Source organism: Lactuca sativa, chromosome 9, assembly GCF_002870075.4.
Source record: "Lactuca sativa cultivar Salinas chromosome 9, Lsat_Salinas_v11, whole genome shotgun sequence".
Lineage (NCBI taxonomy): Eukaryota > Viridiplantae > Streptophyta > Magnoliopsida > Asterales > Asteraceae > Lactuca > Lactuca sativa.
In genome coordinates, this window is record NC_056631.2 from 219300755 (window position 1) to 219372843 (window position 72089).

A 72089-nucleotide genomic window follows, 5' to 3' on the forward strand; every position below is an offset into this window, starting at 1 on the left:
GATTTGGTGACTTTTTGGTTCTTAATGCTAGTTGACTTTCACTAATTACATGCTATTTGGAATTAGTGACTTTGACTAAGGAAATTGTTATGAGCTTCTCTAGCCATTTCAACAATTAAGAAAAGTCTAGGTAATCTCAAGCTCCTTGGATTACTATAGCCAAATTAAGGATTTAAATCAAAGTATTGCACCATTGGATTCTAATGATATGTTCATCAAAAGTCAAAGTGAGGAAACTTTAAGTCAACCATCTCTCCCTCATTGGTTTTACATCAAACTCTTATTTTTGTTGCATTTGTCCATTTAAATCATAGTTAATTCTAGTTGTTTCAAGTATTTCAAAACACCAAAACCCCCCATTTTATTTCTTATTGTCATTTTACAAGTATTTTTACAAAGAGATTTTTCATAGAGTTATAAATTGAACCAATCTCCGTGGATTCGATCCCTTTACCACTATACACTATTTTAGTGTGTAATATTTAGGGTTATTATTTGTGTTGGCCTCGACAACCACCATACGCTTAGCGTAATGGCCAAAGACGACTTACGCCCAACGTAGTATATGGTTACGCCCAGCGTAACGGCTTGCATCCAGATTTCCTCATCACGACATAATTCTCAGTACGCCCAGCGTAATCCGACTTACGCCCAGCGTACGTAAGTCGGTTCCAAGGGTTATAAAAAGCGATTATCAGCTACCCAGAGAGGGGGACTCGACTTCTAACCCAATTTAGTCGATAAGTAACTTTTGTTAAGCCGTTTAGAGGGTCTAGAAGGCGGCCGGAAGGCCGTTAAGCTAATGGGAGCGGAGATCGGAAGGATTGGAGGGCGGATACATGTTGGTAATCATATGGGTTGTTAACGTGACCATGTTTAGCATTCCATTGTGATACTATTATGTGTTTAGTTTCTGATTTAGGTGTAAAAACCTTTTACTTTGTGTTTATGACTGAATGAAACCTTGATTATTGGACTAATTGTTATATTGAATTGTTTGTTTATGTTTAATTTATCTTGTCAAGCTTGTTAAAAGATCCTTATGTGTTAGTGACAATTATTTGCTGTTAATTGTCAAGTAAATTAAGTTGTATGAACATCTGCTTGATTTCTTGTATCTTATAACTTTGATGACCATCAAGATTATAAGTCTAGGAATAGTGAATGCGAAACTAGGATTAACTTGGAAATAAGTAAGTTAATGTGTGAGCCTTGTTTGATGACCATCAACAAGAGGTTAATTGAACGACCAATTGATTAATTATTATTACAAGTCTTGCTTGATACGAACTGAACACTAGGAAGCATGTTAGTTTAATCAACTGATCACTGTTTGAATTGACTTGTTTGCTAAAGGATTAGTTATAGCGAACGCGGATCTAATCATTTTAGGAATCGATGAACATGAATAAATGAATTTGTGTATGCAATTGTCTATGCTTTTAAGGTGTAATTTATCTAAACCAAAGTACCTGAAGATATTTGTTTCCCTGTTAGGTTATCGAGATTTGTTAATTAGTAGTTCGTTTGAAATTTAATAAACCATTTCTTTACTGCTTTTATGTGTCTTGTGTAACCTATAATCAAATATTTTAAATTAATTTACTACCATTCCCCTTGTGTTCGACACCCTTGCTTATCAAAGCTATACTATACTCGATCAGGTTCACTGCCTGTAAGGTGTGGTTTAGATGCGATAAATTAGGATTTATAAATAAAAAACTAGTGTATTAAAAATACACATAATTTGTCTAATGAATATGCAATAATCATCCAAAGCTCATAAACCCTAGATCTAGCAGACAATAATCGAATTAACATATGAATTAGGGTTTAGATCTTACCTTGATTGTTATGTAGCAATAACAATCTCAATTCCTTTTGATATTGACCTTTGAAAGCTTAGTGCCTCAAATGTTGCACCTCTAATGGAGTCACAAACACCATGAGCAACAAGACGAACTTAGAAGAAGGAGGAAGAGCCAAAAAAAAAAACGTTCTAGGGTTCTCTCAAAGAGTTGGTCACGTTTTTTTGGGGATTAGGGGTTCCTTATATAGGTAGGCTATTAGGGTTTTCAACTAGTAAACCCTAATTTGACTGCTTAGGCCCTAAACAACCCATGGACTCCCTCCTTAGAAGCCTTGGACGAATTCTAATCGGTTTCCCCATAGATTTCGTCCACTCTAACTTCTATGGAGTCCATTAGCCCAATATTCAACTATCACACAATTGACAATTCTAGTCCCTTTTATTTAATTAATGTATTTTAGCCACAAAATTAATTATTATTAATTTTTGACTAATATTAATTAAACAATATGATTTCTCTTTTATTATATTATTCATATAATATATTAGTAAATCATAATTAATCATTTTTCTCCTTAGTTCATCCTATAAGTTGCAATGGTGAAGGCAACCTAGTAGGACCATTCTCACAATCGGGTCAAGTACATGCCAAAATAGTTAGGGGCTTAGACACCTAATCCAACACGTATGTCCATCAATGGACCTCAAGGATCCATAAAGTTGCTAACTTTATGGAATCCATGCACTCAACTCAACCCAAACATGGATAAAAGTGGGTAGAAACCTAGATCTATCATGATACAAAAAGAAAGGTAGGATCTTTAGGTCTTACAAAAGTCTAGAAATGACAGAAAATGATGATGGGGGTGATTTGCTTGCAAGAACAAAGCACTAAGGACATCTTCTTCTTCTTCTTCTAAGCACCAAAACGCCTCCAAAATCTTCACAAGTCAAAAAATGGAGGCTAGGGTTTTCTCGAGGGTGAAAGGGAGGTGATGGAGGCTGAGGGTGTGTAAATCCTAACCCTCACCTCCCCTTAAATAGGGGCACAAACCCCCAAATTAGGGTTAAGCCTTCAAGCGGCCGCCACGTCGTGACCATCAACCTGTCATGTCGTGGTATACTAAGTTGATGTGCATTTTATTCATCCATGGCTATGTCATGGTGTATCCTTCACCACATGTTGGCCATCACAAGGTCTATATTTGTAGCTCTTAAATGCCCAAAACATAAATGAAATATTTACCTAAAATAGGTGTTATACAATACCTCTAGACGAAAGTCTCTCTCTAGCGGGAATACTATGTAACCGCAATCACCAAAGATGAATGTTCAAATTGATAGGAACCCAATTGTTCCACCGGATCTCCATCCCCCCTAAAACGCATCCCACTATCCAAAAAAGCTCTAACATAAGAGGCAAAAAAGTAGTCATACACATCAAAAAGTGCCCTTGCGTCCGAATGATATCAATTAGCCGCCTCCTTCATCCTTCAGTGTCTTGCACATCTTTGATTTTTGAAACTAAGCAACATTTAACAACAATTGAACACATATTTTTGGATAGCGAAGGAATAACATGAAAACAATATGGAGAACCTGCGATTGAAGGATATGGTTGTATAGAAATCGATTTCAAAAAGGATTTCATGAATTGATTAAAGAAAAAATTTTCATGAATCGATTAAAAGCATCAAACATCTAATCCTCACCAAAAGAATCATCCGATCTTCACCAATTTAAGAAAAACGATTTTAGAACTTATTGGCACTAGCTAGGTGGAGGTCGACGAACATACCAACACCATTCTAATTTCATCTATAAAACATACATAGATAAGTACCAACATTAGTTTTCAATTGATTTCAGAAAAAGGGAGAAAAAAGTACCTGATAGGCGGAGGCTGGTGGACATTAGTGTTGGCGATAGGCAGAGGCCGACACCCTGCTTCAGGCGTTAGCGGTATGACAAGAGGGAGGAGTAGCTTTAAAGTATGTGTGGAAGAAGGAAAGGAAGAACAAAGCCAAACGATGAGGCACTTTTTTTAGGGCATAAAAGTCTTTTTTTTGGGCAACCACATTTCAAGCATGAACCGAGTCATGAGGAGGGTCAATGATTGCTGACCGAGTCAGTTATCAAACAAGCTGACCAGACCGAGTTAGTGAAAAATGCTGACCGGACCCAGTCAACTATGTATCAAACACACTCTTAGTCATGTATAACAAATGTAGCATGAAGTAACATAAAATAAATAGATAAAAGGCTAAATATATAAATATTCATAAAGATGAAGGACTAAAAATAACTTCTCTTCTCAAACTTGTTTATTTTATCATCGTTGACTATGTGATTTGGAAGTAAATTAAAATACACGAAGTAGAGAAAAAGAGTGGAACCCTTGTGCAGATCGAACGCGGAAACAACATCCGAGCAATTGCCGTTACATCCAATCACTCAGCCGGCGATCCCGATGCGGCCCTCCGTCCGATCACCGTCGTCCTGGTCCGTCATTGCAGCACTCTTCGCATCCTTTCTTTTCATCTTATCGCCGGTGTTCGCCTCCGAGTATGATCACAAGGTTAACTAACGCCTCAACCCCAAAATCTATATTTCGACCATGAGTTTTCGATCTTCTTGATCTTTGATTTAAAATGTCATGGTTTTGCGATTAATTGTTAGATATGCTAACCACATTTGGTTTATTTTGTGGGGAAATCTAGCTCCGGAAATGAGATTTGAATTGGGTTAGGGTTTAGATCTCTCACAAAATTTGCTTTTCTTTGTCTCTGTTTCTGCCAATTACGGCAATATGTTATCTCTGATCATGAATGGTCTTGGAGTAGGAGATAGTAGCTGTAAGTTAATGTGAAACCTGATCTGTGATCATGGTAATACCAAAGATAATGCCATCATTTTACAGGGCTACTAAGTACTAACTATGTGGACTGAAGGGTAAACTAATGCAAAATTTAACTTGACATATAGTTTGATTAGAGCTGTGACAAACTAGCCAATAGCGACCCAAAATTCCCCTTATAGAACAAAATTTGTGAAAACTTGCAAGGGAGTCAATAACACTCATGGTGAGAAGTTGGGACAACCTAAAGTAAAAAGTGTTGCATTTCAGTGCTTCTACCATATCATGACTGATATCTTGAATAAATAGGACCAATATTAATGCTTGTGTTTTTTCAGATCCAATTACTTTGTTCATGGCTTTGCTTTGATATCTTTATTGCTTACTTATGCAGTATCAACCAGATGACAAAGTCACCCTTTGGGTGAATAAAGTTGGACCTTACAATAATCCACAAGAAACATACAATTTCTACAGTCTTCCATTTTGTCACCTACCTGGACATGCTGCACACAAGTGGGGTGGTTTGGGTGAAGTATTGGGTGGAAATGAGCTTATTGATAGCCAAATGGATGTCAAGTTCCAAAGTATGTTTTTCCTTTATATATTCTTGTATGATTATAGTTCAAAACACTTATCTAACATATGTTATCTCTAACAGAGAATGTGGAAAAGACTACTGTTTGCAAGCTGGAACTCGATGAACCAAAAGCCATGCAATTTAAACAGGCTATTGAGAATAGCTACTGGTTTGAACTATTCATGGGTATGCATTGTTATTGTCATAAAGTACAAAAAACAGATACTTTTCACATCTGTTTCTTCTAATCCTATTTTCTCTTTTTCATTGCTGCATGGAATCAAACTCAGATGATCTGCCACTGTGGGGTATGCATTTACAATCTCTCGTGAATCTATATTTTCGTGTCTTTTTCGCCTTTTTTTATTTATTTAACATCTTAATGGTATAATAGGTTTTGTGGGTGAGGTGCATTCTGATAGGAACACTGATAACAAGCATATGTTATTTACACATATGAATATCACTTTACAATACAACAAAGATCAGGTTTGCAAGATCTCATTTTTATGTTAACTGATGTAATGGGTTTTCCGATTATTTGCCTTATACCATGAATGATTTCCAATTATTGCAGATTATCCATGTTAATCTGACTCAAGAAAGCCCAAAACCATTGGAAGTTGGTAGAACCCTAGACATGACATATTCAGTCAAATGGACTGAAACTAATATCACATTTGCTCGTCGGTTTGATGTTTACCTTGATTACCATTTCTTCGAGCATCAGGTAACTTCTAGAAATAGCAAGAAATAGCAACATACTTTCGTTGACTTATATATTATAGCCTCCTACTTTTATATAAGTTTCTTGTTTCTCTTTAGGGTTAAATGCAAGAAATATCAATGTCTTCATAGTTTCATAACTTTAATTATCTATGTATTATAGCATTATTCTTTATTCTTATTACATCATTGGGGCTATAATGTAATGTTTGTTGGATCTGATGATGCAGATTCATTGGTTCTCCATATTCAATTCATTTATGATGGTTATCTTTCTCACTGGGCTTGTTTCAATGATCCTAATGCGAACTCTTAGAAACGACTATGCCAAATATGCAAGAGAAGATGATGATCTAGAAACTCTGGTAATGAAACTATATACAGCAACTAGTTTCATTTTTAATAATCCACTCCTGAATTTATTAATTTTACTTTTTTCAGGAAAGAGACGTGAGTGAAGAATCTGGTTGGAAACTTGTTCATGGAGATGTTTTCCGACCACCTCGTAATTTGGTTTTGCTGTCGGCGGTTGTCGGGACAGGCGCCCAGCTGGCACTTTTGATTCTTCTTGTCATCATATTTGCGATTATTGGAATGTTGTATATCGGGTATGTTATATGTAACATAAATTATGAAAGTCTAAATGACCATTTTATCCTTACATTTAAAAAAGCAAGTTTCATAATATTCATCAATTGTAAGTTTTTAACATGAATGAAGTTGGGAGGAAAAAAGAAGAAAGGAAATTCTTTTTGAAGGGTTAGTGTCTTAATACATTAATGTAGGTTTCTTTTTTGGCTTAACCCTTTAAGTCATTCTGTCCAGATTTATTCAAAAAGAAACAAACATGTATAGCTGCGTGGATTAAGTGTGTAAACCCTTAAGCTCATTAAGTAAAAAAAAAAAAGAAACAACCCCTCAATCTGATAAACTATATATGGGTGTTTCTTATTTGCCTTCAATTGTTTCCTTCCATATTTTCTCAAATATCCTCTAAAACATTATTTATCAGGGAGAAAAAAATAATGGAAGTTTGGTTATTTGTTTTGTAGGAGAGGAGCAATTGTAACAACATTTATAGTTTGCTATGCTTTCACATCTTTTATATCTGGCTATGTGAGTGGGGGGATGTACTCACGCAATGGTGGTATGTACTCTATTTAATTTTGATATATTCTTCTTATTATTATTTTTAAATTCCCGATTATGACTTTTTTTTTTCAGGGAAAACATGGATAAAGTCGATGATCTTGACAGCATCACTTTTCCCATTTTTGTGCTTTGGGATCGGTTTCATTCTGAACACAGTTGCCATATTGTATGGGTCTCTAGCAGCTATACCATTTGGGACAATGGTGGTGGTTTTGGTGATTTGGGGTTTTATTTCTTTCCCACTTGCCCTTCTTGGAACAGTTGTTGGAAGGAATTGGAGTGGGGCCCCCAACAACCCTTGTCGTGTGAAGACAATCCCACGCCCAATTCCCGAGAAGAAATGGTATCTCACACCTTCTGTGGTTTCATTAATGGGTGGATTGCTGCCTTTTGGTAGTATTTTCATTGAGATGTACTTTGTCTTCACATCCTTTTGGAATTACAAGGTATTCTTGTCATTTCTCACTACTAAATCCTTAAATGAATAATTAATAGTAATGATTTGTTTGAAACTTTGAATTGACATGACAGGTGTACTATGTGTATGGATTTATGCTACTTGTTTTCCTGATATTGATTATAGTGACTGTTTGTGTGACGATTGTTGGAACATATTTTTTGCTGAATGCGGAGAATTATTACTGGCAATGGACTTCCTTCTTCTCAGCAGCATCCACGGCTATTTACGTGTACTTGTATTCCATATATTACTATTATGTCAAGACCAAAATGTCTGGATTCTTCCAGACCAGCTTCTATTTTGGATACACCGCCATGTTCTGCCTCGGTTTAGGAATTCTATGTGGTACATCTCTCTCTCTCTCTCTCTGTTTTTTTTGGGTATTTTAGACAGAACAGAACAGGTTGTACTGTGTTTGACATGTATTGGACTTGGATTGTACTCATAGACAAAAGCTGCAGCTTTTTGTCCCATCCAAAAAGGTGGGATAGGGACTAGGGGTTCTTGTGCAAAAAGACAAAAATGCCCTCTTTATCCTCATTGGATTCTGACTGATGTTAGTGGGATGGGGACTAGAAAGCTGTCTATTACTCTATTTCTTGTCCTGTACAAAAAGACAAAAATGCCCTCCCCTCCCCACCTCTTTCTCATCCTCATAAATAAATAAATAGCCCTAGAAAACTTGTCTAGTCCTGCCTCGTACGACTTAATATATCTTTGAGTAAACTGCAAAAATGGTCTCTCCCTGTGATATATGCATTTTTCTTTGGCTAGAGTCCAAAAAGGAATCTTTTTGCTAAAATGATCCTTATGGCATGGTTTGTTGTGCTTTTGGTCCCTCATTTGAGATTCCATTCCAAATGAGTTTTTTTAACAAGTCAACGGAAGAGGACACAAAAACTCATAGTTTAATAACAATAATCATAATAGAATAAATATATTAAATAGAGGTCAAAGTAGTCATTTTTCTGTAGATTTAATGGACTAATACAAGTCAAAGGACCAAAAGCAGAACAAAACCCTGCCATAAGGACCATTTTTGCAGTTTACTCCATCTTAATGTTAAAAAAACTTGATGTTTTTTTTTTTTTTTTTTTTTTTTTTAAATTAATTTTCAGGAGCTGTGGGACATTTGGGATCAAACATGTTTGTTAGAAGGATCTACCGAAACATCAAGTGCGATTAAGTCTAAGTCATTGTTAGGAAGAAGTAAGAACACAAACACGACCCAAAGTGGGACCCATGACCTGGTTCTTGACAAGGGTTGGGGAGTGATTAGTAGTATACTTAACTCTTTAAGGATAGGGGGAGGCTTGATCATTTTTTCTTTTCTTTCCATGGAGTGTAGAAGAAGAAAGGTAGATTATCCAAAAAAAAAAAAAAAACTATTTTTTGTTCCACATTCGTAAATTTTTCGTATTCTCTTTTACATTACTTTGTGTTTGATTAATACCATGAAGAAGGAAGTGATGGGGGAGGTGGGGGTACATTTTTTGTGGTGGTGTAGTGTGCAAAATGAAAGACAATGTTGTTAATTTGTTATATACATGTTCTATTGTATTTTTAATTCATTGTGTTTAATTTGGTCTTTTCATTTTCTTTACTTATATCATCCTGGTCCTATGGGCCCCAGTTGTCACGTATGACCTGGCAGATGACTGTTTGTGGGAGAGCTTTTTGATGTCATATAATGGATACATCATCAATCTAAAAAGTTTAATGAACACCAGCTTTTTCATATACTTTCTTGTATAAGTAGGTAACATATAATTTGTTGAATATATATCAGATCCACCACTTTGATTGAAAAAACTTCTATTGAAGAACGTGCTCATTATTAAGCAATCTTAAAAAAGCTTTTAGTAAAAAAGCTCCCACAGCAGGGAGAGTTTTTCATAGCTTTTTCGAAGTATAAAAAGCTTTGAAAAACTATTATTGTAGATTTTAGTAGGACAAAAATTGCAAAAGTTTTTGTCCTATCCAAAAAAAGTGGAAGAAGATGGGGCATGTTGCAACCTCTTGAGTGTGAAAAAGACTTGAATGTCTTTGTTTTCTGGTTCAAGGCAAAACAAAACAGCAAGCACGGTGTTTAGCAAGAAAAAAATAGTGAATGTGATGAGTATAACAAGCAATATATATTCGTAGACATAATATGCATGTAACAAAAGTAAACATGACTTATTTCATCATTTTTTTTAAGCATTGACTTTTTGACCATGGAAGTCTCAAAATTGTCCTTATTAGCCACTAAAGTTGTAATTATGTTAATTAGGTCATTGAAGTCATGATTTTGTCACCAGTTAACCACTTGAGAGCATGTTTCAATCGTTTTTCCGGTTGACACTCGCCACATGCTTATGATGTGGCTCCTACATGCTCTAAATAAAAAGATTTGATGAAAATGACCATTAAACAATTTTGTTATCATTTGGAAACCAATTTGTTGAATATGTGATCGTCTTCCAATACCTTGTGGAGATACAGACCACGTGTTTGATGAAATCCATCCACGTGTGTTCTTATCCGCTGGTTGGTACACATACGTTATTAGAGATGAAGGGATGATACATGTGATTACACATGTTTTTGTGGTTGCTGTGACAAGTAACAAAGACCATCAGTTGGTACATATTGCACACATGTTTTAGAGATGATAACATAAAAAGAAATATATTAAGATAACATAAGGGGTACACAAACCACATGTTCAAAAGTTGGTAACATAAGGGAAGGGGTACACAACACATTACAATTTTGTAACAAAAAGATTTATGTTTTTCAACAAAAAAAACTCTTGATCCTTCTTTTCATTAAAGAAGCTTCTAATAACATCTTCCATGGACCTCCTAAGAGCATGGTCACTAGCATTTTCTTTTATAAGATAAAAAAACGCCAAATCCCTTACTCGAGTAGCATGAGCCCCTTACAAACCCTCAAACACTTTGTCCCTGCTTTCTTCGTTTGTAGAAATGGAAGTTACTTGATTTTTCTACATTGATTTGCTTTTATTGGATTTCTTTATTTCCTCTGTAGAAAACATCCCAATTTTAGTAATGTACTCTTCATGGGTTAGCTTTGGCTTGTTATTCTTGGAGGTGCACACAGAGGATGAAAAAAACATTGCGAGATACAACAAATGTGTTTGTGTTAATAACACTATGAATGTGATCATATTATATATACAAGAGCTAAAACAATCATTAAAAGGTCGCAGATAGAAAGTCGAACTTGACTAGGTATTTGACCATATTGTATATATAGAAGATTTAAAACAATCATTAAATTGAAAAACTATATAGACTATATAGACTATGTATGTATGTTATAATGACAATATTCCAGTAAATTGCAAAACATTAATAAACCCTAGGTGTCACTAAATGTCTTTTTAGGGTAAGTATGCCATAATGACCATCTTTTCTTTATCTATAAACAACCAAGATTATAAGTCATTAACCCCATTCTAAGATAAAAACACTTAAACCCCACATTCCTACAAACAACCATGCCAACTACAATGCGTGACAAATACGATCTCATTCAACTAATAAGGCAAGACATATTCAAGGATATTGAGAGAAACAAAATGGTTAATGTTGGTGATTTTATTGTCACCAGACATTTTGTGTAATTGAAACTAACACGTGAGCTAAGTGGCTTATTATTTGTATTCTATGTTATATGTTTGGTGAATGCGAAGTGCATGCATATATAAGGTCAAATTATAAGTCGGTACGACGGAATGACACGAGTCAAGGGGTCCATACCAGATCCAAAGGGTAGAGTCTGTGGTGGTGTCTAGTGGGTAGTTATGGTAAGATTGACAAATCTCGTCAGTTTTGAAAACCATTGATTATGTTATTAATTCGTGATTTATTAAAATAATTTAAAAGATAGAAACCCTAATCTCTCAAAGTGTAAATACAGCTTCTCTATTGAGCCTCCATCAGAAGCTTCTCATCTCTCCTTGAACAAACTCAGAGTTCTTTGGCAATTTGACTTACATTTATATGCAGTGGCGAGTCTAAAAGATAAAATCACATGGCTCACTATTTAAGTGATACCGATAGAAATAAAAGAGTAAAAAGCGGGCCGATTTGTATAAGCAAAAAGTGATTTAAAATTATTACAATTGTACCTGACGATGTCTTATAAATTGATATATTTTCACAAGTATATCACTACTAACCGCAAAGAAATAAAAAAACTAGTACAAATGCAAAAAACGTTAAAAAAAAGAATAAATAAATAAAACTAATTATCACTTATAAAGTGTCACTTATTTCAAACATTTAAAACCAAGTAATTAGCTATCAATTGCAAAGACAATATAATGCCTCTACAAGGATTTAAAGCTATGCAGTTTTCTAGTTTCTTCATCATTCATTTTATTATCCTTGATTCAACAAACATTCTATAATGTTCAGTTATTATACTGTAATAACTGAACATTTTTTTTTTCTATTTGATATGCCTGACCCTGCAATTTGTTCATTACATCACAAAGCTTTTTGTAACGACATTCGATATCGATATAATAGTGGTTTATCAATTATCATTATCATACTACAGTTTTTTGATTTCACAAACACTAAAACGAAATCCATAATAGATTTTTGATTTCACAAACAAAATCTAAATTAAGCTAAATATTTAAAGTTGTAGTGGGCTATTTTTAAGTTATCAAATCATTTAGCTAGGTCACTCAAAATATAAAAGGTAGGTCCTAACTATTTTTTTTTTCTATATAAGTTATTGTAATCTTTTTGAATTTAGGTTACCTACCTTTGCAATGAATATACTCGTCACTATTTATATGTTCAGATTCGTGAGTGTCATTTTGGATTATTCTAGACTGGATTTCCTTAAGCCGGACATAAGATGAAAATATCAGTTAGGAAAGTGACCTTAGATGATCCATAAGGATAAAGGATAAGGAATCTAGTTCTCCACCCTCACCCTACTAATATTCCCCCACCAATTATGTCAATGTTTAAGCAAACCCATGACATTGTTTGAAGAGAAGGGAGAAATAGACGAATAGTTGTCTGGATTGCCTCATAGCACTCAAAATATGATTTATCAATTGTATATCACTTGGAGCAAAGATAAATATGTGGAGAAGCTTCAAGCTTGAGTGAATGTCATCATCGAGCTTCATCAAAAGGTGTGGATGAACTGATTGACAGCCTCATGGCTTTGTGAAAGAATTGATTAAGGGGCTGTTTGTTTTTTGTGTGAAGATCTGCGCAACCACTTTTGTCTGCGCCGCGCAGACAACGCGCAGACATATGCCCTCGCAGATTGTTTGTTTTTTGGAAGTGTGCAGATCAAAAAACGTCTGCGCGAGGTCTTCCTGGCGCAGACATGGGCCACTGTCTTCAAAGGTCTTCAGACCTCATTTTAACCTAAACAAAAAAAAAACATGGGCCACCGTGCAGTTTTTTTTTTGTTAAAAATGTATTTTTAATGTTTATGACATGAAATTAAGTTTAAAAAATCAATTTATTTTAACATCTCGCAGACGTTAAAAACAAACAGTCTTTTTATTGCAGACTGCAGACATTTGATCCACCTCTTCTGCCACAGAGGTTTGCAGATGTGGTTCGCAGACTGCAGACATTTTGACTTAAAAAAAAAACAACCAGGGCCTAAGTGAAGTTTATGTTTTGTTTAGAACCTTTTTGGTAAGGACATGATGTGTCAAGCTTGATAGGGACGTGTAGTTTTTCTTTTGAATCGTATATAATATAATCATTACTTCTATCATTCTTTTATGCTTGAACTATCTATCGACTAAATACACATGAAAGATACCTAGACGAGTGGAAGAGGAGACGTGAGGAAAATCAAATTTGTCTTCTAGGAGCCACATCACAGCCATGTGGCTAGTGGCAACCTAGCAACCGGTTGAAACCTACTCAAGTGGCTAAAAGGTGACAAAATCATGACTACAATGGCCTATTTAACACTTTTATAATCTCCATTTCTTCTTTTTTTATGTATCTGAGATGAAATTAGGGTTGCTGAAGAGGATTTTTGATACATGTTTGTGGTTATGAAGTAAATATTGTTTATTAGTAATGATAACAACATTTAAAGGAAATATTTCACCTCTAAAGTATGAAATATTGGATATAATGTCAACTCGAGTTAGGGTTTATGCCAACACCAATGTCTTAAATATCCAATTGAAGAACTTAAACTTTCATGTCCTACGAAGCAAATCTTGAAGAGTTTCAACTTCAACTTCAACTTCATGCTCTTCAATGCCCTGATTTGGCGGTGCATGTCTAATCGTATCAGACAAATATTCAGACATCCTGAACGAAAGCTCTTGCTCCGGTGGGTGGTTGGCATCGCCGGAGCTCCGGTTATCCTCCATCTGAGTAAGTGTTCCGGTGGATGATGACTGAGATAAAGTCCCTGAAGCCACTGTAATTACTTCATCACCTTCATCAATGGTTGACCCAAGTGAACATGTTGACCTTGTAGCAACTGAGTGAAGTGTTTTTGATCTTTCTTTTACTCTTTTACACCAACTGTGAAGTGATTCGCGAACACTTTCTGCTATTAATGCTTTCTTACACTTTGAACCCATCTGAAAGAAAAATCAAAATGAGGGAACAATGTAACAAAAAACTTAAAATTTCTTGATGATTTTATCATTTTATAATATGAACCTGTGTAACAATGACATTCAAAGGCACTGTGCTATAGCTACACCAAAACTGGACAAGAACCCTGTAATCATGACAATGTAACCAGAAAAATAAAGATGTGATTAGAAATAATTATAACATTTTACATTTTGAACCTTTATTATGTTTTTCTTATTAAAACATTATGCTATGAGAAATCTACTCAATTATAGCAGTGAAAATTGCTTTGTATCTGGATGACATTGCTATAATTGGGAAGATTTCTCAAAGTACAATGTTGTAATAAGAAGAAACAAAAGTCTGATGCTATAATAAACAAAAGTGGTGAAAGATGAAAAATTTTGTCATTTTTAGGACATGATCTTCAAATTTGTAAAGAGAAACATACCCACAAGTCAGCCTAATAACTATCATCGTGTGATTCTTCATGAAACATGATCTTTGTTTGAATCCCCACTGCAAAAGGTGATTGTTTTATAGAACAACTCACGAGCAATCTTATTTATTTTTTAGGAAAAAACGATAAAATTTCATTAAATGTTGATGCATGAAGAGGGTTTACTTACCACAGACCAGATGAATGTTGCCATCTCAAATGCATTCTGCATTTGGGCAATGTAAAAATTCAGAATCATGGAAACATGATGAGGGGGAGGAGGGTATTAATGTCTTTTGGAAACATGTGAAGAAGTAATAAAAAATTCACCTGAAAGGAGATAAATTGTATCAAACGTAACAATATTTCTGGTTTACCAAACCAAAAAAGCTCATCACTTGGCTTCACTTGAGCTACTCTTGCAGATGGGCCCCTTGTCTCCACTATTTCAAGAGCTAATAAGGAGACAACATGTTGAAGTTTTGTCCCCACCAACAACACAAGCTTTCAACCAAAAAAACATTAAAAAAAAAACATTAAGTATTACAAGATTTGTTAGTCAATTGAAAAGAAAACACATAGACTTACAATGGCAGGGACAAAAGAAAGCCAGAAGTAAATATTAAGACCTACAATACCCCAAAATCAATCAAAAACAGGTTGGAAATTATGTAAAATTTACTTTCAAATGTGAATAAAAAGTTTACCATGAATGTTGATGAAGATGCATAGTATGGCATAAGCCCAAAGTGGCCAACTGAAAAATGATAATGGATAACGAACATTATTTATAACTCAAGAATGTGAGATAACTATGGTTTATATAAGTTTTAAGAACGAAAAGGAAATTTATACCTAATTCCCACAATTTCATAAAATTCATCTTCCATGCTTCGTACCATGTAGTTGTGGAAATTATAAGAAAGTGGCAATTTGTGAGTCTGAATACACAACACAGAAAGATAGTAAGATGTATCTTTTTGACTTATGGGCTCAATGCAAGAAATAGAAACATAAGGTTCATTTGTTTGTTTATCATAGCATTCTTCTTTCATTTCTTATTATTACCTCATTGTACATTGAATTTCTTTCTACTTATTAAGGCATTATACTTCGAAAAATCTACACAATTATAGAATTTTACTTTGTATTTGGATGATGTTGCTATAACTTGGTAGATTTTTCAAAGTATAATGTTGTTACGAGGATGAAATGAAATTAAAATGATATAATAAACAAATCAATGAAATTACATTCCTGTTTCTTGCATTTAACTTGTGACTTAATGCAGAAAGAATGACTTAATGGAAATAAGAAAGAAACAGAGCCAAAGTCAAATACCCACGGTGATGAAACCCAACCGCAAAGCCGCATAATCCGACTTTTGCATTGGACTTTTGAATTGTCTTAGAAAGCATAACTGTAATAACAAACAACAACACATAAAAACACTTAGTGATTCAATTTGAAAAGAAAAATTCATCTAATTGCATGATCTTGAAATTGAAACGTGTCACAAATGTGTTGGATAATCCATACCATCCAAATAAGAATCCGGCTCTTGCTCCATGGATGTGTTGCATGATGTTTAATGAAAGTGACTTGGCGCCTCATCACCTTTATCTTCCTCACTATAAACATACACCAAAACAAATAAGCAAACAAAGTGTTGTACCCATTAAGTCTTTTTTTTCTTAGAGTAGAAATAAACCGTCTCAACGAGACTAAATGACCATTTTATCCTTATTACATTCCAAAAATCAAATTTCACAATATTCATGTATAGTTGTCCAATTTAAGTATTATAATCCTTAAGCCTATTAAGTCAGAAAGAAACAACCTCTCAATACATATGGATTTTTTTAGAAAGAACAACTAAAAATAGAATGTTAGAGAAATGAAATTTTCCCCATTAAGTCCTAACTTTTCTAAATATTATTTATCAAGCATGAACTGTAGAAGAAAACCTTGCAAGTTTTCGGCTGCCAATAGGCTTGCTTGATATTCCCATTTCCTCCAGCTGTATATCTGCATATAAAACATGCCCATGAACAACTTCTATGGGGCTATTTTCGATGATGAGGATGAGGAGGGCATTTATGTCTTTTACACAGACAAAACACCAATCTCAGTCCAATGCATGCCAAATGCAGTAGATAGATAATATACCCTAATCATGGCCAAACCAACAGACACACAACTATATAAAACATGAGTGATCCCAAGAACAAACAAGAATCTGTGAAGTTGCTCAAGACCTTCATAAGAAACAAACGGTTCTCTCCCCTACAAAATAAAAATCAAAATATGTTCACTAACTTTACCTTCATAAATCATAACAATGAGGAAATGAGGCACAGTTTTTTTACCTCACCACACTGATGAAAATGAGTATTAAGCCCTTCTGGAGGTGTATCAGACTCGTTTGAAAAGGAAGTGAATCTTGAGAAAATTACAATTTTATCCATCTCAAAATCTTCTTTGGAGCAAAGGAAGAATTTACTACTAAAGAGTGAGGAATCCACACAAATCTGTGAAATCACCCTTGCCCATTGCCCCAATAACAAAGATATGAGTCCAAGAAGCATAAGTTCTGTATCAAAATTAAAGATTTTTATACAAGATTATTCAAGCATCATCAGACATATCTTAAATGCAATATTTTTTGCTTTTTCAATCCAAAGATGATCCCTCAAAACATGATTTGCTCAACCCAAGATGAAATCACATTAATATACATAACAAATAAACACAAATTGAACTTGAAATTATAAAACATAACTATTTATGACTAACCTTCTTTGATCTTTTCTAAAGAAGCTAACAGCGCCTTTCTCCTTGTCTTCTGCAACCACTGCATACCACGAATCTCACAAATCATTCAAATTTTCAACAGAAAATCTAAACTAAAAATGGAAAAACTCAAAAATTACCCTCCCAAATCTGTAAATCGATCTTTGAACCAACAAGCAAGCAAAAACCATGAACGTAATAGTTGTAGCAACAGCCCATGTTGGTGTTTCAGCTAAAGATCTCCCATGCCTGATAAGTTCTTCCTCCATTTTCACTTTCTTGCATCAAAAAGAAACTTTTCCCCTCACTCTCTCAAGAAAGACGATAACTTTCAGAGTATTTTCAAGTGGGGTTTCTCTCGAAATGCTGCGCATTTCGCGGTTTAACGTGGGTGTTATTTAAATAATAAGAAACCGATCTTGGAATCTTTTGAAACAGAGGGAGAGTGATCTCTCTCTTTCTTTAGAACTTGCATTTGATGTACACAAATTATCGTAAAGTTTAGGCTGTATGTGTATGTGCGCATTGTGGGGTGTAATTTGTTGGGTTTATTAATGGAGAAAAATACGTTTCGAACTCCAACTGCATTGGAAGTGATGAGCTCACATTTGCTCTTGTTCCTTCAAAACCTACCTGCCCACATGCCATTAAACTTGTATATCAAAAGAAAACAAACACAATTTAATGCGTAAGACTTAGAAATATAATTTTATTTTATTTATTATTTATTTTTGTATATATGATTACGTTCGAATTATATACAAATTTTATAATTTTGTTTTGTGGGTCTTCTCTGTCTTTCTCATGGAAGGTTACGTGCGAGAATCTTACGGTGGTTTGTGTTTTGAAGTGGATATGCATGTGCAGATCCACCCCCCTGGATTCTCTGCCCTGCCTTTTACAAGTAGTAGCACCCATTTGTGTTGTTTAATTTTATGAAAAGTAGGGAAAGCAAAAGTTTGCGTAAAAAAAAAGTTTTGACTCAGAGTATCACTGTTAAAACTCCTGAAAAGAAAGTTATTATTTAACTACTGATCATTTTAAATTTTAAAAAAGAAAAAACTTGTTTAACAAATAAATATCTGATCTTGACAAATTCGATTTTAAAGTCTGAACTTTTGGTCATTTTGATCGTTTCGCCCCCTCTCTACCCGGATGCTCTGGTTCCTATCAAGTATCAACGTACCATCCTCCATAGCCTAAGTGTAGATAAAATAATTCGATTTAGCCATTAAATTTTTTATCATGTTAAATTAGATCCCGAACTCTAAAAATGTAATTTCTTTTAATAAAAGTAAACTTAGTTTTGTGGTTATATATAGGGGTGCAAACGAGTCAAGCTACTCGTGAGCTACTCGGGATCGGATCGCTAAAAGCTCGACTCGAAACCGATTTTAAACGAGCCCGAGCCGAGTTCGAGCTTAATATTAAGCTCGTTTATTAAACGAGCTCGAGCTCGAGCCTATGTCACTAAGCTCGATTAGGCTCGCGAGCCTAAACAAGTCTTTATATAATATAATTTCATATTTTTTATATATTAAAATATTTGTGGATTAGGAATTTAGGGTATTAGTAAACGAGTTTCTTAACGAGCTCGAGCCGAGCATAAATTTATTTAGGCAAGTCAGACAAAAAACAAGCCAAGCTCGAGCTCGAGCCTCTTAGAACTTAAACGAGCCCGAGCCGAGCTTGGCCAGGCTCGGGCTTGGCTCGGCTCGTTTGCACCCCTAGTTATATATATATATATATATATATATATATATATATATATATATATATATATATATATATATATATATATATATATATAATTTTTAAGTAAAAACTAAACTTGTTTTTAAATTTTTTTCATCATTATTATTATTTTCGTTTTATTTTTCATCAATTTGATAACCTTTTAAAAAAACTGTAAAAATATATAAATATATTAGAGTATATTAAAGTTTTGGCTTTTGAGTTTGGTCGTATATGATTTTTTTTTTTTAATTCAATTAAAGTAATATCACTATTTCTCCCAATTTTATATTTTTCTTTTCTAAAAGTATGATTTTTTTTTGGAAAAGAACAAACCGTTATAAAAACTTCAATAAAAGACCATATATATATATATATATATATATATATATATATATATATATATATATATATATATATATATATATATATATATATATATATATATAGAGAGAGAGAGAGAGAGAGAGAGAGAGAGAGAGAGAGAGAGAGAGAGAGAGAGAGAGAGAGAGAGAGAGAGAGAGAGAGAGAGAGAAGAAAATTATAAATATAAACATACGGATGATTTTATTCAATCTTAACTAATTTTTAGACTTGATATAAGGAAATGTTAAGTATGATCCAAATATAGGTTTTTAAATTCTTAAAAAGTGCATGTACTCACAAAATTCAGTTATATTTTTTCTTTAAAATTAAATTACATATTAAATTTTCTGTAACAACTAATTTTGACAACCATTATAAATTGTTTGTGATAGATTTATGATAAATAGATTTACGTATAAATGATTATTTAATTTATTATTTTCGGTATAAACTTAATGTCAACATGAATAAATATATAGAACGAAATTTAGAGTTCAATTTTTAATGAAAATTACATTTAAAAAAAAATAAATAAAAAAACATAAAATACTTAAAAGAGAGTTTAGTTTTCTTTTTACAAAAAATAAAGTTCACAGTTTAATTTAGCATGATCAGAAGTTTAGTGGCTAACGAGTCGTTTTACCCCCACTTAGGCCACATAGGCAGGGAAATCGGCTACTTGGATGCATGAGGTTGGAACGGCCAAAATGAACAAAAGTTCATACTTTAGGTTTTAATTTAACATGATTAGATGTTTAGTGGCTAAATCGAGTTAAAATCTAGAGTTTAATGGTCATTTGAATCAAAACAAAAATATTTTAATTTTATTTTTACATATTTACCAAATATGTAAAAGATTTAAATTGCTTCTTAAACGTCCCAAATCACTACTTAAGTTATTTTTAAAAGAAATATATATTATGTAAAGCACTTTTTTTTTTGTCCATTATACTTCTTTTTTTTACAGGTTGAAGGTGACGTGTTCATTTATTTATATGACGTTGGCGTGACAATAGTGTCATTGCCATATCTTAGAACGTTGTTTTGAGATAGATTTTTTTTCAATGCTTCATTACTTTTACCATATTCCACATCATTCATCTTACATCTACATGCCACACCATTCATTTAGACCTTAGGTTGGCGGGTTTGATCATCACGCCACCCCTCAGCCACCCTCTTCCACCTCAACACCATCTTCACACTACAACATGAGGGTGTGGTCATCACAATAAGAGAAAATGGAGGAGGAGAGAAGAAGAGATGAGAGAAAAAGAAGCAGTCGTGGTCAGTTGTAAAGGGGTCATGATGCTCGACTTCACCTCAGCGTCATGGTTGAGAGGGGCAGTGTTTACACCGTGATGATGTTCTATCTTAACATCACGCCATAGACGTGTCGCTTACACCCTGTAACCTTATGGCCATCTCAATGCTCCATTATCCATTAAAAGTTCAAAACCAACTAACTAGACCATCAACCACCAAGATATGATTCACAACCACCATTTAACACTCACATAATTTTATGAGTTATTTTTACTTAAAAGGTTTATTTATGTATAATTACATACAATTAGTAACAATCACAAGCTTATGGTGTAGCTTGACCAATTCCAAAGGCATGACGATGAATATAATCAAGAACCCCACAAAATTTACAAGGTATGACAATAGCCTTGTAATATGATGTTTCAAGAAATTGTGATGTTTTTTTAAACAAAATCCCATTAAAACTTTGATAAGTGTTGGAGGGATTAATATCTAAATTAAGTAACAACTAATTATATCACTGTAATTATTAACTTTATGAAAAAAAAATGAAAAGGTAAGTTCACTGTTAAAGACACAAAAAAACAAATTGGACGACAATGGCGAAATGAGATGGAATAAAATACGTCCCTTGAAATGTGAATATCTTCTTTTGGCGTCTTTGTTTAAATCGACTTCCTTTCATAATGAACTTTGTCGAGAAGGCATTGATATTCCTATGGTTCTTTGTCTTGAGTGTTCGTTGCAGTCAGAATATTTACTTCACTTATTTGGTTAATGTGATCGTTGTGAGGACTTGGAATGCCATATTTAGTATGTTGGAGCTTTCTTTCACTATGCATTTGGGTGTTTTAGATGTTGGACTCTACATATGCCCTTGGTTAAGAAGAATGCATTGATTACTATTATGATGGCGACATATTGGGTGCTTTGAGAGTTGGTTTTCTATTTTATTGTTGATTATTAGTTTATACCTTTGGTTTTGATGGGTATTATGCAAAACATTTAACCCTATGTGTGCATGCAACCCTATAAAAGTTGATCTATGTTTTCTCTAATTTAACATATAACTTGAACAACAAAATAGAAAAACCCTAGCTACTAGCATATATTCAAAATACACAAAATAAGGGTTAAAGTAATTATACCTTGATTGTTATGTAGTAATAACAATCCAAATACTTGTGTTGAAGCCTTGAGAGCAAACGTCACAAATGTCACGCCTCTAGTGGTTCACACCCAACACTAGCAATAGAGAATGATTGAGAAGGAGGAGAGAGGCTTCAAATTTTTTGCTAGCTCTTCAAGAGAATCAGTGGCCAAAAATTAGAGGGTTTAGGTTGTTTATATAGTGCAGTCAGGAAACCCTAGATAAACTCTAATTCAAGAAATTCTCAAATCGTGCAGTTATCTACCTTCATGTTTATCTACCAAAGACCATTCTAGAACTCCTTAATCTCCAAGAAACTGTCCATGCCTTCATGGAGGGTTTTAGATTGCCTCTTGCTCAACTATTGAACAATTGCACTTCAGTTCCTACACTTGTAATTAATTCTTTTAATCCTAAAACTAATTCCAATTAATTTCTAATTAAAAATTAATTAAATATTATTATTTCTAATTAATGTATTATTTTCATAATATATTAATAAATCATTTATTTCAATTTATTAATCAAATAATAAATCAACCTCTTTCTCCAAAATCATCATGTCTGGTTGCTAGTCTTGAGGGCAACCCAAAAAAACTGTGCTACTATCAATTTAAGTATATACCTAATTGGAACCAAAAGGTTAATGTTAGTTGAATTTTTTTGGCTTCAAATCCCCTTGAACACCTTGTAAATGTGTGCTAGCTCCTTGCTATTTTTTGATTTTTAATATATAACCATTTAGTCGTTCAAAAAAAGAGGAAAAAGTTAATTAGTTATGGGTTTTTTATGCCTAAGTTGACAAGAAAATAGCATAGGATGAAAAGAAAAAAAATCGTAAAGTATGGAAAGAAAGAAGATTTAGGTCGTGCTTGTTGAGAACGACACTTTTTTGTTTTCAGGTAGGCTTTGATAAACGATAAACCCTAATTAATGTATGGATAACTTATGTTATGTTCATGTGAATGGTTGGGCATTAATTATACAACATATTTCAACAAAACCACATGGAAATTAGGACTATGAATCCAATTGTTTTATTAAAGGGTTAATGTCATAATATAACATCATAGTTGTCGGGTTTTTAAACATTTTCTTCATTATCTATTTTTAGTTTGTGACAATTCATTGAACTTTAAATATTATCTAATAGATACACCGTGATATTTTCTTCAAAATATATCATGATTTGTTTTCCCGATTTAACAGGTAAAACAGATGGTGTGGCATATATGATCCATCATCGTCCATATGGTTTTCTTTTATTTTCTAAAATGAAATAATATTATCTAATCTTATCGTTTATTTATATTTATAATGTTATTAGTTAATAAATCAATCTCTTGAATGAATTTGTTCATCACTTCTTATGAGATGTGATTTTCACATAACACAAACACTCACATGTTCATTCATAAGAAGAACAACACTTTGTCTTCTCCTACACATATGATATGTCGGAACCAATAAATCGAAAACTTCCATGGATACATTGAAGATTCCATGTTGGGTAAGGACAACGAAGTTTAGAGGATGATCGTTGACGGTATGATATTAAGTTTTTTGTTTCTAGGTTTAGGTTTCTATTAGAGAGGTGTTTGAGATTGAGTTTGAAAAATGATTATTGACTTATTAGTTTTCCAAAAAAAAAAAAAAAAACCTTACAAAATATGTTTGAAAGATAGAAAATGTTTTTGAAAACAACTTTTTAACACCATCAAAAAGACTTTTTAAAAAAAATCCGAACACTTTTTTTTAAATGGTTTATCAACTTATAGCATATTCCCACCACATAATCTAATCCAAACATATTTTTAAAACTTGTTTTTATCACCAAATAAGCTAATAAACACTTTTATCAAAAAGTGCTTATTGAGTTAAATAGTCTCAAAAATCTCTATAAAATCTTTGTATAAATCTAGTGGAAACTCTATAAACGAACATTAAGCATCACCAACACCCAAGATATCATTCAAACTCAAAAGTCGATAACATAATCAACAAAAAAAAACGAAAACATGGTTATGGTGATGGATGATATGCATAATTTAGACCATTTCACATTTATGCAATGGATTTTTCCCATGAGAACAACCAACATCAACTTCATTGAGAAGATTATTAGTCTTATTACAAAGAGATTTCATGATTAAGTAAACAAGTCTATGATGACAACAACTATCCACCCAACACCAAATGGGAAACTGAAACTTTTTATATCATTTCCCCCAAATTTCCACCTCCGGTGAGTTCCTAATCAGAAAAATTTTACGATTTCCAAAGGGAACATCTACCAGGCGCATGTAAGATTATGCTATTTTTTTTTATCATAAACACAAACACAAACACAAACCCCAAAAGCCAAATCAAGCCACTGAAATTAGAAAATAATTATTTTTATTTTTTAGATACGTGGCGGCTGTTGGTGGCTAGAAACAGGGTTGTTATGAACAGAAGTAGAGTCGGTATTTTTCAAAGAAAGGTTTGCAAATTGGGAATCAAGTCTTTCCCGACTAGCGGTTCTCCGGTGGTGGCTTTGTGGTGGTTGTGGTTGTTGTTGGTGGTGATACAAGGCCCGTAGTCTTCCGAGCTCTCTCTCCAAAACTTCATGCTCCACTAAAAAAATAAATCATTTTTAGTTTTCGTATATGGAAATTTTCAACATAAAAAGTTAAATAAGTTAATCTTGAAATGGAATGGAAAATGGAAATGGAATGAGTCATTACATTCCATGGTCATGATTTTATATCGTTAAATTTAACGATTTAAAAAGTTCATAATTGTAGTTATTTTACTCTTTAACAAGATAGTTGGTTACCCAAATTAGCAAAAATGAGATAAGTGGAAACTGATGCATATAGAAACTTACAACACTTAATAAGTTGCTCTTGAGCCAAATTCTCCAATCGTTGTTTCAGTGCCTTATTCTCCATGCTCAAAATAAGACTTTGCTGGTTTAAGAATTCCAGCTCAGCTGACACCTCAGATCCATCTGCCTGAAATCACAGCATCCACAAGAATAAAGAATCCTTCAAAAGTTTTTTCCTTTTTTTTTTCTCGAATCCTAATCTTAATCTTACCTGTAAAGCCTGTACATTCCTTTCCAGCTCAGCAATATACTGAAGCTTCCTCACCCGTGATCTTTGAGCAAACTGCCTGCATCCAATAGATGATAAATTTCCACAAACTTTATAAAAGTTTCAACAGCATAAACAGATATAACCATATCCTTACTGTTTGGCACGTTTTGTATCAGTTTCTGAAGAATCTTTTCTTTCATGGTTTGCATCTTCAGATGAATCATGTGGGCCTGATTCACCTCCATCTTGTTTTTCCCTAATTGATGAAACAATCCCACGAATCTCATTTGAAGCACCCAATGATACCGATCTTTGAAGACCATTTTGTGGTGAAGGTGAATCCCATGCCCTTGACTTAGGATTCATATTCATCAAAGGATTATTTGGGACACTTCTAGCATCTTTATAAAAATCAAAATCGTGGGACCCCCATGAAGGAACAGAAGTTAAGTTTCTTATCTTGTGTTCATCTTTTACACCGTATTCTACATTAACAGAATTGGCTGCTTCCAGATATGTAAAAGAGTCACTTGATGAACGTCTATGGCCTCTTTGGACAGGTGTTTCTGGTTCATTAAGAAGCTCATCAAGCCAAGAAGGTTGTTCTTCAATTAGAAGGCTTTCAGATGAAGCACGTTGATGATGTGAATTGATATCTCTGTACTTTGGTATTCCTTTTGGTCCAATTGCAGGATTTGAGATGTAATCAGAATATGATGGAGGAGTGGTTGGAAATGGACATTTAGGGGGGAGTAAAGAGTGTCTTCCATTGTACACCATGTTTCTTGTTGTTGATGGACCTTTAGAGTTTGCCATATCCAAATCACAAACCCTGCAAAAGCATAAAACAAATGGAGTCTGGTTAATTTTCATAATTACTGTCTAATTCCAGACGATTTTGCTACTTCAAGATTTCAAATAGAAGAACAGTTATAACTATGGATAACCCTAATAAGCTGTACCACCAGCTGAACATGAAACCAATAGTACAATCTGGAGCAGCTTCAAGATTTCAAACTTAGTCAAAGGCAAACACTCATACAATAATCAAAACCGGCTACAAGAATCTTTGTCACAACAAAACGACAATTCGAATCTATTTACAATCATAAGATTCAACCCCTTCGTGAAATCTTACCCCGAGGCTATGTATGGTCTTCTTCTCCGATAATCAAATTAAACTATCTAAAAACTCGAATTTCGATAACTAATCCATCGTTTATATTTTCTGAATAGACTGGGTGATCTCCGAGCTCGAACTAAGGAAGAAAGTAAGAAACAGGTATTTCGAGAGAAATTAAACTGAGTTTTACCTTTAATTTACGCAGTGAAGATCTTGAAATGCAATGTGATTTACATCGAAACAGAGATTGAGAAAGGAATCGAAGTGCTGGTCCTTCTCGCTGCTTCTAGTTTTCCATTTTTAGGGTTTTCTTCATCTTGGAAGATCACTTTTTGCCCCCCGTTTTTGCGTTGTGCTGTCTTTCGAATCTTTTCAATTGTCGTTGACGTGGCTTGGGTTGTTTATAGATGATTAAGTTCCTCACTTTTAATCTCGTGTGATTGTGGTTTGGTCATACATCGATTTTTAGATTTTTCTAAATAAAAATTAAATATCTTCTACATTTCTTTTCATGCATCATCCTACATTTCTTTCTCTACATCATCCTATAACATGTTTCACATATATAAATATGTTAAAATATTATTAGTTTCATTTTTAATTATTCATGTATCATTTAAGATTGATAGGAAGAAAATATAAAAGAATATTTTATTTCTATTAGGTCTACCGACTTAAAATACGAGCGCCATTACTAATTTAGATTTATTCGAATTTTTTTTTCAGTGATACCCTTACTAAAACGTTCTGCGTCCGTCACTAATTAGAGTAGTTTCAAAATTGTGAAAACGTGGATTTTAGTTATATTTCTTAGGTATATAATAAGTATAACACAAATATATAAAGTAACTTTGAAGCGAATTAGTGTCTAAAATGCTAGAAAACATTGAACTATGACTACAACATAATTGAGACAGACTTAAAATAATATTTTTATGGTCAAAGAAAATATAAAACGATTTTGTAGCGAGTTAGAGAGTGTTTGGGATTACTTTTTGATGTTAAAAAATCCTTTTTGTAAAAGGACTTTTTGGCTAGTGACTTTTTCTAAAAGATAGTTTTTAAAATGTGTTTGTATTTGTTTTTATGGTAAAAGTCATCTTTTCATGTTAAAAAGTCTCAAAAGTCACAAAAAGATGAGATTTTATGACTTTTGAAATACTAATTTTTCCTCCTACACAAAAAGTTATTTTAAAAGATCTTTTGCATTACACAAACATCTATTAGCCATTTTTTAACTTTTTGGAAAAGTTAAAAGACAAAAGTTGTTTTAAAGGCAATCTTAAACACCCCCTTATCAACTTAGGGTTAAAGGTGAATTCCCGCTTATTTATTGACTTCTTTTTAATCAAATAAAATTAAAAAATATATAGATAAGAAGATTAATGTATTTTTATAAATATTAAATAGGTAATATATACTGTTTGTATTACTAAAAGATAATATGGTGTCAACACATTATGAAAAACCGCACTGTTCCACAAATAACTTGTTTTTACAAAATAAAAAACTTGCACCATAAAAAATCAGTACGATTTTAATTATATGGTTACAATTTTAATGTAAAAAATAACCATTTCAAATACTATTTGTTTGGTTTTTAGCTACCAGATCATTAGTTTGTGGATTTATGGACATCAAATCATATACTCGGCTACACTAAAATAATAGAGAAAATTATCAAAATAGCCAAATTTCCTAATGACTTGTTTTCACTTGGGTGACTCGGCGAGTCTGGTCACTTTTCCCCCTAAGACGTCTTCTGGAAATGGTTTTGGTTGAGTGGTAGGAACACTCAGCCTGCTAGGGGTTTGTTTTGGACTTGGAAATCATAGGACTCGGCGAGTGTATGAACAAACTCGGCGAGTCCAAGGCAATGTCCCAACTTCATGGGGAACTCGGCGAGTCAGAGGCTAGACCCATTCATTCGGATGGAGATGAACTCGGCGAGTTCAAGAAAGAACTCGGCGAGTCGGTTGAAGATAGTCAAAAGGTGTTGTTGAAGATGAACTCGTCGAGCTCTTGCTAGACCCGACGAGTAAGGACGAGATTATGGCAGTAAGTGGACAAGGGGACTCGGCGAGTTGGTGGACCAACTCGGCGAGTCGAGTCAATCAGAAGTTGACTTTGACCAGGGTTTGACCTTGACTTTTACTTGGATTTGGGTTGACCCTTGTAAGGGTTATGAGTATGTAATAGTAATTGAGAAAGATCGTTATGTAGGGATTAAGGAGTAGATACGAGTTGATTTCCGTGCCGAGGATTGTGCAGATACTACACGACATCGATGTGAGTTACCTTCCAGTAAAAGTGGGTTTAAGACACTAAGGCCGGCCCACTAGTAGTTGATTATAGTTGAAATGATTGTCTTTGTGATATTATCTGGTTTACTACTACCTGATATGTTTATGTGCTAGCATGATTATGTTGTATGTGATAGTGGTAGTAGGAGGGGACTAGTCCCCAAGTTCGGTTGTTAGGACCGAAGGGTAAGTCGGGCACCTCAGATATGTCTGACAGTATGTTTATGTTATGATATATGTGGTAGTAGTGGTAAGGGGGTGAAATAGTCCTCGAAGTTCGGTTGTTAGGACCAAAGGGTAGGTTAGCACCCCAGAACGGCTTGACGTGGGTAGGTCAGCACCCCAGAACGGCTTGACATGGGTAGGTCGGCACCCCAGAATGGCCGGACCGGGTAGGTCGGGCGCCCCAGAATTGCCCAACAGTATATATGCTATGTGATTGTATGGTATGTGGTATGATGGGGGAACTCACTAAGCTTCATGCTTACAGTTTTCAGTTTTGTTTTAGGTACCTATTCAACGAAGGGGAAAGAGCCGGCGCGGTAGCTGCACATCACACGCACATCAGATTTCCATACTATGTGATTCATGGGATTGTACTATGATTTTATTACTGTTCGATGATTTGATTTTGAGACATGTTCATGATGGTTTATGGATTGATATGATATTGACAATATTTTCAGTAAACGATTTTATAAATTACTTAATTAAAAACGAAATTTTTAGACTCGAAATTTGGGATGTTGCAATGATTTTGAAATTTCTTCCTTCAAAGTCCTTAAAGTAAAAACAACAATCTTTCTCTTTTTTATCAGAAAGAGAGATATGCATTGACATGAGTGATCTAGATGCAAAAAACATGATTCTTTTAGAGACTGCAAGTGAACTCCATGACTTGCAAACTCCACTCAATGCAATAAAATTAACAACCCAATTGCGTCATATCTAAAGAAAGCACATAATGGTTAAGAATTGACCAAGTATTAAAACTTTTTTTTGCTAGATGCATTATAATCACCATCACCATCATCATCATCATCATGACTCTGTTTTCTAATCATACTCCAGGTCTTCCCCATTCCTACACTTGCAAAACAAAAACAAATATGTAAGACTTTGGTAGATGCAAAATCTACATCCGATTCGAGGGTTATGAAAAAGAGACAAACATAAATGTATATGCATTATGCAGATGCTATCCTTCTTATATAATCATTTTTACAAATTGCAAGAAAAAGAGATAAGAAACAGAAGAACAAACATAAAGTTATTTACTATCTAGACTAGTTGTCTAGATGACCCAAAGTAGAAATCAACACTTCTAGAAAATATTGAATTTTTTGAGTTATTTTTTAATTTTCTCATTTGATCATGCTCTTGTTTGTCTTGATATAATGTATGTATACTCTTGTGTATTTTTATATACATAAAAAAAAACACTAGGGAGTTTTATTTAACATAATTTAACTAAAATTTATGGCTTTTGCATAATAACTAACTTGTAGAAACCCTAGATTACAAACCCGCATTGTTTCATACACCAAGATCATATAAGAAATCAAAATTGATTTCATGAAATTTAATTGACCAATTTTAAATGTATTCAATCAATTACTTAAAAGAAAATAAGGTCATAATTTGTTAGATTAAAAAGGAAGTGTAATACAGATTAATTTAAGTTGTATCAAAATGTAATGATGCAATGAACAACCTTAATATTAAAGCGTAATTTGAGAAATAAATAATTAACGCGTTAACAACTCCAATCCGTTGAGAGACATACCGTGACCGATGACACCTGGGCACAGCGGCGACCGACCAGATTTCAGGGTGAAACCGACATGCCAGAGGACATGAGAGAGTGAAGATAAATTGATCGGTATGGTGACGGTTTTTAAATTTTTGGTTAATATTCACAAATTTGATCTCATATATATTTTTAGAATTACACAAAATAATTTTAAAAAGTTACACTTTATAAAATTACCACTAAATTAAAAATGTTTGAGATTATGGGTGCTTAAAATAACTGAATAAATCATTTGAACCTTTAGTTTAATTGGTTGGACTTATTTGGTTTTTAATTTAAAATGATAATATGGAATTTTATTTGGTTTGATTTTCGGTTTGTATTTCAACCATTCAGTTTAATCGAATAAGTCGATGAAGAGTAAGACTTTAAAGTTATAAATGTTTTAAGTTACAGAATATAGACCATGTTTTATTTTTTATTTTGAGATCCATATTCATTTTATAATAAATTAATAAACTATTAATTTGTCGTCATATAAATTGCATGACTAGTTTTCTAATGCAACATATGATCGATAAATTTTAATGACGGACAAGCATTATGATTTTATATTAGGGTAAATTCCAAAAGGTCATTAAGTTTACACGAAAAATTAATTTTTACACTATGTTATTTTTTGTTTCAAATTAGACACTATATTTTCCAATTTGCTACAATTTTAATCATTTGACCAGTCAAATCAGTTGTTTACTGAAATGACATGATGACGTGACATTTTAATGATGCGATATGCTTATGTTTTAAAATTGAAAAAAATTACACAAAAACACACTATGTTTTTATTTATTTTTTTTTCAATTTTAATATTAAGATTTTTTTTCTTCAATTATGATACTATATATTTTTTTGTTCCAAATCGAACATCATTTTTTTTTCTAATTTTGTTTAATGTTGACTATTTTCTATTTGAAACTATATAATTTTTTTTTACATTTGAAACCGTATAAATACAATTTTTTTCATTCAAAAAGCATTTTTTTTTGTGTAAATACAAAGTTTTTACATTCAAACCATAATGTTATGTATAAACATGTATTAGTTATATTATAATTGTAGTTTTCATTAAATGCACTACTTTAAAATTTTGGAGGTGTGGAGTGTATAGATAAACTATTGCAATCTCGAGAACACAAAGATCCGCGCGGGGGAGGGGGGGTGGGGGGGGGGGGGGGGGGTATTCTAGGTTAACATTACTATGCAAAATCTTTTCTCTAAGAACATCGAACAAAACAAGGTATTCTATGTTTCTGAATTTTAGATTTTGCATGAAATCCAAATTAATTTTTCTTATTCTATCATCATGCCACTTCAGTGGCATATTGCCAAATAGTGCATGAACAATATAGTTATAATATAGTTAATACATATTTATACATAACATTATGGTATGAATGTAAAAATCTTTGTATTTTTTACAAAAAAAAAATATGGTTTTAAAATGAAAAAAATGTATTTATACGATATCAAATGTAAAAAAGATATTTATGCGGTTTCAAATGGAACAAAAAAATGATGTTCGACTTGGAACAAAAAAAAATAGACTGTTACGTCACTAAAACTGAACACAATTAGAAAAATGATGATTAATTTGAAACAAAAAAAAAATAAGTGTCAAAATAAAAAAAATGAAAACTTAGTGTCAAAATTGAAAAAATAATTAAACTTTATTATCTTTTGTGACATTTTTTTTTCAATTTTGACACGTCATCAAAATTAACACATTATCATGTCAGGTCAACAAGCAACCAAATTGACCAGTCAAGTGGTCAAAATTTAACAAATTAAAAAACGCATGTCATTTTGAGACAAAATATAACGCAATATCAAAATAGAAATTTTGTGTAAACTTAACGAGTTTTAATTTACCTTATCTGCTATTTGGCTTGTAATGAACCGATTAATGGCATTGGTCCTTTAGCAAGTTTCAGCACCTTACAAATATTATGTATGTATTTATTAATTATTTATGTATTTATGTTGGACAGTTGCAACTTGAAGTTCCACAGTACAGAGGAAAGTTGAATTGATGAAATCATTAATATATTTATGTATCTTTAATCTGCGTTTACATATCATACTTTGAGTAGTGTTTATTATGGCCCCCTTAATTGCTAACATTTATAGAAGACCATTTTAAATTAAGTGAAATATAGATGTTTATTATTCGGATTTAACCATACACCAAACCAATTAAACTGAAAATCGATCAAACCGAACATTATTTGGATATATAGGTTATGGTTAATATTGCGAAATCAAAAAACCAATTAAACTGACACCCCTATCAAAGATCCGAATAGATCTACCTATTTATATAGTCCCTCTAAATCCTATTTAGAGAGAATCTGAAATATGGTAGTTACCACGTTCCCATGTTTTGGATACTCTCACTCTCAAGGATATCACTGTGATGAAGTATGGATTCACAATTAATGAGAAAAAAAATGTTTTCGAAATGCGATGTACATTTCTAAACGCGTTGAATATTTTTTTATTAACTAGGTATTTCGTATGTGCTTGTGTAGTAATTATGTTATACATACAAGATATCTAAACATCTGATTGACTAAATTTACATGCTTCTTAGTTTGATTCTGTCATGTAATATTTCTCCATGTCAACAGAAAATGTCAGTCTTCTAAAAACAAATGTCTGTAGGATTCGTATAAAGAGAAAGAGACGCTTTATACGAACCACTTTTGACTTACATAATCAAAGATATCGATGGTTCAAAAAGAATCTGTGAAAGCTTTTGAGTCACCCACCATTGAAATCAGTAGTAAAAGCAAAAAAGGAAAAGGTGAATCAGAAACACCAAACCAGTTACTATAGAGAATCGCATGCCTGTGTCAGAACTCAGATACACTTTGCTTTAAAGCTTCACATAATAGAGTCTTTATTATGTACTTATAATATAAATGATAAACTATTTATTTAATAGAGTACATATGTATGATATTATTACATACCGATTCATTTTATCGTTTTAATAACTATCTTCTCCTTTTTGAAACTCTCTTTACAATAAGCTTGAAAAACCACCACACATAATACTTTGAAATGAGAGCAATGAAAGAGTTCGAACATGAAGAACTTGAAGAAGCAACTCATAACTATTCAAGGTCTCATCTTATAGGCAAAGGAAGCCATGGGTGCATCTACAAAGCCACTCTAAAAAATGGTCAAATGGTTGCTATAAAGACACCATCTTTAGGCCTTTGCAAGCTACAAGACACCTCCAAGATTGATAATGAAGCTCACATATTGTCATCTTTTGCACCGAACCGATTCTTGGTCAACTTATTCGGGACGAGTCATGACTCAGCCGGGCACCGAGTCCTTGTCATGGAACACATGCCCGGTGGAATGCTTCATGACTTGCTCCACATGACCATTGGTGGCTCGTCTCCACCATCATGGTGTAAACGAGCCACAATGGCAGTCCAAATAGCTCGAGCTGTGCAATTCCTCCACGATTCGAAGCCCGTGATTGTCCACCGCGATATAAAGTCCGAAAACATCTTGTTTGATTCGAAATCAAACGCTCGACTAGCTGATTTTGGGCTCGCAGTGTGTATAAACTCACCGAGTCAACAAGTTGACTCGGTGAGTTTACCTGCGGGGACTATTGGATACTTGGATCCTTGTTACACTACCCCGTGTAAGTTGAGCACTAAAAACGATGTGTTCAGCTTTGGGGTAGTGTTGTTGGAGATCATTAGTGGCACAAAAGCCATTGATGTCTCTAGGGATCCTGCTTCGATAGTGGAATGGTCAAAGGGTTTGATTGGAAAAAATCAAATAATGGAAATATGTGACAAAAGGGTCAAGATGCCACGTCATATGGAAGACCGGATACGACATATGTTAGTTCTAGCTATTCAATGTGTGTCATCAGATGAAGAATCACGGCCATCCATTACAGAAATCGTTACCAAATTGGAAAGATTTAGATTTACAATATGGGGAGATAAGATAAAAAGTCTTGTTCTTTTAAAAAGCCGAAAAAAGCTTGCTTCAAATATGTCTGCCACCACCACTAACACGGTTGTCGCCACCACTTTAGGTGGTCATATTAGTGTCACAAGAAGGAAGATCTTGCTGAGAGAAATACTTATAGGTACTGTTCTATTGCCCTGAAGTGTACATTGTTTTGGAAAGAGAGACTGAACTTAATGTAACTAGGCTGAGTTTATAACTCGGGTGAACTCTAACGACTGCTTTGAATGATGTGTGAGATGTTTATATATCAAATGAGTTGTTTAATTTCAGATTTTAATGATGGTTTCTTTAAATGATCAATAAATTATCTAATATATGCAATATATTGACATGTACAGAAAAATTTAAACTCATAATTTAAACGTAATAGAGATGTATGAACAAATGATGGTTAGAATAAGTTTTTTTTTTTTTTTTTCTTTCTCATTTAAGCCGGAAAGTTTCTTGAGGAATATATGTTGTAACTAAAGTAATGGAACGGTTAACAATTGAGGCGAAAGTTAAATAAACAAAAAGAGAGGGACATGTTTTGTCAAAGTCTCAAAAATATAAATTGTAAACAGATCGAAATTTTGGTAGTAATTTCGAAATCGTACTAACAGCAATCAATGCCAAAGTTAATAGCAGTTAATGAGCAATAAAATGTTACAACTTAGAAATGTCTCGTATTAATATTAATTGTGATATAAACACGAATCATATTGGAGACAATCGAGTATGAAGAGGTTTTTTCGAGTTTCACATGAAATGAAAAGGTAAAATTGATAAAGCTTTGAGTTTATAATTGTAAATATTTAGATATTGTGCTTGCAATTTATTGTTTTTTTGTTTGACTCTTTGGCCGTGTTTTGCAAAACTAACAGAAAGCTTTCTATTTTATTCCTGCAGAAATATTTGGAAAAAATAGTTGGTAGCCACAAGCTCTAAGCATTTTATAGAAAAAGTTTATTTTGTATACCAATAGGTGAGAATCACAATTTTTATTTATTTATTTTAAGCAAAGATAGAATTTTTATTCTAAAAAAAAAACAAAAACAAAAGGATGCATTTTGTATATAAACTAAATGTGCTTACAATTACAAAAGTACGTTGGCCAAAACTGATTTCTTCCTAACGAAAGAATTTGCTTTCTTTCCTTTTTGTATTCATCAAATACAATATGAATGTGAAATTGAGATGTTTTGATGAATTCATTCATTCATACAGACAGATCTTGTCTTCTCAAAGGGATGCCATCTTCATCATCCTCCTCTGTTATGCGTTTTGATAATCGCCCTGATAAAGTTGTGGGACCTACATTTCATTAAAATATATAAATATAAACTTCCCATGTGCCTGTTAAGCTCCCTTTTGAAGCTTATTGCGAATTTATAATCTCTACAAATTCTTTTAAGAGTATGTAAAGAAGAAGCATATTATATTATACCATCAACCATGTCTTTGGTTTTGTGAAGAAGAAAGGTTCCAGCAAGAATGGTCACAAATCCACATAGTTCAGTCACAATCTGAGTAGGATTCTGCCCATCCCAATCCTGTTTCACTCATAGTAATTGTCTATTGATTTGCAAATAATAAAAATAAAAATAATAATAATAATAATAATACCTTGAACATGATCACACTTGCCAAGATAGTAAGAGATGTGAACATAGTGTAGTATATGGGAGAGACAACAGCTGTATTAAATGTATCAAGCGCCTGCATCCAATATTTTCAACAAAAACTAGGACCGTTAGTCAACTTTGACTATCTGACCGACATAGTGACACTGACAGTGACTGTGACTGTTCTTATGTGTGAAAAAGACATAAATGCCCTCCTCGTATGTTGTAAATAGATGGAGGGTAATTAATGTACCTTGTTGAGATAATTCATTTGAGTGATGACACAAAGGAGAACAATGAAGGTAAAAACCCATGTTTGGGGATATACCATCTGATTCATTCCTGAAAAAGTAAGCTTCAAAGCAATGCCAACGGCTTTCACACTCATCACCTGTGAGAAATGAAACCTTTTATTTGGAATTTATTTAAAATAAATAAATAAATAAACAAATACATACCGATAATGAGCCTACTAGTGAACATACTCCAATATAGCACATTATGTGTGTCTGACCATATATAGGGATATAGCAGAATACTATCATAAAAACAGCCATCAAAACCAGTACTGCATATAGGACGAAAGCTGCACAAAAGGAAAGATGATTATAGAAACTATAAATATTAAAAATAAAAATCTACTTTTTTTAAAATTAAAATAGTCTAGGGAATTGTAAGGGACGAAACGTTAAGAAACATTGAAATAGGGATGAAAAATGCAAAAAGATTATGTTCTAGACCATGACCAAAAGAATCAAAATAGTATAGGGACCAAAAGTGTAATTTACTTTATGTATGATTACACAAACTATACTATTGAATAATAATCTGGTTTTATAGATTAAAATGATGGAACGAGTTGTAAGAATTTGAATACATTTTGAGCAATATCTATTTCTTTTCATACAAAAAATGTTAAGATAAGAAACAGGGGAAATAGGGAAGATAAATGCAAAAAGATTCTTTTCTGCACCATATCCAAAAAGAATGATATTGCAAAGGGACCAAAAGTGTAATTTACTCTATCTTTGATTAAAAAACCATACTATTAAATAATAATCTAGTTTTCTTAAATTAAAACGATCTAGGGAGTTATAAGAATTTGAATACTCTTAGAAAAATATCTATTTTTTTGGACGAAAAATGCAAAAAGATTCTTTTCTGTACCCTATCCACAAAGAATGATATAGCAAACGGACAGAAAGTGTAACTTACTCTATATTTGATTAAAGAAACCATAATATCAAATAATAACCTTTCTTAAAATAAAAACAATCTAGGGAGTTGTAAGAATTTGAATACACTTTGGATGTATTCTATCATCTTTAGCCAAGTTTCAAAACTTTACACATTGACCAATTAGAGATGTAATATACCCAAGTTAAATTGGTCGAATTGCAATCTATAACAAAAAAAAATTGTAATTTTACACATAAAAATTGTCAAAATGAAAAACATTTACCTGGCTCTGTGGCAAGATCCCATACTTCTGTCACTGATTCCATCTGACGTTCCTGAGGAGCATGTAGAACAATTGTGGTGGAGCCCACAACACATAAAGCGCAACCAAGAATTCCAAAAATATGCAGCTTCTCTCTCAAAATAATATATGCAAGCACAGCACTGCAATATATCATCATGTTGACATGTCAGTATTTCACTTTCACATACAGAAATAAGCTTATGGGGATGGATTGAACTTAAACAGATTATGATTTTTAATCATGTTCATGCCTGATTATAATGCTGAGAGCCCCAAGAGGAGTGACCAGAATAGCTGGTGCAAATGCATATGCAGCAAAATTTGCTATCTCTCCAACAATCACTGTTGAAACAATCAATGGTGGTTAAATTGTAACATATTGTGGCTCATATTGCCATTAAAGTATTAAACAAAAGGAGAGAAGAAAACTCACTTGTTGTCATGCCTACCCACCATAGAGGCTCCAATAAGTATGAGTATCCTCCAACTCCTGACAAAAATCATTAAATCACAAATTTGGATGATCAATCTTTTTAAGTATCCTAATAAATGAACTGTGTGTTACGAATTCAATGCCAACGTTTTCCATTTAAAGGCAAAAGAAGTTTTGATCACTTGATTACAGGTGTTTAATACATCATTAAATCTTCACTATAGGTCAAAACAAAAGAGGATAATCGATTTAAAAATGAGTCTGATTAACCAAATGATGATGTACAAAAAGCGTGTATCAATACCTGCCCTGGTACCAGAAGCACCTGCTTTTATGAGACCTTTTTTCTTAACAATGAAGCTAGCACCGATAAACAAACTAGAAGACAATGCCAAAATCAAACCCTTGATATTATCAGTGGACATGCCCCTGTAAGCATCCCTCCAGACATGGGCTGCCATTCAACGCCAATTCAAGGAAAACCCTAGTTTCCTTTTTTTTTTTTTTTTTTTTTACTTTATTCCTTTTCTATCACGACGCCATTATATTTCACATGAGAAACAATGAAATTTGAGCGGAAAACGAAAAAATGAGATCGACTGCTCCGATTGAGATGGTTTTGAAGATCGTGTCGCCTGTCGGCTTGAGGAAGTACGAATCTGATTGCAACAGCTGAGGGTGTTGAGAGAGTATGATTCAGTTTCTTCTACAGATCGGGGAAGAATGATCATGTGGGGTAACGAAATTTGATTCGATTCAAGTGTTAGTGACGGATGAATAGATGATATACGTTTTGGTGAAGAGGGGATTGGATTTTGTTTTCGAGTAATTTATTTTTTTTATTGTCTTTCCTTTTTTGATCATCTGATTTGCAATAAACGGTCGTACGGATTACCAATGAAAGGTAAATCGTGAATCATATTCCTCGTCTAGTAAAATCGATTTACGTCAAAATTTTCAACTTGTAAATTATAGAGATAGTTTTAAAAGTTAAGTTGTCAAGGTTCTTTTATCCTATAAAATCCATGTATTATATGGGTTGATTAAAAAAGAAATTAAATATTAAAATATAAATAATAAATATTTTTTAAACTAAAATTTTGAAATAATAAATAAATAAATATATTAATTGTAATTTAATATCATGTTTATGACATTTAATACTCTACATATATAAATATATAAATATTATACAACTTTTTAATTTTAAAATTTGAAAAACCTAACAATTAACATGTGAATATTATTTATTTTAAAAATATCACAAAATGACATGTGTCAAAACTCATGAAATATTGACATGTGGTGGATATTTCATTTATTATAGTTGATTAGTGGGCTAAGAAACCTTTATAGTAAGTTTATATATCATTTCTCTTGATACGCCCTTTAAAGCCTAGGCTTTAGTTGATTAAAGGAATTGATCAGGTCCATGCGTGCACCTAGTCTAACCTATGAGGCTATGAGTATTTGATACTTAGGAAAATTCTAAGCTCCCTCATTCTCTATGTGATTTCTTTTCGGTTTCTAAGTATTGACCGATCCCCGCAGTTATTCCATGTTTAAGATCAGCCGTCGATGATAACACTTATAATATATATATATATATATATATATATATATATATATATATATATATATATATATATATATATATATATATATATATATATATATATATATATATATATATATATATATAACACCCCGACTCTCATGTATTAATTTTACAGCTTTATTTTCATATTGACCACGTGTTTAAGTGACCAACTCGCCAAGTCGGAGTCATGACTCGACAAGTTGGAGCTGGAGGATGAAACCCTAATTTCCGGGGTTTTGCACCCTATTTAAAGGGTCATTAGCCCCCCTTAGCCTCCCTTACAGCCCCCTTTGAGTCCAGAAACCCTAAAATGCATTTTCTCTCCATATTTGTGTACCATCCTGTTCCGAATCGGGGAGTCGGTGATCTTTCCACCCCTTTGATTGTTTCTTGGTAATCATCTTCCTCTAGCAACCTTTCTATCTCTTTTAAGTCCCTTTCAGTATCAAAATTCTCTTTCAAGGATAGTAGAAATTGATTTGGATTCTCTTCTTGTAAAAGCGCAAGCTCTCTTTCTAACACTTCATCATCCAAATATATTGAGGAAACTTTATCTTCTTTTGTCTCTTCATGCTTTTGCTCTTGCTCAGCTTTAAAAATCACCAAATCATCTCCCACCCCTCGATTTGGTTCATTCCTTGGGTTATGATATTCTTTAGAGTGCTTAGAGAATTCTTCAATTAGTGCCTTTATCACTAGGGGTGGCTTCTTTGTGAGAGTTCCTTGTGAATCAAGGAGCTGTCTGGTTGTTACATTAACTCCATCATAGAAAATGGGGACTTCTTGTTGACTATTTAGATCGTGATAAGGGCAGTTCCTTAGTAAGCCTTTGTACCTTTCCCATGCCTTATATAGTGACTCACCAACTTGTTGCTCAAAGTTTTCTATGACCTTTTTCAACTTTGCTATCTTTGATGGGGGGGGGGGGGGGGTTGGGGGCAAAATTGATCAATAAATTCCTCTTTCATCTTAGCCCAAGTGGTGATGGATCCTGGAGGGAGTGATTTTAGCCAATCTTTTGCAGCCCCCTTAAATGTGACTGGTAGAATACGAAGCAAAACAATGTTGTGTGCCACATTAGGGACATTGAAGTAGTCGGTTATATCGTTGACGTCGTCTAGATGCTTGTATGCGTCTTCATGATCCTTCCCGTAGAATGGAATTTCCTTAAGTTGAGTAAGTATGTGGCCCTTAAGTTCAAAGGTGGTAGTTACGGGAATCGCCGGTTGCACGAGTCCTGGGCCGTATCATCTCACATCCTTTTCTTCCATTCACCCATGGGAACTTCATCAATGTTAGCCATGGGGTTAGCTAGTTCGCCTTCTAAATCGCTTCCTTCTTCAAACTCGCTTTCTTCCCTTCCGGTTTCATACTCTGTATCCTCCTTCTTCGGGCCTTCGTCCGCCACTGAAGAGATGCTGGATTCTCCTACTTTCTTGCCCTTTTTCTTACTAAAAATAGGTTTGAGATTCTTCAACGGTGAATTCTTCGATGTTGCGGTTTCTCCTATGGTTTTGCCTTTGTTTTTCCTCAAAGTTGCTTCCGGGTCTTCAAGTGGTGGAATCAAAGGTGTACCTCCTCCTCTGGTTATAAACGAACTGCAAGCAAAATAGAAAACACGCGTAAAAAGAGCAAAAATAAACTAAAAACGAAACTGAAAATCAGTTGTGGGCTCGCTGAGTAGCTTCGATTGCACTCAGTGAGTACAAGGCTAGAACAAAAACAAAATAAGATAAAAATTCTAAAAACATATAAACTCAAAACTTAACCTAATAACTAAATTACTAATGCAATAACTTTGTGCAAGATAGATCTCACACAAAGGACCAACAATACTAGAAGTTAGAATTAATATTTGAACCATTCCTCGGCAACGATGCCAAAAACTTGATGTGTGTTAAACGAACTAGTTTTATCCTAATTTTAAAATATAAATTAGACACACAAAAGGCAGTGGACCTGCCAATTGGTGGTATAGTGGAATAAGCAGGGTATCGAACTCAGGGAACGGTAATTAAACTAATAACTAGAATTAACTAAAACATATTGCTAATATTGCGTAATATTTATTATAGAAAACAAAACATGTACAACATTAAAAGAAACCCATGAGTAAATTCTCCTTTGTCAATTTCCTTTCTAATAGAATAACCTGAATGTAGGAACTTTAAGAGGCAGCAGGGCATGGAAGGAGGTTGCTAGAGCTGTCAAAACCTGCACAGGGCAAATCAGTAACTTAACATGCAATACAGCTGGATGACTATGATTAAAAGAATAACCACAAGTTTTTATTTCAATATTTCTTGATGCAATATTTGAGTGATTAAACAAATATAAACCATGATTGGATAACATCAAGTGAGCAAAAGTAATTACATTGACTGACTATGCAGTAAAAAAATATGTATTGCTTGAATTATGTTATACTAAATCAATATGAACATTTTGTTGATGAGAATGCTTTCGGCAAAAAGACTTCACTCTATCAAGAGCTTCTTCAAGAGAAGATGGGTCTGCAACAAAAGTTACACGAATCCAGTTTTTTCAAACCTACAGTAAGTCCTGCAAAACCCAAAAAGAAACATATTTATTAGGTCATTATAAAATTCAACAAAATGTTACAAAAGGATTGTAATCACCTGGAAGAAGAATCACGGATTCCTCTTTGGCTAGCTTGAAATAGAAGTCAATATTATCACTAATATCTTTTAGTAAAGAAACATTCAGTTTAACCTACACAAAACAAAAGAAACAATTTTAACAAAACTTGAAAAGTATTTACCATTAAATTTAAACCAAAACACCTAAACCCTTACCATAATAGCCATAGCTCCCTGTGGTTTTTCTGGGCATGTCAAACAAGGAATTTCTTGAATTTTCCTGAAACAAATATCTGAAGTGTTCTTCAGTATGCTAAGAGTTCTTGTAAAGAACACTTCTTTCATATCATTAAGGATCCGAGGAATAGCTGCCTGAAACATTAAAAATGTTTTTTTTTTTAATCTTTTTTAAACCTAAAAAACTTATGAAAATGGAAGTTAGGGGACAACTTAAGTTGCACCATGTTGAAGTTACACAAAGCATTAAATCTAGAAAGAAATATAAAAGAAGCACCTAAATAAAGGTTGTTGGACCATCACATATATCAAATTACTTCTTTAGGCGCTCAATGTTCTGAGAAAAAAAGAAAGATTATTTTACAATATAAAATATTTTTAATATAAAAAAAGTGTCAAGTACCTTTGCATTCTTGAAGATGCCATTAGGATCAGTTGTAACAAACCACACGAGCCTCTAACTTGGCACTATCCATCTTTTTGACAAAGAACCAGTGTTAGAAACCATTGTTGCTGTCTTCAATGCTTCAAGATTTTTAGGACGAAGTTGCCAGATTTGCTCATATGATTCAGCAACCTTGTGATAGTTTCCAAGCTCACCATAAATCGAGGCACGGTGATATCTAAGATTCACATCTTCCAGATCCGCACTTATTGCTCGGTCAAGACAAAACCAGGCTTGTTTATGGTTCCTTAGTTCCCTGCATATATTATCACATGGTCATTTTTGGTAGAAAAATGCATCTAAAATGAACGTGTGTTATGTTGGAATCACTGGTAGGATTTTATGAATTCAATTCCAATTCCTGATGAATCTAACCACCTAATAATAGGACTAAACATCAAGACTGAAAAGAAAGTCTAGATGATGGCATACCTTTCTTTTTCTTCTCATTCCATATGTCATTTCAGCCAATAATTCTTCAAAGTTTGCTCCAGGGAAATCCTCTTGTCGCAACTTCTTTTCAAGTGACATTCTGGCACAATGCACAAACTTTATAAATCTTATTCTAGATAGTATCATATAAATTATCAATATAAGCCAAGGTTGCAGAAAGAAGGCCTATTTAAAACCAGTTCATGAATTGGAAAGCAATAGAAAATGATAATAATTACCCTTCTTGGTTGTAACTGAGGTTAGCTTTACACATTTTAGCAGCTAAGGCTTCATGATCGGGTCAAAAGTTTGTGTGTGTCGTCAAACATGAGGAAAGTATGTAAAAAATAAGATACATTCCAAGTTTATTTTTTTCATACGAATAAGTTGAAATTATAATATGAAAATACATTTCATTGATTTTATTTTAATGACTTAAAATTTAAAATTAGTGATTGTTATTATTATTTTGTTTAATTTACAACAAAAAGTTGAATGTAATGGCACAAAGTAAGAAATTACCTAAAATTATGTTCAGGTTTAGTGTTTTTGATGAGTATTTCAGTCAACATAGTCAAAGGGGAAACATAGAGCAGGCTAGTAAGTGGGTGATGCCTCCGCCATCTCTTACTTCATATCTCCAGATGCCTTCTGATTCCAGTGATATTTGTATCTACATGAGAACAAATGAATTGCCATAAAAAATCACCAGCCAAAACTGAACATAATTTTAGGTGCACTGAGAAAAGTCAAAGGGGTATATTACTATATTATATGGTAGTTTCTATTCAGATAAGAATATGTGTATAAAGTTATCATATATAAGTGTTGATATGTTACATACTCTATTGATGTTCTTAGCAATTCATAGACCATATCCGTCTGTAACATCAAGAAAAATGAAATTATGTGTTTAAGTATTTGAAATATAGAAAAAAGGGACATCAAAGTCATAATTATGGTTATATATTCTTGCCATCATCTTGTAACGATTTATATATTCTTGCCCATAGCCCCGCCTTTCCATGAGCTGCAATCAAAGTCATAATTATGGTTATTCCTTTGATTTGAAAGTGGCATACTGTAAGAACTCAGACATGGCTAAAATGGAGATAACATGGATAGATATATATACCTTAAAAAAAATTAGATTCCAGATCAGATTGAGAGCTGAAGAAAACTAATATATGAGATTTAAAGAGACATATGTTAAGGTAGTATTTGGAGGATGTAATATGATGGCATACACGTTCAGAAGGCTATTATCTATGAGCAACTTCTTGAGTTCAAGGTGAAAATTTAAAGAAACTAAATCTTTATTCACCAAATTGATATTACCAGTCTTGGAGGTCTTGCTTTTCCTTCCTTAACAGATAGCCCCTCCATCTCAGCTTCAAAGTTATTGATTTGAGAATCCAGCTCACACACCTAACCAATAATAAGCATTGTCATATATAATGTCTAAATGAGGATCGACACATGTAAATAATAAAACAAAGGGAGGCCTTTAAAGTAATAGTATAATGCTATAAAGGCAGTAGTTTTTGGATTATGTGTCTAAGTTCATAACTATTTCTGGGATGTACTTGACCCGGTTGGCATGGTCCATTTGGGTTGCATGGCAATGCAACACTTGGATAGACTAAATGAGAGAAAGGACACTTAAGGATTATTAATATATTATAAGTTCTAATATATTAATAATATTATTTAATTAGTATTGATCAAAGAATTGATTTGAAATTAATTAAGTGATCAAAAAGAGACTAATTAAATATATAGGGTTGATTGTGTAAATAATATATTCTTATATAGTGGGCTAACGATCCATGGTTTGTATGGATTGGGCTAAAAACCCATAAGGTGCTCCATGGATAATCCATGGAGGTTACAAACCCATGCATCATGGAATATGAAAAGCCATGACAATTAGGGTTTAGGTGGTGTAACCCTACTTGTGCCACAACTATATAAAGACCCCTAGTCTAGCAAAATTGGCACTACTTGTACAAGATAGAGGGCTAGCCGATTTTAAGGTTAAGTGAACTTCTTTCAAGCCTATTCCAAGAGTTGTAGTGTTGTGTGAGACATTTGAGGCATCACACTTAAGGTGCTAGGCTCATAAGGTTCTCAAGGAATCCAAACTACAAAAAGGTATGTTCTTCTTCTAGCATTTATGTTTAAAAGTTCCCCATAGTATGCTAGATAGGTTAAGAACCTTGGAAAATCAATTTTGCATGTATCATAGTAAAACATAGATCCAAGGTTTCTAGGGTTGCATGTACACCTTAGGAGTGTTAGAATGCTCAAAACCCAATAGTAGTATAGTGTAGTGTTATACCGTATTGTTCAACCAATCTCTAGTCTATGACTTGGCTTTCTCCTTTGGATCCTACAAAATATCATCAACAAAGAAACTTCACTATATAATGACTGAAGGTTATTTCCATGTATCGTATTCAAAAAAAGAAAAGTAATAGATGCCGTTTTAGGCTATTGTCCTAGGCCTTCTTTGGAGAAAGCTTTTGTCTTTGTCTCCTTTTCACAAATCTTAAACCGTTCCATTTCTCGCTCAATAAGCTTGCGGGCATCCATCAGAGCCTGCTCATAAGAGGCACTAACCTACGTCAACACATATCAGAAAGAAGAACCAGATGTCAATAAGGAAGTAGATGAAACAAGATATAGGCATCTAATTCTTAGCATATAAGCTAAAATTAGATTAAATTTGAGATAGTGTGGCAACAATAACAGAAAGTGTAAGTGCCAACAGATAATGACCAATGGAAGATAGTGTATGTATGTGAACCAGAGAACACAATAAGCAAGTAAGCAACTTGTTTTTCTTCAGACCACGCTCTTAGTGAGAAACACTATGTCAACTCCTCATGGCCTTTTATATTCATATTCCTTTAAGTTTAAGCAACATAGAAATAGTCACCAGACAAAACTAGATGGTATGTGATGCTAATCAAATGCATACACAAATGTACTTCAAATTATCATTTGTCAAACAAAATCTTCTTTTGAATAGTGCAAAGTAGGCATTAAGCAACTTTAGATGATTCTTCACTATTGGTGAGCAGAATTTGTTTCATAAGGCAACTAGACTGGGTAACCAGCGACTGAGACATGCTTGCGAGGGAAGAGTAAGAAGAAAGGATTACAAATGGAAACATAATTGAACTTCTTATCCTTGATCTCGTTGGACTGTATCCATGTCTTAATCTGGTCTCTGTACCTCTGAAGTTTCTTAATTTCCTTCTTCAAGTTGGCCTCAAACTTCTCCTTCTGATTAGCATTGTCAGTATCGTATACCTAAAATACGAAATTCAACATGCGAACATGAAACTTCAACATTCATATTACACAAAAACCAATAACATCAATAATTCAAAGAAAATTAAAAACATTTACGCATGCCTTGTTCCATATGGTTTTAAAGCTAATAAATAATATATTGAATCCAATCTTTTTTAAAGTATATTAATAAAACTACCTGCAATTCTTGAAAGATAACTGGGATTGATTCATCTGTAGCAATGGAAGAAAGGATCTCAAGTTTTAGAGATTTGACTTGATATGCATCTGAAGTGTTTATAAAGAGGTCTTCTGAAGGTGCTGATGTTAGTAGTGCTTTGAAGGCCTGTGGCTGTGGATATGCAAGATTATATGTATAAAAAAACAGGAATTAAATTAAATTACAGAAGATAGGAATTAAATTAAATTAACCGAAGATTTATATTGGTATTTAAGTTAGTAACCTTGACATGAAAATTTTCATAAATGGGATGTGAATCCTCATATAGATACACTACTCCTCTTGCAGCATCAAGGGAGTTTTCTTCTCGTGTCTCAATCTAAACGCAAGTTGAACACTAGTAGGACTATAAATAGACAACTATACCCTTACCTCTCATTAACAGTTTTATAAGAAAGTTATATAAGGAAATGATACTCTTGGATAAGCTTCCACAACCCATTGCTTAGTTGTTGTTAAATGTTAACATGAACAAAAGGTAAATAATTAAGTTTAAAAAATAAAAAGGGGAAAACATATATATGGAACATCATTTCATACCAATTTCTTTTGGAAATGGTTATGGTCTTCTTCGAGGTGAAACACATGAACAAAGTATGAACACATAGATAAATGGAACATCATTTCATACCAAATTCTTTTGGAAAAAAAACTTTTTGTTCCTTGGAGTTGTCATATACTTGGAAGCAACTTGTCTTGTCTTGGCCACAAGGGTAGAACCGACTTTTGAACCAGGTATGATATTGCTTTGTTGGTGACATATTTTTTGAGAAATTAAACAAGAAACACCTACTAACCTTGGTATCCTAGGCTTTGAAGGTTTTGCAGGAGCTAAAAGTGGACATTTCATGCTAACAACACCCACACATACAACCACAACCACCTAATGGTTGTCCGATTGAAATAGACCGAAAGGGAGGCCAGCACCCAGATATGCTAGGCAATTATCCGATTGAAATAGACCGAAGGGGAGGCTGGCACCTAGATATGCCTGGCAGTATGTATTATGTATGGTATTTGGTATGATGGGGGAAATCACTAAGCTTTGTGCTTACAGTTTTCAGTTTTGGTTTTAGGTACTTCGTTTTCAAAGGAAAGGATTCGGCTCGATCGCAACGCATCACACTATATTTCTGCACATGAGATCTTGGGGATTACACTCTGATATTGTTATATGATAACATGTTTTGATTATTTCTACTTTGGTTTTTGACATGAGATGTTATTATGGATGTTTTATTACTTATGGTCTTATAATAACTTAATTAAAAATGAAATTTTCAGCCTTAAATTTTGGGATGTTACAAGTTGGTATCAGTGCCTTGGTTTGAGGGATTCGGGCACACTCTCGGGTGTGTTTGAACTCAAACTAAGGACTTGGTATGAGAATTTTCAAAAGTAAAATCATTTTATAAAAGACATTTGAAAAGAGAAAAGAACTTTGAAAAGATCAAGGTGTGTGATGCATGCAATCGGCCAAGCTCAAGTAAGTTTTCCCCAAGATACACATACATGTTATGATATGATTATGAGAACTGCATGCTAGATTAGGGATGAGGATCTAGGAGGATGCCTTGTATGCCTATTGTATGTGCTTGTAGACTTGCATGCTAGTACTGATCAGTCTATGATAGGATAGCTTGTTTAGGTTATGCATGATTGTATGAGCCTTTGAATTGCATGTACAGATTCCTGATTAGAGGATAGAATGATTTGATTGGAATATGCTGGTTAGATTTTCCATTGTTTGAATGTTGCTTGCTTTGTTCTTTGTAGGACTTTTAGTAATGTGAGCTAACTATTAAGTGAATATGCTAAGTCACATGTGGCACAGACTGGATAATCTCAGAGTGATAGATTTGACCATATTGCGCAGCTCTTGTTTGAGTCTAACCGTTCTAAGGATGGGTCTTTTACTCGAAGGATTATCTGATCTCTGTTGCATGTGGCTATATTCATGAGGTAGCTAGTTGACATTGCTAGGAATCTTTCAGCAGCTGAGGACTAGGTGAGATTGGGAACCTAGGAAAGCCTAGGATATGCTTAAGTGGTTTAGTAGTGAGGTTTAGTGAGACTTGGGTGCATCAGTTTGAGAAAGTGACTTGGAGGATTCGAGAGGATTGTTGAGGAAATTATGGATATGTGTGGAAGGTAGTATTGGGTCCGTACTACTGAAAGCACAGGATCCATACTCGAATCGGTGAGAGTCTTGGAGAATCTGAGAAGCTTCGGGGAGGAGTTTGTGACCCAGTTTGGGGACAAAGGATGTTCCAGTTGTTGCAGCTTAGCCATGGGCAAGTGAGCGTGGCAGGGTGTCAAACCCTGAAGGATATGATTTCCAGGAGGTTGTAGATGCAAGATCGAGTTGGAGCACTTTGATAAGAGAGGTTCGTGCTAGGTGCATATAGTAGTGGGTACCGGGAAGAGACCCGTGACTTCTGATTATCGGGTGAAAGGCCAGCAGGGCCGGACTCAGTGCAACATGTACGAGAAAGTGCACAAGGAAGTTTGACATTCTAAGGGTTTAGGCTGCTACAAGTGTAGTGGGGTCGGTTATGTCAGCAGAAAGTGATCAGGATTCCTCTAGATGTTGTGGGTATGTCATCTTCTACTACTACTTGGTGGATGTTAGGAATATGTATCGCTTTGGAATTATGAGTGAGTTTGGATAAGTCAGATCTCGGGTCAGTTTCCTGCTAGTGTTTGGGTTATTAAGGATCATATATGCCATCCTGCATGCCAAAAAGTCCTTGATGGACCCACAGAGGGACGCATCTTGCGGAGTGGGTTCTGCGTGTACCGTTATCATTCCGGATCTTTGTCGGGATCGGTGTAGGAGTAATATGTAGAGGACACTCGGTCATGTTTAGAGCGATAGTTCTCTAGTAAAGTCAACATTCAGTGGTTCTATCATGGTTTGGGCATGGTCAGCAGTTGTCTATGGAAGAACTTTGGAGTTCAAGGCACTATCGTTGCTAGGACAGGACTAGTAGTATGAAGATGGTGATGTCAGTTGCAGGTGTTAGATGCATAAGTATTTGGTCCTTGGATGTTCAGGAGAAATGCATTTCTAGCATGGGTTGTGTTCGGTTAGAGTTCAGAGGTGCTGCAAGATTGGAAGTGGGAACGCGGATTCATCAGCCAGAGTGAAGATTAAGGCCTTTAGTTGACAGCATGGTAAATGGAGGGAGGTGTCAGACTATACCATATTTCAAGAGTACTCTTCAAGCTTTCAGAGGATGGGCGATCTTAAGGTTTGACTGGTAATTGATCGTTAGCATTGGTAAGCTCAGATTGTCGGCAATGGACTATTAGGAAGTAAGTAGGATTGGGAATCCTTCAATTCTCATGTACCGTGAAGACTTAGTCGAACTAAGTGGGGGAGAGACTTTTTGTAAAGTTCTTGAAATGTGAGTTCTGGTTGTGTGAGGTGCAATCTCTTGGGCACCTTGTCAACCAGAAGGGTATTCTTGTCGATCCGGCCAAGATAGAGGTCGAGATGCAGTGGGAGATTCCGAGGTCTCCAACTGAGATTCGGAGTTTCTTGGGTTTAGCGGGTTATTACCGGAGATTTATATGGGACTTTTCCGAGATTGTGACTCCTTTGACCCGACTGACCAAGAAGTCGTTCGCCTTTCACTAGGGGCCTGAGAAGCAGGCAACCTTCGAGACTCTCAGACAGCAGGTTTTGGGAACCAGGTTAGAGCTCCAGTTAGGACTCAAGTTCAGTTGTGTGTTAGGTCGAGTACATGTTCGACCGGACTGGAAAGTGTTATAAGACTACGGGGGTAGCCGAAGCATTCACTAGCAGTCAGTAACACGGAAAGTGTTGTAAGACTGCGGAGGTAGCCGTAGCAATCACTGGCAGTCAGATAATGATAGAGTGTGTAAGTGTGCGGGTGTAGCCATAGCATTCATAAGGTTGGCAGATAGTGATAGAGTGTCATGAGACTGCGGGTGTAATCGTAGCTATGACAACCCGATATTTCAAGTCAATGTAATGACCTAAGTCAAGTATTGTAATCTATTTTTTTAATTAATAAATAAATAAAAATAGCGTCATAAATGAAATGATCAAAAGTCTCAATTGGGATACATAAAATGATAGATATCGTGTCAAGGTTTTCAGAAATATAAAGAACACTCAAATCCGAGTTATAACTAAGAAGTTATGACCAATCAAAGATCCGCGTCAAAACCGGTAAAACATTGTTAAGTGTGAAAAGTGAAATTTCAATAAAATATTTGATGAGATTTGTAATCGAGTTTAAAACAAATTCAAGTATGAATTTAGGAAGAGTAATAACGATGAATACGAGAGTAAATAGAATATTTGTTCAGCTCGTATTATGCTTTTGAGTTTACAGATTACAATGAAATAAACTATAAAGACTGAGTGAAAAGCTATCTTTAATCACTTAGTACAGACCCCTATTTATAGGAGAACAAAAGCATAACAATACTAAGGACTAGACATTAAGACTACTCTTTATAATGCCTTAGTACATATAACATTACATCCGAATACTCCTTCTTACGAAGACAAAATAAACTTCGTAACAATCTAACTGACACTTCGACTATTACAACATTTAAGCCCTAACAATCTCCCCCTTTGGAATCAAGGTCGAAGTCTTCAAGATGTCAGTGATTGAACGACATACATCAGCACTCTTCGGATTTCCATGTACCAAGAGATAACTTTCTTTATCTCTTTCTTATCTCCTTCCGAGTTCTTCTTGTAATGGTTCATACGAACAATTAAGTTCGTATATTGTGAGTTGGTGTATCTCTCCACTTCGCAAGTTTGAAATAAGAACCTTTTAGCTCTTCCAGCGTTGTCTTTTCCTGCAAAAACAATCCCTAATGACTTTAAACAAATTTCACCATCTTCATAATTTTTCAACTCATTCTGCTTCTTCGATGGTTCCATTGGTGCAGTTATGTCGAAGCCTTTGACAGTAGCAAGTTCGACATCTGTTTGAGCTAAGCACTCAAAATAATTCTCCAAAAATATTTTAATGTGCTTGCACCCAAGACTAAAAACATCTGGTTCTGTGTCTTGGAGAAAAGAAAATGATTTGTCTTTAAGCATCAAGGCAATGTTGATTAGATTATATGTGTTCATCAAAGGAAAGTCTGCCACTGTGAATTCTTGTAACTTTCCACTTGCTCTTGACATAGTGTACTTCAAATTTTCAAACTTCCCATCGAATATGACATCCCTTTTTATAGATATCACCTTCTTAATCTTCTCCGAAAACCATACTTCCTCTTGAGCCTTCGCTAATACTGCATGAAACCTTATCTTCATCTTCTTTCCCTCTTCGGTTTCCATTGATTTTGTTTCAGCCTTGAACTGTGGCATAACAAACATCATTTCATTGACTGGAAAGTCAAGTTGACCAAAGTCTGTGTTCGTAACCACATAGCTCTTTTTCGGAACCTTTTCAAAAGAATACATGTGATCAAACATCACCCTGGATTCTATTGTTTCGTAGTTGTAAACTTTCGAAGGATCACCTTTATCAACATTTGAACCATCCAAAGCTGTTTGTCTCATTATACTTTGAACATGTCTCATTCTATCAACCTTAGCTGCCACCTCAGCTTTCTTCTCTTTATTTGACTTCTCAATCATAACTCCTTTTCCCTTGTCTTTAATGTTTGACGAAGCCATATTCTTTGAAGAAGAGACATCAATTTGTTTCTCAATTACAATACCTTTTGATATAGGTTTTGAAATTGGAACTGTTGTAATCACAGTCGAAATAACTGGATCAGCTGAAACAACAGATGGCTTTACTACTACTTTCGAAGGATATGCTTTTCCGACTACCTTCGTATCTTCAGTTGTCTTCATTTGTTCCCTAGCCTTTGTATGAACAATCTTTTCTCCCCCTTGCACCCCTGTGAAAGCAGGTGGGGCATCCGATACATTTGGTAAAAGTCTCGAAATACGAAGTAGTGGAGCTAAGTTCTTGTGTAAGATGGCTTTGAATCGAGAAAATTTTTGAGACAGAAATTCTTGAGAAATAATCGAAGAAACATTCTTCGAAGACAAGTCTTGTAATTCTTTCAATAACCTGAACAGTTCTCCAAAACTTTGTTCTTCTTTGGCAAAATAGTAGTGAGTGGTGGATTTATCTGCTCAAACATTTTGACACATTTGACAACTGCATCACAAATAATGTCAATTTTCTGATTTGCTACAGCGTAATCTTGCTGAGCAGTCTGAACTTCCTTCTGCATGTCTTCGCGAAGTTCTCTGATCTGTAAATTGACATCTTTTCGTACTTTCTTGACTTCCTGTACAAAGAGCACATGACGCTCCTTCGTAACAATCTTCAGATCCTTCACCTCCGTCACAAAATCAGACCTCAGAGAATTGATTTGATTCTCTGTAGAAATATCATTTTGGTCAATCTTCTCAAGAACTCGACTTTCCGAATCAGGAATTAACCCTGATGCCTTTGAAATTACCCTTCCTTCCATCTCCTTCATTAATGAATCAACTTCCATGCTTGTGACTCCACCACTGCCCACATCTGCTTGGGATTGCAAGATAGAATTCAATTTCGAATTCAAAATCTTGAACTGCTTCATGGTCATCAGCATGTGGTCAGGGAAATCTTCTTCGACTTGATCAAAATGAAGAGCTTCGAACGTTCCTCCAAAGCCTTCGTTATCGGTTTCATCATCAGCAGCTATGGTTTCATCAACAGGTGAGGATGAATGGGGTGGATCAGTTGATTGAGTTGAGAATATGGTGGTGAATGGTTGATCCATAATCGACTGAAATGTTGGAGAATCAGTTGTTGATGTAACCAGGGGTAAAGAAGTTGGTTCAAGAGGCTTCTCATCGTCAGGCTTCGAAATACCAACAGGCAGACTGGTATCTGCTTCAATCTCTGGTGTCTCAGGAACTTGCTCTACTTCTTTGATTCTTTGATTTTTCTTCAAAAACTTTGCAAGATCTTCAGCCCCTCGTTTCTTAGATGATGGAGACACCGGAGCTGGAATTTCCCGAACTGTGACCCCTTGATGTGTGACTTGTGTTTTCTTCACCAGCTGAGACTTTCTCTTTATTTTGATACGTCGAAAAACACCCGTCTTCGAAGGAATCGTTTCTGTCGATGGAGACGCTTCGATTATTGGTGTATCAACCACTGAGGTTAAAATTGGAGATACCTCTTCGACAGTATTAGCTGTAACCACTGGAATTTTCTTCTTCTTTTCTGCCTTCACTACTTTTTCCGAAGACCCACCATCTTTCTTCTTCGATTTCTTAGGCTTTTTCTTCTCTTCGTCATGTAACATCCCTGTAATGACAGTTGTGTCAATGGATTGCAAATATGACACCAAAAATTCATTCGTCGGATCCACCTTCTTAGGCATTGCATCCGGAATGCAAGCTATTGATGTAAAGATAGCCGGATCATCATTTACCTCCTTCGGACTACCATACATGTGAAACACCGCCTTTTCTTCGAACTCCAGAACTTCGATTTTCTCCTTGTGGTAAACATACTGTACTATCAGACTCTAATAACGAGCACAAGAAATCCCCTGCTTGGCACTCGTCTTTGAAATGCTAGTTAAGAACTCTGTCCACAATTGTTCAGAGTAATCCACTTGCAGATCATAATACAATCCAGCAACCATTGCATATACCTCCATCCTTCCTTTATCAAGACCCACGATTCTTCCAGTAAGACATCGAAGGAAAATGCCAAATAAAAAATTCCATACCGTAGGTAATCCAGACTTCTTGAAGTCATTGATACGCGTCAAAGGAGGTTGATGGACCATCTCGTTGAACATGAATACTGCTTGAGAAGAAGAAACTTCATCATAAGGACCAGAATTTGGAATCCCCAAAATTTTGCAAAACAAACGCTTGGACACCCTAATATGCGTATCATTCACCATAGTGAATTCCACACAACCTGTCTCCTTGTTGTATGAGGCAGTGGAACCCGCCTTTGATAACCAAGACATTGAAGCAACAAAAGAATCGAACATTTCTTTAGACAAAACTGAATTCTGTAAAGCAACCACTAGCATTTGGAGTTCCTCCGGATATTTTGACAAATCAGATTCCACTTGGTAGTTTGAACCCTGGATTTTCAGAATCGGAACGCTAACAACTTCGTCTGTGGTTGGTGATGATGTAGTCGCCATTGTTGAAGATAAGAACAGAAAAAGTATGAAGAAGATGAGTTTTTGAAGAGATGATTTGCAAAGAGAATTTTGTATGACAGAATGTTTGATCGCATAAAGTGTTATTGACTCCTGATTTCCCCTTTTATATGTAACCCTAGAATTTTGAATTTGAAGCGGGATGCATTAAATGCTTACTGACATGGCACCTTGAAATACGGACTTTACTCATCAAAAAGTAACAAACGTAACTGTCAGCACGCATTACACGCTTATCATATACCATACGTCACCAAGAGACAAGACTGTTTGATATTCCCCAAGAGAATTGTAACCATCGGATTCCTTCGGAATAGAGGTCAGGCTCTTTCACTTTGAGGTTTAAAAAGCGAAGTCATATGCCAGATTTTCGAAATCATCAGTTTAAGTTGGTTTTACTCAAACCTCAAGGATTTCGTGTGTGCTGTGTTCCAAAAAAAATTTATAGATGAGAAACAAATGAAATTTTTTTTTTGAAAACTTGTGATGTCAAAAATTTATTTTGACACAAAAACAGTTTAATCCCGGGAAAAGATTTCTACGAAAATTATCAAGAGAGATAATTAACAGCTTGCTTGGTTTCCCGTGAATTACAATCGATAACTTGTAGAGAAGTTTTGAAGGGTTTCTTTTATAAGTCAAATGGGTTACTTCGAAAATTTTGTTACATTTCAACCTTAACATAAGGTGATAAATTGTAAGCAAAATTAGTTGTATGACTAATGTAGTCAGTGACAACTTGGTTTCGAATGATATTCAAAGTGACTAGGATTTTCGAAATATACTCACACAAAAATCATATTCATAAAAAAAAATTTATGCTGGATCTTGTTGGGAACAAACATCGTAGGTTTCGAATGTTTGATTAAGATCACTCAAAAGAAATGAATATGATTTTGAGTATAAAAGGTATTGAAACAAACGTTTCGTAAGTTCTGGAACATAGTTCCCCGTCAATTCCTTAAGGTTTATGATTTTTGGGTTTCACTTCCATCACAGACTCATGATGTTAGATCACAAACACAAACTTGTGATTTGTCTAGGTTGTTTTGATTGGTTTGATCAAAGACCTCAAGGACAAATCTCTTCAAAAATTTAGAGTGTAAGAATTGTTTGGTATAAAAAGATTGGATAAGAATCGAAGTGTACCTCTGTTATAATGGACAAAACAGAAAACTCTTAACTCATGTGAGAAGAGTAAGGTAGCTCTTGTTGACTTATGCGAATACAAGCCTTGTTGGGAAGAAAATTTCATGAGATAATTTCATCAAGACTTTCATTTCCCACACATAGAGTCATATGAGGCTTGAGGCAACATGCAGCAGCATGCTTCTAGGGACATCCTAACTAATCCAAAGTGTATCGAAATCATACCTTCCCATAGAAGACATACACATGAATCCTTCGCATTTAAAGCTTGACAAAACTCACAATACACATGTTAAAACCGAAGAGAACAAAAAAATATTTTTGGTATTTTTGAATTTTTCAAAAAAATAATAACAAACCAGAATAAAATCTTTTTGGATTTTTAATTTTTCAATAAAAGAAAATATTTTTGATTTTTCAGGTTTTTCGAAAGAAAAAATAAACAAACTAAAATTCTAACCTTAGTTGAAATGTGTACGAATGCGAAGAAGTGAATTAGAAAGATCTTCAAATCATACGAACACGAAGCATTCGAACCGTTGACTTGAACAGTAATCTCTGATTATGTACTTCAACAAGGAATAAATCTTCCGAATGCGAAGCATTCGAAGCATTGACCATGAACAGTAACCTCTGAACACTTAATCATCCTATCCGCCAGTTCACCAAATCATTCAGACCCATCACTCTTCGCTTTTATCACATGTAAGTGAATTTCCATTAATCATACCCAATCCTTCTAAGATACGAAGAAATGATTTTTCATCCAATGCCTTTGTAAAAATATCTGCCAATTGTTCCGTTGTTTTCACAAAATGAACTTCAATATTCCCTTCTTCGACATGATCTTTGATGAAATGATATCTAAGAGCAATGTGCTTAGTCTTCGAATGCTGCACAGGATTATGACAAATTCTTATTGCACTTTGTGAATCACAATATAAAGGAATCTTTTTCATATTAATAGCATAATCTCGTAATTGACTTTCAATCCAAATTATTTGTGATGTACACGCAGCTGCATCAACATATTCAGCTTCAGCTGTAGATATCGAAACACATGTTTGCTTCTTCGATTGCCAACTGACCAACTTTCCATCTAGTAATTGACACCCACCAGTTGTGCTTTTACGATCAAGACTGCATCCTCCAAGATCCGCATCCGAATAAGCTTGTACAAAGAACCCTGTTTTCGAAGGATACCACAAACCTAACGAAGTAGTGCCTTTCAAATATCGAAAAATATTCTTCACTGCTGTTAGATGTGGTTCACGTGGATTCGATTGATACCTTGCACAATTACAAACAGAAAACATAATATCAGGTCTACTTGCAGTTAAATACAATAAAGACCCAATCATGCTTCGATACAGAGTGATATCAACAGCAGATTTATCTAACGAAGGAGTTAGCTTTATGCCCGTTGCCATTGGTATTCGTAACCTTGTGCTATTCGTCATTCCAAACTTTTCTAACAAATTCTTCGTATATTTCTCCTGATTAATGAAGATGCCTTCCCTATTTTGATGAATATTCAAACCCAAAAAGTTATTAATTTTTCCCATCATACTCATTTCGAATTTGCTTTTTATCAAGTCTTTGAATTCTTTAGATAAAGCAGGGTCAGTTGAGCCAAAAATTATATCATCAACATAAATTTGAACAAGCATCAGGTGATTTCCAATTTTCTTTCGAAATAAAGTGGGATCAACTTATCCTTGTTTAAATTTAGAATGTTTCAAAAATGATGTTAAAGTTGCATACCATGCTCTTGGTGCTTGTTTTAACCCATATACAGCTTTATCTAAAATATAAACATGATCAGAATGTTCGGTATTTATAAAACCTGGTGGTTGTTCAACATATACATTTTCTTCAAGTTCTCCGTTTAGGAATGCACATTTTACATCCATTTGATAGACGTCAAAATCTTTATGAGCTGCATAAGCTAGAAAAATACGAACAGCCTCGAGTCTTGCGACAGGGGCAAATGTTTCTTCGTAATCAATTCCTTCTTGTTGAGAATATCCTTTAACAACAAGTCTAGCCTTATTTCGAATAATATTTCCATCTTTGTCAGTTTTGTTTTTATAAATCCATTTGAGTCCAACAATTGACACATCAACAGGTTTCAGAATTAATCTCCAAACCTTGTTTCTTTCGAATTCAGACAACAACTTGCATAGCAACAACCCAATCAGAGTGTTCCATTGCAACCTTAACTGTCTTTGGTTCGATTTTGGAAATAAACACATTAAACATGCATAACTCTTGATGAGTATTCAATACCTCATTTCGTGCATGAAGTTGTGCCCTTATCATTACTCCTACTTGTGGATCACCAAGAATTTGTTCTTTTGGATGATTTCTTGTCCATTTATCCAATGGTGGATAATTAGGATCAAAATCCAAAGGTGCATCTTTGAACATAACATCTGTTTCTGATCCATTTATGGAACTTGCATCCTCAGCATCATCAAAATGTTCTTCTTCAAGAATTGGATCCTTCTCAAGTATGGGCTCCTCCTCGATGATTGACTCCGTTTCGATGTTTTGCTCTGCTTCGATGATTGGCTCTTCTTCAATAATTGGCTCCCCCTCAACATTAACATTGGTTGACATGTTATCACTTTCGCAAGAATGCTCCCCCTCAACAAAACTGTTCGAATCCAAGTGCTCCCCCTCCACTTGACCACCAGTTAGTTCATTTGTGTTTAGATTCGAAACCGAAGTTGAATCATTGTCATGCTTCGAATTTTCTGATTGTTGATTATCCGGTGCGTTATTCTCTGCTTCAATTGCTTGATCTGAAATACCAAAAATCGATTCATAATTAGCATCATCCATTTCAATTGATTCATTTTCATTCAAAGAATTTTGCAAAATAGCATAATTTGCAAATTGATGATTAGACTTTTTAATGTAATGATCATCAAATGTCAAATTAAAAATTTCTTCCACTTTGCGAGTTCGCTTATTTAACACTCTATAAGCAACAAAATTGTGTGAATATCCCAAGAAAATTCCTTCATCAGCTTTTGTTTGAAACTTCGAAAGATTATCCTTAAGATTCATTATGAAACACCTGCATCCAAAAACATGGAAAAATTTGACATTAGGTTTTCGATTATTGAGGATTTCATAAGGAGTAACATTAAACCGTCTATGAATGAATGATCGATTCTGAGTAAAGCAAGCAGTCGAAACAGCTTCGGCCCAAAGATATTGAGGTAAATTCGAATATGCCAACATTGTTCTTGTTGCTTCGCATAATGATCGATTTCTTCGTTCAACTACACCATTTTGTTGTGGCGTATATGGAGATGAAAAATTATGCGAAATACCTTTTTCCACCAAAAACGAATCTAAAACCCGATTTTTGAATTCAGTTTCATGATCACTTTTAATTTTTCGAACTGGCTTCTTCAACGAAATTTCCATTTTCTTGATAAAATCAATCATCATTTGTGAAACTTCATATTTTAACTTGAGAAAATAAACCCACGTAAATCTTGAAAAATCATCTACAATTACTAGAATGTACCTTTGCTTGTTAAGAGTAGCAATTGTTGAAGGACCACATAAATCAATATGCAAGAGTTCGAGGGGTTCAACAATCTTCGAATCTATTGTGATCGGATGACCTTGTTTATGTTATTTTCCTACTTCGCAAGCTGCACACAAACTATCATTATCATATTTAAGAATGGGTAAACCTCTTACCAGATCTTGTACGACAAGTTTGTTGATGTTTCGAAAATTGAGATGTGATAATCTCCTGTGCCATAACCAGCTAACATCGGCAGCAACCTTCGAAAGTAAACACACAGCAGGTTTGCCAACAATAGGAACAATATCCAATGTAAACATATCACCTTTTCGTTTTGAATTAAGTAAAACTTCATTTGTCTCAACATTCGAAATGACACTTCCTTCTTCATTAAAAATAACTTGATTGCCAGTGCCCACAACAAGTTGTGAAACACTTATCAAATTGTGTTGTAAACCTTCAACAAATGCAACTCGATTTACAGTGAAAGTGTCATTCGTTATCTTTCCATAACCCTTGACTTTGCATTTGTGATTATTGGCAAACTTAACCACTCCTCCATTTTCTAGGCTTCGAAAATCACGCAAGTTTTCCTTCTTCCCAGTCATGTGACGTGAGCAACCACTATCAATATACCTCTTTTTATCATATTGCTCGTCACAAAGTACCTGCGATTATTGAAAAAATTTAGGTACCCAAGCCTTGTTGGGTCCATTCATATTAGGTTTGTTTTTCAGTTGTAAAGTACAACCATTAACCCAATCACAAACTTTTGTTTTGAAACTGTCAATAAATTTAACATTTTCATTCGAAGGGTCAGATATATGAGTTTTTATTATTTTCAAATTTTCACTGATTATACCCTTCGCATTTTGAGTTTGTGATGTTTCACTTTTTGCTTTCGTGACCGGCTGCCAAACTTTAACTGAAATGTTTGATTCTTTGGATGACGAACTACCACTTGTTGAAGGATTTACATACCTTTCATATGCCTCATGTATCTGTTCTTTTGAAAACTTACTTGATTGATACATTTTTCCTTTTCCTTCCAACCAATGATCAATATTTCTTTTAGTAGTTATACCTTTCGCATTTGAAATTTTGTCAGCTTGCTTCTTCAGAAGATTATAACATTTTGTTGAACTTGGAACATAATCCACTTTTGGTTTCGATAGATAAGACTCATCATAAGATGTATTCAGTTGTGATTTTGAAATTTGTTTTTCAACCTTTTTCTGAAAACTTTTTCTTGAACGTGTTGTTTTTGTTCCATTTGAAACGTTTGTTTTAATATTTGAAAATGAAGCATTTTTCTTTTCAAAAATTTGAGTCTTGGATCTTCTTCTAAAAACTTTTCCTTCTTTTAAAAAATTTATTGATGTCATATTTAATGACTCAATAGTTTGCCAAAAAATTGTTTTTCTTGCTTGACGTTTTGAAATATTATTTTCCTTTGAAAATTTTTCAACTTGAGCTTTAAATTCTTTTGAATTTAATTTTATTGCTTTGTTGACTGTTTTAACATCTGTTTTAACACATTTGTGCTTCGTGAACACATTTTCAGTTGTGTTAACTATCTTCTTTTCAACTTTTGACTTTTCAACCCATATTCTTTTTGGTTTTTGATGTTGAAATATATATGAATTCTTTGTGAGATTGTTTTCAACTATGCTTTGATTCGAAAAGAAACCTTCATTTGAAGTTTGCTTATTGTCTTCCTCAACCAACTTTTTGAATTCAGGCTTTATATTTTCAACATTACCTGTTGTTACGAAGACTGGATTTGGGAACACAATATCATCAGTGCATTTGAAGATTGGATAAACGACAGTATTCGATTCAAGATAATGAGCACCTTTTTCACTAAGAATTTTCTCAAATTCTTGTGTATCCAAATAAACTTGATCAACAACCACTCGAGGAATTTCAATTTCTTTCGACCTTTGAATTGGCTTTGAATTTGTGTTTTCTTCCTCATTATCACTATCATCAGTTTGACTATCATGTATTTCCATAAACTCCATATCACAAACTTTCGAAGTTGAGGGTTCATCAGTGTCAATTTTTATGAATAAATCTTCACATTTTTCTTTCCATTTAAAAGAATTTGCTACATTTATGACAGACAATTAAGAACAATCTACATCCTCTAAATCACTAAGTTCACTAATATTATCAGAATTATCTTCAATATCAGCAAAATTAGTTTGACAATTAGATGTAGAATTCTCAGTCTTTTTCAAAATTCGAAGTTGTTCTGATTTAGATAAGGTCTCCTTTACAATTTTTACTAAATCATTAGCATCAAGATAATCTTCGACTTTAGCAATTCCATATCTAAACCTATCATCTGGAACTTTGTTAAAATCAGAAATTTCTTTTTCACAATTGAAGAGGCCTTTAGATCAATCAATATATCAAACAATGACGGTAAATAAGAACAAGAGGAATTCACGAAGAAAAACTTTCACTAAGAAAGATAATCTCACAAATAGATTATCGTGTGCACAAAGCAGCGATTAGGGTTTGTGAAAGGCATAACCATTCACAAACCTATACAAGATATTATATATTGCTATTCTAGACAATCTCTACAATTCAGGGATACGATAGCTAACTAATTAAGATAACTAAGGAAACACGATAAATACAAGATTTGTTACAATGCACTGAACAAACTAAACTATTACAAACTGAACAATTGACATGCTGGTGCTGATACTGAGATATGTGCTGACGCTGAGTCTGTTTTAAACATTATCATATTTCAAGGTTTGACCTTCCAATCTCCCCCAATATGATGATGTTCAAAACAAACTAAATTAAGACACCTTTGGAAAGGAATTCTTCATACTCAGCTTCAGCTTCAATTTTGACTGGTCAGTAAGGATTATCCAGCAACTCCTGTCTTCTGTTCAGCAGCTCCATGGCAATAAGAATGTGAAATTCTCCAGATAGATCTTGATGACTCATGCACATTTGCCTTAAGCCAATAAGGTGAGTGGTTGGAGCTTTTGGGATCTCAGTAGTTCGCTGAAAACACATCCTCCTGTTTTTATCAAGATAGAACATCCCGTGTTCAGGAGCTGAGATAAATTGATGCTGAACCGGATCAACACTGAGAGGAAGAGAATTGTTAATTTCACCAGCACCAAAGTCTAGAACCAATACATCTTCACCATCAACTTGAAACTTGGTTCTTCGAGATCTAGGAACAGACGACCTTTGGCCTTGATGCTGAGGTCGTTCTTTAGGAACAAGATCCAAACGCTGAACTTTCTTGATCAGCAGATGAAGAGCACAAGTCAGTTCCGAAGAGTGAGCTGAGGTTTGCTTGGATGCTAGATCGAGCAGTTCCATCCATTCCGAATATCCATATCTGATCAGCTCATCCCTCTTGACAACTTCAGTATATAAATGCTGAGGACCTTGACGAGTGATCAGCAACATAAGGATTTTCTCGTTTCGAGGTTTGGAAGCTTTGACTTTGATGATCTTATCACCACACATTCGCCGATTAAGAACGTCTTCAAATCTCTTTCGATCAATCCAGTCAAGAACACTGTCAGTCTTAGGCTTACTAGGGCCAGGAGGAGGTTGAGAAGACTGAGCCTTGGACTGAAATTCCAGGAATTTCTGCATCTGAGCTTCAAAAGATCCCTTGGCCTGAAGTTTGAGTTGAATAAGAGATTCATCAGCTTGAGCAATGTTCTTTAGAAGCTGAGCTCGAGTGGCTTCATCAAGAATTTGCTTGACTTGATCAGGGGACATGTTCCATTCAGCGGCAAGGTTTGAAATACTGACTATGGACTTGGGTTTCTTCATAGTCAGAGAAGTATCAGTTTCTGAATGAGCCAAGTCAGTATCTGCTACCTTACGCTTTCGAGACAGCGGATGAGATACTTCACTGGCAATGTTCGAATCCTCTCCTTGGACCGGAAAGATGGGATCAGCAACAGGATCGACTGATATCGGATGAGATTCTTCAAGGTCATCTGAACTTTCTTGCTGAACTGGAATAAGAGGATTAATGAAGTTCATATCCAGTATTTGACATTCATCATCAGGTTCATCATACTCTTCATCATGCTCACTATTTTCAATCAGCTTTTCAGTAGCTGCTGGACTATTATGCCCCGCAGAATCAGACTCAGGAATGGGCTTGGGTGATTCAGGCTGAATGATGGTGTTGTCAGCAGGTTCTGTGTCTTTCTCATTTGGTTCACCATCAGCATGATCATTTGGTTCACCATCAGCATGATCATCAGCATCAGCATCATCATCAGTATCTCCCCCTTTTTGAGCATCATCAGATTTGGGACTAGATGGAGGAGTAAGTAGGAGAACCTCCTTTATCTGTTGAACATCAGCCTCAATACGAAGAAGACGCTGACTCATGTCCCGAGTCAGTGTCATAAGTTCAGTAAATGCTGAAGCCAGAATTTGAACAACTGAGGTAACTGGAGTGACTGGAGAGCTAGGTGGCATCCTCGGAGAGGAGTGGTGAGCTGCTGGTGACGGATGCTCCCCCTGTGAGGGATGCTCCCCCTGCGAGGGATGCTCCCCCTAAGATGGTTGCTCCCCCTGATTCATGGAATCCTTTGGTGCTGAGGAAGCTTTGTCAGTATCCGAGATGATGTGATGAGAAAGTTGAGGAGAGAAATGACCACCATCATGGTGTTCATCCTCTTGATCAGCATGATCCACATGATTACCATCAGCACCTCCTTCATCAGTGTCAGCGGTGAGAGAAGGCACAGTGTATGGATTTGCAATCCATTCTCTCATCCTATCGGAGATTCCAATGTCAGTATCCAAAGGATCATCCTGATACATACGAACAGACATTCGAGGGCATTGGATGGGATTGCCAGAGTGAGAGAAGTAATCTGCAGCGAAGAATTTGTCGAACACCAGAGCAATCCAGCGTGGAAACGGAACATGATCAACGCGCACATTTGCACGAAGAAGCTGAACAAGCTGATCAAAGAATAGAGCCCCATAATCCAGTCTTTTGTTGAGAAGAAGGGAGCAGATGACTTGTTGCTCATAATTACTCAACTGATCACCACTTCGAGACTTGTGACTCGCACACTTGCATAGAGCACCGGTGAAAAATTTCCAACCTGGGGTCATACATTGGCGCAAAATAAGAGCTGATCGAGTACCAGCCTTTGAGTGATCATAACCCAGTTGATCAAACATACGTTTACACCTTTCAATAGTGGGAGGTTCAGAGAAAGGTTCAAAGATAGGTAACCTTAAGGCAGCACTGAGAAGTTCTGCGGTGATGAAGACAGAGTGTCTTCCATGGCCAATGGTTCCGGTGATGGCATTATTGTCGTCATTGACAGTTGCAGTGTAGTAGAACTCACATACTTGTTCATGGAAGAACTCGGACGGGACATCATTGATTGCGTATCGTAGGCGACAAGAAGCTAAGAAATTGACAAAATCATCGAGTTCAAGACCTCGATGAACCTCTGGAATATCAGGGTTGAAGACGACATTTGTTGTCTTGATGTGAATTGGAAGTGGAGGACAGTTTGGGGCAGGAACGACCCTTCGAGAGGTGGAGGAGTAAGTGAACAGAGATGCCTCCATTTGAGAGTATTTTAGAGTTCTAGGGTTTTGAGGGATGTTCAAAATTGTGGAAGGAAAAGTTAAACCAAGGGTGAGAGAGGTTTAAATATGGAATGAAAAAGGGGGTTTAAAAAGGTAATGATTATCTTCATTAAAAAGGTGATGATTATCTTCATTAAAAATAACGGCGTATCGTAACAACCTGTCAGAGCAGAAAATAGCCGTTGGATAAAAGAGCCGTTGACTGAAGATGAAACGTCAATCAGTGTTTGCGGAAGCGCTGAGATCGGTGTTACAGAAGTTACATGCTGAAAAATATTTTTTCGTCAATTCAAGGTACAGCTTGCTTAATCGGGGCTAGCAAGGAGATTGGTGCGTGTGATAGATACTAGTTACATTATCTAACCATCGGCACAGAGTGTTGTGACTTTATCAGTGAGTGGTTTATCTTACTGAATCATTAGACACTGAATAAGAGGAAGGTAAAGAAGGGATTGTTGCGTGTGATAAACCTTGGTGTTTTGGTCTAACCATCGGCAAAGATTTTTAGACTCTCGTCAGCGTGTGTTTTGGCACACTGAATCACAGAGTCAGTGTAAGATTGGTAAGAAGGGGTAGTTGCGTGTGATAGATCTTGGTGTTTTTGATCTAACCATCGGGAAGGAGTGTCAAGTTGTTATCAGTGTATGGTTTAATATAGTGAATCATTCAACTTTTGTTTAGAAGACTTGAAGAAGAGAAAAAAATAAGAAATCAAACCAAAGTGCTCAGTAGCAAATATCACCAGTATGTCTTCATCAGCACAATGTACATCAGCTTATAAGACAATATCAAACATTAGCACAATTAAACAGCAGAATTAATTACAAGGTAATCATTCCCAGTTCTCCGATAATGTAAGCAGTTGATTGAGAATCCAGTGCCTTTGTGAAGATATCAGCAAGTTGCTCCGAAGTCTTGACATGTTCAAGAACAACCTTTCCCTTTTCAACATTATCTCTGATGAAATGATGTCTGATTTCGATATGCTTCGTCTTCGAGTGCTGAACAGGGTTTTGTGTGATCTGAATGGCACTGGTGTTGTCACAATATATGGGAGTCTTTGAGAATTTGATTCCATAGTCGAGAAGCTGATTTTGAATCCATCAGAGCTGAGCACAACATCTCCCAGCTGCAACATACTCAGCTTCTGCAGTTGAGATGGCTACTGATGTTTGCTTCTTGCTAGACCAGCTGATGAGATGATTTCCAAGGAAGTGACATCCACCAGATGTACTCTTGTTGTCTAAATTGCATCCTGCATAATCTGAGTCAGTGTATCCATAAAGTTCAAATGCTGAGTCGCGGGGATACCACAGTGCAAGGTTTTGAGTCCCTTTCAAGTATCAAAAAATACGTTTGACAGCCATGAGGTGAGATTCTTTGGGATTAGCTTGGAATCGAGCACAGAGAATGGTTCCAAACATGATATCAGGACGACTTGCTGTGAGATATAAGAGAGATCCAATCATTCCTCGATACAGAGAGTGATTGACATCAGTTCCAGTTGGATCAGCATGTATCTTATCAGTCTTAGACACTGGGGTAGAGGCTGGTTTGCAATCACTGAGAGAATACTTAACAAGCAAGTCAGAAATATATTTACTCTGGCAAATGGAAATACCTGACTTTTGTTGCTGAACTTCAAGACCTAAGAAAAAGGTCATCTTCCCCATCATGCTCATTTCGAACCTTTGAGACATGATCTCTGCAAATTCCTTGCTCAGTGTCTCATTTGGAGAGCCAAAAATAATGTCATCGACATAAATTTGAACAAGAACCATATATGAGCCTTTGTTTTTGATGAAGAGAGTATTGTCGATTGCTCCTCGTCTGTATCCATTTTCAAGGAGATACGATGTCAGCGTCTCATACCAAGCCCTGGGTGCTTGCTTCAGTCCATAAACAGCTTTGTCTAATCGGTACACATAATCAGGATGATCTTTGTCCACAAAACCTGGGGGCTGATTGAGGAATACTTCTTCTTCTAACACACCATGGAGGAATGCTGTTTTTACATCCATCTGATAGACAATGAAATTCATGTATGATGCGTATGCAAGAAACAGTCTGATAGCTTCAATGCGAGCAACTGGAGCAAAAGTTTCCTCGTAGTCGATGGATTCAATTTGAGTAAACCCTTGAGCTACAAGCCTTGCCTTGTTGCGAGTGATGATTCCATTTTTATCAACCTTGTTACGATAGACCCAGCGAGTTCCAGTGATAGTCTTCCCGAATGGTCTTGGGACAAGAGTCCAAACTTTGTGCCTTTCAAACTCATTCAGTTCTTCTTGCATGGCTTTGATCCAATCAGCATCTTGAAGAGCTGTGTGTACTTTGTCAGGTAAGATCATTGAAACAAAGTTAACGTACATGCAAAAGTTATTAAATACACTAGATCTAGTTCGGACACCATCATGAATATTCCCTATAATTCGATCAACGGGATGATCTCGATGTTCAGTGACTGATGCTGATTCCGGAGAGTTTGACACTGACACATTATCAGTTTCAGGAGAGTCTTTAGATTCAAGGGTTTCATTAGCACCTAATGAATTATCTGCTGATGTGGCTGCAGTATCTCGATTCAAGGAACATGGAACTGGAACGATAGAATCAGAGGAATCAGTCTTATCTCCAGCAGAAGGTGCTTCGTCGAATGGACAAGAGAGAAGCTCTTGAAAAATAGAAGGAGAATGAGTGACTTTTTCATCAGTGTATGATTCCTCATCAAACTTCACATGAATGGATTCTTCAACACATTGCCTGTTCACATGAAAAACACGAAAAGCCTTTGAAATAGATGAGTACCCAACAAAAATACCTTTATCAGCCTTAGGTTCAAACTTGGATCTTGGGTCACGCTGATTTAGAATATAACAAATGCATCCGAACACGTGAAAAAAGGATACGTCTGACTTTCGATCTTTCAGCATTTCATATGGTGTCTTCTTGTGAATCCTGTGAATTAGAGATCGATTCTGAGTAAAACACATTGTATTGACAGCTTCAGCCCAAAACGACATAGGAAGACCAGCATGGATCATCAAGGTCCTTCCTGCCTCAATCAGTGTTCTATTTTTCGTTCAGCAACTCCATTTTGCTGAGGAGTACAAGGAGATGAGAAGTTTTGTCCAATTCCTTTATGATCACAAAATTCTTCAAGAGTTGAGTTTCGGAACTCAGTACCATGATCACTTCTTAGTTGCTTAACTTTGAGACTTGTCAGTGTCTCATTTTTACGAATCAGTGAGATAATTTCCTGTACAGCATGACTTTTCTTCTTCAAGAAAACTACCCATGTAAATCGAGTGAACTCATCAACAACCACTAGAGTATACTTATTTCCACCTATTGAACGAACAGGAATAGGTCCAAACAAGTCCATGTGGAGTAAATGAAGAGGGACTGATATACTGGAACATGACTTGGGTTTGAAAGAGGACTTGGTTTGTTTTCCTTGTTCACAAGCTGAGCACATCTTGTCTTTCACAACGCTGAATTTTGGGATCCCTCTAACTAGATCTTAATTGGATATCTTGGATAGATTCTTGAAGTTCAGATGAGAAAACCTTTTGTGCCAAATCCAGCTAAGATTTGTTTGAGACTTTGTAAAGAAGCATTGCATCAGTGCCTTGTCACTTGAGAACATGTCAAGAACATATATGTCATCTTTTCTACTTGCTGAAAGTACGATGTTCTTGTCAGTGTTTACAACTCTGCCTTCCTTCTTTGTAAAGTGAACTTCATAGTCAGCATCACACAATTGACTGATAGAAATAAGGTTGTGTTTGAGACCCTTTACATATGAAACGTTTTGAAAAACCACGTTATTGCATTTGATATTTCCATATCCCTTAGTGAACCCCTTTCCATTGTCTCCATAAGTAACTGTAGGACCAGTTTTCTTGACATAATCTTCCAGGAGAGACTTTGATCCTGTTATATGCCTTGAGCAACCACTATCTAAGTACCAAAGATGCTCCTGACCCTGCAGTGCTGAGAAACTAGTTAGAACACACCGACCCATTCGAAGATGGGTCATTCACAAAGTTATTTGATAATAGATTATAACACTCCTTAGGAAGATAGTTTAAAGAATTTGACTTAAGAGTCCATTTTTCATTTCTAACTTTAATATTTTCAGCTCTTGAGGATGATTTATCAAAAGAACATTCACTGATCTTGTGAGAGGAATCACCACATCTGTAACAAACTCTAGTACCAAAGTTCTTCTTGGTGAGCAAATTTTTTGATTTAACACATTTTGACATGTAAGATTCACCAAGAGAGCTTTGAGTCCTTTTGTTTATCATTGAGTCACAACTGAATTCAGTGTAAGACGGAGTTTGATCAATGATAGATGATGAGCTATCAGTGTCTGATTTTGACTCATTCACATATGGATTGCAATCAGGGAAATGCTTAAGTTGTTCATGAACAGCATGAAACACTCCATTTGAGATAGGAAAAGCAATAATATTCTCAGTTAGAGGAGTTGGTCTTACAAGATGTGCAGGATAAGAGGTAGGATCAATTCCGGTAATTTCAACATTACACTCAGTAATACCATCAGAATTAGTAATACAGTATTCATCAATTAAACTTTGATTAATAAAAAAGAGTTACTGACAAACTTATTTTTGAAATTGTTTTTCATCTCATTCATGGAATAGAACTCAGAATCCTTTTCTTGTGATTTAAAAACTTTTTCAGCTTCTGCAAAATTACCCCCAAGAATTTTCTCACATGAATGTGGAATTTGAGCTGAAATAATATAATTTGCATTCTTATGAGATTTTGCCCAAGTGTGAAGCACAATTTGTTCTTTGATCAAAAGATTTTTAACATTGTCAATTTCAGCAGACAAAGAAGAATTTGACAGACTAGTAATTCTAAGATTTTCCTGAGTGGACTCAATAATGCTATTTTTCATGGATATATCAGTTTCAAGAAGATCAATTTGATTTTGCAAATTTCTTATAGTTTGATTCATCTTAGAATTAATGACACCCAAATACTCAAACATTTTGATTTTTTCATTCATTGAATAGGAAACAAAGTTTTTAACCTGGTACATTGAAGAAGAGTCAGTGTTGTGCTTCCTGGAATTTTCAACAGCATCAGACATATCAACATCAAATGTACTTTTGTCTTTATCAGAAACTACCGGGTCTTCTATTTTTACCATTAGACACTTGACTTCATCATCTAATGACTCTTCATCAGTTTTCCATTTTTCTTCTTCAGCCACAAGTACTTTATGTTTCAAGTTCTCAGCTTTCAGCTTCTCAATCAGCTTGTTGTACTTCTGCTTCCAGTATTCATCTGAGCCTTGTTTCTTTTGTTTACATTCCTTTGCAAAATGATCAGTGCTCCCACAGTTAAAGCACTGAGCCTTCTCTTTCTTATCAGCACCATGCCTTTTATCAGCTCCTGATCCTTTTGAGAACTTTCCACCCATCTTCTTTTGAAACTTTGAGAAGTTTCGACCTGATTTTTCAAAAGTCTTTACAATCAAAGCTGCACTAGCCACAACTTTTTCAAGATCATCAGTGTCAGTTTTAGATGAATCAGTATCTGAATTACTTGCAGTGTCTGAATCAGACACTAGCTTTTTGTTGGAGAACAAAGCTACAAATGATTCACGCTGAGAATCTTTCATCAGTTCCTTTCTTTGAAGCTTGGATTCTTCATAGTATCGAAGATTTCCATAGAGACTTTGTAAGTCCATAGAGTTGATCTTCTCACTGTTTTTCAGCACATCAACATGATTCTCCCAACCTGCACCCAGAGAATCCAAAAACTTCTGCACTAGAACAGTTCTATGCTTCAACTGATCTAGTCTCCAAAGATCATTAACAAGAGTATTGAATCTGTTAAAGGTTTGAGTCAAGGTTTCACCTTTCTTAGCAAAAAAATGTTCATACCTTCGGTTAAGATCATTTATTTGAGTAGCCTTGACTTCTTCAGTGCCTTCAAAAGATACAGTCAGAGTATCCATCATCTCTTTTGCTGAGATGCAATTTTGAACTAGCCCAAAGATGTTGTATGGCAGAGAGTAGCTGATTGCGGCACGAGCACGAACATCTAGACCATGTTTTCTCTTGTCATCTGCCGTCCAGTTTTCTTTGGGAGTTTTCTTCATAGTACCATCAGGAACATTATTTTTAAAGGGCTGATACATCGGAACATAAGGACCATTCTCAACGATGTCCAACATGTCTTCATCAACTGACTCTAAGGCATATAGAGCCTTTATTTTCCACATAGCAAAGTTTGTTTCATCAAAAGGAGGAATTTTAGCAGAAGGATAATTTGATGAGTTTGACGAAGAAGAAGATGAAGTCATTTGTTTGATATGAGAAACCTGCTCTGATACCAATTGAAGAGGCATTTAGATCAATCAATATATCAAACAATGACGGTAAATAAGAACAAGAGGAATTCACGAAGAAAAACTTTCACTAAGAAAGATAATCTCACAAAGAGATTATCGTGTGCACAAAGCAGCGATTAGGGTTTGTGAAAGGCGTAACCATTCACAAACCTATACAAGATATTATATACTGCTATTCTAGACAATCTCTACAATTCAGGGATACGCTAGCTAACTAATTAAGATAACTAAGGAAACACGATAAATACAAGATTTGTTACAATGCACTGAACAAACTAAACTATTACAAACTGAACAATTGACACGCTGGTGCTGATACTGAGATATGTGCACTACTAGAAAATAGACCTTTAATGACGCGCAAACAATGACACTCGTTGATAGAGGACGCGCATTGGTGTGTGCCCTAAAAAATGATGTCAATTTTGCAAAATTTGAAGGATAGTGGACACGCATTTGTGCGTGCCCTAAAATTAGTGTAAGAAAAGAAAAAAAAGATATGTGGAGGGAGCCTTTCATAAAGTGTGCGTCC

General features: G+C 34.9%; 5 protein-coding genes across 5 annotated transcripts; 2 read left to right on the forward strand and 3 right to left on the reverse strand.

Moving 5' to 3' along the window:
* The first annotated feature begins 4169 nt into the window (after nucleotides 1–4169).
* On the forward strand, nucleotides 4170–9152 carry LOC111888233 (transmembrane 9 superfamily member 1). The gene is made up of 12 exons (XM_023884363.2): nucleotides 4170–4388; nucleotides 5062–5254; nucleotides 5329–5433; nucleotides 5538–5555; nucleotides 5642–5736; nucleotides 5825–5977; nucleotides 6204–6338; nucleotides 6415–6581; nucleotides 7026–7120; nucleotides 7198–7571; nucleotides 7657–7930; nucleotides 8704–9152. Exons 1-12 carry the CDS (start codon nucleotides 4281–4283, stop codon nucleotides 8769–8771), a joined length of 1785 nt encoding a protein of 594 aa, XP_023740131.1. The 5' UTR covers nucleotides 4170–4280; the 3' UTR covers nucleotides 8772–9152.
* Nucleotides 9153–13608: 4456 nt separating this feature from the next.
* On the reverse strand, nucleotides 13609–22062 carry LOC111888246 (MLO-like protein 4). Its single transcript, XM_023884374.3, has 16 exons — nucleotides 21934–22062; nucleotides 17557–18049; nucleotides 17420–17477; nucleotides 16993–17216; nucleotides 16793–16909; nucleotides 16591–16651; nucleotides 16163–16254; nucleotides 15969–16043; nucleotides 15479–15564; nucleotides 15331–15380; nucleotides 15212–15252; nucleotides 14954–15127; nucleotides 14814–14849; nucleotides 14636–14703; nucleotides 14269–14329; nucleotides 13609–14186 (listed from the first exon to the last, which is right to left on the reverse strand). Exons 2-16 carry the CDS (start codon nucleotides 17683–17685, stop codon nucleotides 13794–13796), a joined length of 1665 nt encoding a protein of 554 aa, XP_023740142.1. The 5' UTR covers nucleotides 17686–18049; nucleotides 21934–22062; the 3' UTR covers nucleotides 13609–13793.
* A 1949-nt stretch (nucleotides 22063–24011) lies between these two features.
* LOC111888237 (uncharacterized protein At4g06598) lies at nucleotides 24012–26534 on the reverse strand. The gene is made up of 5 exons (XM_023884367.3): nucleotides 26329–26534; nucleotides 25170–25847; nucleotides 25016–25091; nucleotides 24805–24931; nucleotides 24012–24551 (listed from the first exon to the last, which is right to left on the reverse strand). Exons 2-5 carry the CDS (start codon nucleotides 25829–25831, stop codon nucleotides 24340–24342), a joined length of 1077 nt encoding a protein of 358 aa, XP_023740135.1. The 5' UTR covers nucleotides 25832–25847; nucleotides 26329–26534; the 3' UTR covers nucleotides 24012–24339.
* Nucleotides 26535–33246: 6712 nt separating this feature from the next.
* LOC111888239 (serine/threonine-protein kinase-like protein At5g23170) lies at nucleotides 33247–34563 on the forward strand. Its single transcript, XM_023884368.3, has one exon. The coding sequence runs from the start codon at nucleotides 33318–33320 to the stop codon at nucleotides 34395–34397; it is 1080 nt and encodes a 359-aa protein (XP_023740136.1). The 5' UTR covers nucleotides 33247–33317; the 3' UTR covers nucleotides 34398–34563.
* A 727-nt stretch (nucleotides 34564–35290) lies between these two features.
* On the reverse strand, nucleotides 35291–38625 carry LOC111888242 (probable magnesium transporter NIPA4). Its single transcript, XM_023884371.3, has 9 exons — nucleotides 38084–38625; nucleotides 37780–37836; nucleotides 37598–37688; nucleotides 37326–37486; nucleotides 36322–36449; nucleotides 36117–36254; nucleotides 35865–35957; nucleotides 35686–35791; nucleotides 35291–35552 (listed from the first exon to the last, which is right to left on the reverse strand). Exons 1-9 carry the CDS (start codon nucleotides 38238–38240, stop codon nucleotides 35458–35460), a joined length of 1026 nt encoding a protein of 341 aa, XP_023740139.1. The 5' UTR covers nucleotides 38241–38625; the 3' UTR covers nucleotides 35291–35457.
* Between the last annotated feature and the right edge of the window lie 33464 nt (nucleotides 38626–72089).

Bases quoted from the DNA above. Each gene is read 5' to 3' on its own strand.
- LOC111888233 (XM_023884363.2), top strand. From the start codon at position 4,281: ATGCGGCCCTCCGTCCGATCACCGTCGTCCTGGTCCGTCATTGCAGCA. The intron at 5,978-6,203 runs GTAACTTCTAGA...CTGATGATGCAG, and splicing joins ACCATTTCTTCGAGCATCAG to ATTCATTGGTTCTCCATATT. The intron at 7,572-7,656 runs GTATTCTTGTCA...TTGACATGACAG, and splicing joins CATCCTTTTGGAATTACAAG to GTGTACTATGTGTATGGATT.
- LOC111888246 (XM_023884374.3), bottom strand. From the start codon at position 17,685: ATGGAGGAAGAACTTATCAGGCATGGGAGATCTTTAGCTGAAACACCA. The intron at 17,217-17,419 runs GTTAGTCATAAA...ATTTTGATACAG, and splicing joins TTTAGAAAAGATCAAAGAAG to AACTTATGCTTCTTGGACTC. The intron at 14,850-14,953 runs GTGAATTTTTTA...GCCCAAATGCAG, and splicing joins TACAATTTATCTCCTTTCAG to AATGCATTTGAGATGGCAAC.
- LOC111888237 (XM_023884367.3), bottom strand. From the start codon at position 25,831: ATGGCAAACTCTAAAGGTCCATCAACAACAAGAAACATGGTGTACAAT. The intron at 24,932-25,015 runs GTAAGATTAAGA...CTGTGATTTCAG, and splicing joins GGAATGTACAGGCTTTACAG to GCAGATGGATCTGAGGTGTC. The intron at 24,552-24,804 runs GTAAGTTTCTAT...TTATTTTTTTAG, and splicing joins AGAGCAACTTATTAAGTGTT to TGGAGCATGAAGTTTTGGAG.
- LOC111888239 (XM_023884368.3), top strand. From the start codon at position 33,318: ATGAGAGCAATGAAAGAGTTCGAACATGAAGAACTTGAAGAAGCAACT.
- LOC111888242 (XM_023884371.3), bottom strand. From the start codon at position 38,240: ATGGCAGCCCATGTCTGGAGGGATGCTTACAGGGGCATGTCCACTGAT. The intron at 37,837-38,083 runs GTATTGATACAC...GATTTTTGTCAG, and splicing joins TGCTTCTGGTACCAGGGCAG to GAGTTGGAGGATACTCATAC. The intron at 36,450-37,325 runs GTAAATGTTTTT...CCTTTTGTGCAG, and splicing joins GGATCTTGCCACAGAGCCAG to CTTTCGTCCTATATGCAGTA.